At 39.1% G+C, this 61295-nt stretch overlaps 7 protein-coding genes across 9 annotated transcripts in view; 4 read left to right on the top strand and 3 right to left on the bottom strand.

Moving 5' to 3' along the window:
- Nucleotides 1-8080, top strand: part of LOC134677901 (E3 ubiquitin-protein ligase RNF8-like) — a 19326-nt gene extending 11246 nt beyond the window's left edge. For both annotated transcript variants that reach the window (XM_063536380.1, XM_063536445.1), the window contains one exon: nucleotides 6016-8080. In XM_063536380.1, coding sequence (XP_063392450.1) covers nucleotides 6016-6158 — 143 coding nt within the window. In that variant the 3' untranslated portion in view covers nucleotides 6159-8080. The remainder of the gene's footprint in view (nucleotides 1-6015) is intronic.
- A 640-nt stretch (nucleotides 8081-8720) lies between these two features.
- LOC134678068 (putative lipid scramblase CLPTM1) lies at nucleotides 8721-12675 on the bottom strand. Its single transcript, XM_063536544.1, has 3 exons — nucleotides 12455-12675; nucleotides 10612-12232; nucleotides 8721-10512 (listed from the first exon to the last, which is right to left on the bottom strand). The coding sequence occupies exons 1-3, from the start codon at nucleotides 12551-12553 to the stop codon at nucleotides 10346-10348; spliced, it is 1887 nt and encodes a 628-aa protein (XP_063392614.1). The 5' UTR covers nucleotides 12554-12675; the 3' UTR covers nucleotides 8721-10345.
- A 1021-nt stretch (nucleotides 12676-13696) lies between these two features.
- On the bottom strand, nucleotides 13697-22453 carry LOC134678149 (exportin-1). Of its 2 annotated transcripts, none has more exons than XM_063536636.1 (4): nucleotides 22319-22453; nucleotides 19009-21992; nucleotides 17921-18064; nucleotides 13697-17279 (listed from the first exon to the last, which is right to left on the bottom strand). In XM_063536636.1, exons 2-4 carry the CDS (start codon nucleotides 21895-21897, stop codon nucleotides 17133-17135), a joined length of 3180 nt encoding a protein of 1059 aa, XP_063392706.1. In that variant the 5' UTR covers nucleotides 21898-21992; nucleotides 22319-22453; the 3' UTR covers nucleotides 13697-17132. The 2 variants fall into 2 exon arrangements, with proteins under 2 accessions (XP_063392706.1, XP_063392782.1); XM_063536712.1 differs by having other exon boundaries at nucleotides 22314-22379.
- Nucleotides 22454-25627: 3174 nt separating this feature from the next.
- On the top strand, nucleotides 25628-26484 carry LOC134678298 (uncharacterized protein KIAA1143 homolog). Its single transcript, XM_063536833.1, has one exon. The coding sequence runs from the start codon at nucleotides 25818-25820 to the stop codon at nucleotides 26220-26222; it is 405 nt and encodes a 134-aa protein (XP_063392903.1). The 5' UTR covers nucleotides 25628-25817; the 3' UTR covers nucleotides 26223-26484.
- A 2004-nt stretch (nucleotides 26485-28488) lies between these two features.
- On the top strand, nucleotides 28489-35910 carry LOC134678363 (menin). Its single transcript, XM_063536952.1, has 6 exons — nucleotides 28489-29140; nucleotides 29529-29754; nucleotides 30767-31058; nucleotides 33403-33552; nucleotides 34140-34257; nucleotides 35071-35910. Exons 1-6 carry the CDS (start codon nucleotides 28574-28576, stop codon nucleotides 35401-35403), a joined length of 1686 nt encoding a protein of 561 aa, XP_063393022.1. The 5' UTR covers nucleotides 28489-28573; the 3' UTR covers nucleotides 35404-35910.
- Nucleotides 35911-45236: 9326 nt separating this feature from the next.
- LOC134678454 (uncharacterized) lies at nucleotides 45237-47688 on the top strand. Its single transcript, XM_063537061.1, has 4 exons — nucleotides 45237-45408; nucleotides 45488-45666; nucleotides 45750-46914; nucleotides 47439-47688. The coding sequence occupies exons 1-4, from the start codon at nucleotides 45332-45334 to the stop codon at nucleotides 47599-47601; spliced, it is 1584 nt and encodes a 527-aa protein (XP_063393131.1). The 5' UTR covers nucleotides 45237-45331; the 3' UTR covers nucleotides 47602-47688.
- An 856-nt stretch (nucleotides 47689-48544) lies between these two features.
- On the bottom strand, nucleotides 48545-59470 carry LOC134669821 (loricrin-like). Its single transcript, XM_063527445.1, has 8 exons — nucleotides 59465-59470; nucleotides 58576-58819; nucleotides 58048-58090; nucleotides 57389-57664; nucleotides 51413-51422; nucleotides 50931-51114; nucleotides 50078-50113; nucleotides 48545-48718 (listed from the first exon to the last, which is right to left on the bottom strand). Exons 1-8 carry the CDS (start codon nucleotides 59468-59470, stop codon nucleotides 48591-48593), a joined length of 927 nt encoding a protein of 308 aa, XP_063383515.1. The 3' UTR covers nucleotides 48545-48590.
- Between the last annotated feature and the right edge of the window lie 1825 nt (nucleotides 59471-61295).

The following is a 61295-nucleotide window of genomic DNA, read 5'->3' on the forward strand; positions in this document are numbered from 1 at the left end:
AATTAAAAGCTTGTTTAAAATCATAACAATACTTCATATATTTTCTATATCGCGTCAAGTGACAAAAGACATGTAAACAACATTGCTAAGCAACTACCAGAAATCACCTAATCATACAAGTAGGTATGCAAAGATTGTAAAGGAGGTCAACATATCATCTTCACATCCACAATACTTTTTTTTCCTTTACAAGTCTTGAAGTCCAATTCTTTTGCTTAACGTTGTTAGCCTTGGTCCAAACAATGGCTTGGTAAACATGTCCGCTAATTGTAGTTCAGATGAGACTTGCTTAAGAACGAAGTCGCCATTCTGTAAGCACTCTCTGATAAAGAAGTGTTTAATTCGTATATGTTTCGTCCTCTTGTGGAACTCGTAAGGCGGATTCTCGGAAAGCTTAATTGTTGATTCATTGTCCACATAAATGGTTGGTTTTTCAATGAATCCAGTCAACTCTTCTAGGAGTTCTTTAAGCCATAACGCTTCTCTCGCAGTTTCCGTTAATGCTACCAGTTCAGATTCTGTTGACGAGATAGCGACGGTCGGTTGCTTCTGGCTTTTCCACATTATGGGACCATTGAATAAGAAAATCATCCCTGATGTTGAGTGGCCCGTAGACGAGTCGCCACCGAAATCAGCGTCACTGAAGCATATCAACTTCTTGTCCCGGCTGGCTGAAAAAACCAATCCTTTATTTACTGTACCTTTGAGGTACCTAAGAATTCGTTTTACTCTCATTACGTCGAGACTAGTTGGTTTTTCCAAGTTCCTTGAGGCAACACTAACTGCATAGCTTATATCTGGCCTTGTAGCGACCATTAGATACGCTAGAGCTCCCACGGCTTGACGGTAAGGAAAAACTATATTGTCATCATCTTCTTCTTCTTCGTCTTTATTAATTTTTACTGCCGGGGTTGGCACTGCTTTGCAGTTATCCATTCCGAATTTACGGAGTATTTTCTCTGTATATTTACTCTGGTTTAGCGTGATATTACCTTCTTTGGTTTTGTTAATCTCCAGCCCCAGAAAGTAAGACGCCGGTTTAGTAGTTATTTTAAATCTATTTCTTAACTCCTCAATGAATTTTCTTCCAGATGCTTCATTGGCTGAAGCCACTAAACCGTCATCTACGTAAAGTGCAATCAACACTTTATCACGCATGTACAGGCAGGGATCTTTCTTGCTCTGGGTAAAACCTGAGTTTATGAGGTATTCCGATATGCAAGCGTTCCAGCATAGTGGAGCCTGTTTTAGTCCGTACAAGCTTCTTTTAAGTTTGCAGACTTTATTTGTACCATCAGTGAATCCTTCTGGTTGCTTCATAAATATATCTTCTTTGACATCACCATTCAGGAATGCAGTTGATACATCAAACTGTTGAAGAACCAGGTTTTCTTGAGCTGCCATCCCTAAAACAGCTCTTATGGTACTGAGGCGAGCGACTGGACTAAAGGTCTTTTGGTAATCTATGCCTGGTTTCTGCAAAAAACCTTTTACCACCAGCCTGGCCTTGTAACGTTCAATAGTGCCGTCTGGATTGTTTTTAATTTTGTAGACCCATTTGCACGAAAGTGGTTTGCGATTTTTGGGCGGATCGACGAGTTCCCAAGTTCGCATTTCATCCAGCGATTGCATTTCACTTTGCATGGCCTCTAACCATTTCGCTTTATCTTTGCTGATCATAGCATATTTAAATGTTTGAGGTTCTGTTTCGTTATCGATATTCATAGCTGCCAAAACATAATCCTCTAATACTCTTGGTGTTTCTATGCGCGATCTATCACGAAGATTGTATGTCCTTCGTGCTTCTACTTCCTCTGGTGCATGGACTGATGCATCGACATCCACAACAAGTTCTGGTTCTGCCTCATGATAGTCATGATTTACTATATTATCATCTGCCTCGTTGTCAAATCCATTTACATTTTCTCCGTTCTCTTCGATCTCAACGGTATCGTAAAATGGTTCATTTTCATTCAGGTCATCATGATTTTCTATAGGATCACTATTGACATCATTTTCGAAGTCATAGAATAACTCGTGTTTGTTTTGTCCATGTAAAGGTGAGAGGTTAGGAGAATCTTGTCCATTTTCGTAGAACTTCTTGTTCAGAATACGAACATCTTTGGATATCATTGTTCTCTTCTTTGACGGAACATAGATCCTGAACGCTTTAGAAACTTCAGAATAGCCTGCGAACATTCCAGGTAATGCCTTAGAAGAAAATTTGCTGTCACGTTTCCCTTTCTTAAGGACAAAAGCTTTAGCACCAAAGATATATAGATGGTGTACGCAGGGTTTCCTTCCTACCCATCTTTCAAATGGTGTTTGGTTATCGATACTTTGATTTATGCTCCGGTTAGACAAATAATTTGCTGTATATACTGCCTCTGCCCATAGACACATGGGGGCTTTAGATTCCAACATCATACATCTTGCTTTTTCGAGTAGTGTTCTATTTTTTCTTTCAGCAATTCCATTCTGGTGAGCAGTATATGGAGCGGATAACCTTCTTGCTATACCGTGTTTCTTCAAAAATGAGTCGAATTTTTGGTTCCGGTATTCAGTACCATTATCGCTCTGTAGGCATTTTATTTTGTTTTCTGTGTAGTTCTCGACTTCTGCTTTATATTCTTCAAATTTCTGCAGCACTTCGCTTTTATTTTTAATGAAATATACTCGGCAATATCTACTATAGTCATCGATGAAGGTTACAATGTATTTATTGCCGTTCAGCGAAGGTTGTTTGAATGGACCGCAAACGTCACTATGGACGATTTCAAGACGTTGAGTCGTACGTGACATTTTCTTGTCACTTGGTTTGCTGGGAGTTCTGGTAAGTTTTCCTTGTACGCATATTTCACATTCACCCAAAGAGCTATTACTGTCAAAATTTAATCCAATCAGGCTTTCATTATTTAAGGCTAGCTTCAGGTCTTTTTCATTCATGTGTCCCATTTTGCAGTGCCATTTCATGATATCTGTAGACTCATCTTGTTTTCGATCATTATTATTATCATCAGATTCTGCAGCATTGTTGGCTCTGACAACATCATTGTTTTTAGTTTTCAAATAGTACAGGCCATCATCGTCTCTGATTGCTATCATTTGTACTCTTCGCTTGTGATCTTTAATTATTGCTTTCGTCTTTGTAAATAAGACAGTTAATCCCTTATCAGTCATTTTTCCAACAGATAGGAGGTTAGCGCACAGGCTTGGTACGTATAGTGCATCAGTTAAGGCAATTTTTCCTTCCTTAATTTCAATCAAAGCAGGTCCTGATCCTTTTATCTCTGCAGTTTGGTCTTTTGACGCCAATCGTAATGTTTTTGAAGTATTTTTAATATTGGTAAAGGGCTTGTCCGAATATGTCATGTGTGATGTGCATCCACTGTCTAGAATCCAACTTGTTTTTGCTTTTTCATTAATTAAGTAGCAACTGTAGAGGTTCGTTTCGCTTTTGTTAGCTTTGCAGGAACTGTTCTTAGGTTTTCTATTTTTCTTGCTAGTATTATTTTTATTTTTCGACCAGCATTTTGACGTATCGTGGCCTTTCTTTTTACAGATCTTGCAAAATGCGTAGAATGCTTCTTCAGTGCTGTTGGAATTACTAGTGCTGGGGACATCACGTCGACGAGCTTCACTCTCTTCGATTATTTTAATTTTTAGCTTTTCAGGAGTAGGCAATGAGTCTTGAGACTCTATAGCAGTTCTGAAGTTTTCGTAATCGGAAGAAAGGCTGTACAGCATCATAATTGAAAGTAAGTCACTGTTGATGTCAATATCCATATCTTTTAATTTATCAACTGTGTTCATTATTTTCTTTAGGTGCTCTCGTACGTCATCACCTTCTTCAAGTTTCGCTAGTATTAATTGCTTTAAGAGAGTAGCCTTCCTGGCGGGACCCTTACTAGCATATATGGATTCGAGGGTGGTCCAGACATCTTTTGCAAATTTGCAGTTTTTGACTTGTCTAAGCTCCGATGGTGCTATTAATAGCATTAATTCTGACTTCGCCAGTTCATCTGCGTCGAGTTCGGCTTGTGTAGCGTCTGCTTTAAGAGTTTCCGATACATGCTTCCATAATTTATTTTTAATTAAGTACGCCTTGGCGTGTATGCGCCATGTATCATAATTTTCTTTATCTAGAGCTTCTAAGCCCACTTTAATACGTATAGTTGACATACCCTTTTTCGTATTTCCGTATTTTTCGTGGAGATTTTACATTTCCCTTTTTCACTCTGCTACCATATGAAGTTTGTTTCACTGCGGTGCAGGAAACTTCTTCATATATAACGGAAGTACTATTTATACGGTAATTAAAAGCTTGTTTAAAATCATAACAATACTTCATATATTTTCTATATCGCGTCAAGTGACAAAAGACATGTAAACAACATTGCTAAGCAACTACCAGAAATCACCTAATCATACAAGTAGGTATGCAAAGATTGTAAAGGAGGTCAACATATCATCTTCACAACTTATCTAATGTCATATTCTTCAATTAAAAATGCCGTTGTTAGATGCTCGTGGTTATTTAAATTTGTGGGGCTGTGTAAAAGATATGGTGTACCAAACGGAATGTGAAACTGCGGACGAAATGAGACATTAAAGGCTAATTGCTGCTTTTGACAATCTGCGGAGGAAATGACTAAGAGCATATAGGTACACTATCGCATGGGCAATGTGCGCGGGCTCGGGTGCGGGCTGCGGCGTACATTATAAGACACGGAGGTACATTTGAACACCGTATGTGAAGAGAAGATAGTGTTAAATATTGGCAAAAAGTAACTATCTAAGAAAGTAATAAAATTGTAATATTTTTGCATTCATTTGATTTATTTGTCATTTATGCGTCATTCATACATCAGTGCGATTCTGACAACGATCGGAAAAAAGCGTAAAGTCCCGAGCTTTCCCGACGGAGATCCTTAATCTAGCCGTCATGTGCACATGCTATAGGGTTATCACCACAGTTAAAAAGTAGAAAATTTGGTATTTTTATTTTTTACTCAATTAACGATTCTTACCATTACCAATCTGCTCTGTATCACTTAAACGACCTAATACTTCCGGGAAGGATCGTCGTGCCTTTCCACCCTGTATATGTCGGCGGCCGATCGTAATGTTCTTGTGTAATGTTTTGACGATAGTCACATTAAACCAATACACATTGACACGCCATTTCCTATCTCTATCGCATTAATTACATTGATGGCCCGCCGATGATGGTGGCGGTCAATGCCACTACGCGAGCGGGACAGTAATAACTATGAATATGTGCGTGCAATTAAAATAGGAAAAAATATCGTACAATTCTATAAACTATTGTAGGATATTGGACGCGTTCGGCGAATTTTGCAACGAATAAATTTTCTAAGCCAATTCTACGCGCCTTTTTTTAAAATTTTCCGTGTTATCTACTGACAAGGTCGCCGGAGTATAATAATAGTACATTATTGTCGAGGCTCGGAAGTAGCTACTTGCAGGCTGAGGATTCGTTTTAAACGGACGACCTTGGGAGTCCGTTTAATTGAATCCGAAGCCTGCAAGTAGCCTTCCAGCCGAGTCATATATAGTGCTTTTCTCAAAAATGGTGCAAGAAATATAAATATCATAGAAATATTTTACAAAACCAACGTTCTTACGTATATATTTTCACAGAAAAAAGTCCTTGCCGCCTTTTTATTTTTTTAATGAAAAAATAGAAGTGTATTTTTCTGCCGAAAATACGCCAACCTATTTGAGACAACTAAATAGTCGCGGTACTAATCATCTGTTTGGCTGTTTAATGGGCCTGTGCCTTCATTTAATATGGCCATATCAAATTTTAAAAAGTTTGGAACTCGACAAATAATGGAATTTGTATGCAACATTGCAGTCCCAAAAGCGAGACTGCAATGTTTTTAACTTTTTAATTTTTGAGTGACCATAAACTACGCGCTTCGCGACCTATTTTTTAGACGGCAAAGTCGACCTTGCCGTCCATTTTTGAGAAAATAAATATTGTGACAGATGGCGAACGGGCAGCTGGTGCGAATGGCCGGCGGCGGCGCCGCTACGTCCCGGGGCTCCCGGGCGCCTACTACGGCGGCTACGGGCGCTGCTTCCGCTGCCGCGCCCGCGGCCACTGGGCGCCCGGCTGCCCCGACCGGTAACGCGCCGCACCCACGACCAACACAGAACCACTACTGAGTTACGAACTATAGTTTCTGAAGCTCACGTTTGCGAACGGGCTTTAAGAATTTCATATATGCAGCCTCGGAACTAAATTGGGAACGATGGTTTCTGATAACTCACGTTTGCGAACGAACTGCGGTTTCGAACTTGCGAAGCGTAATTCTTTTTGGCATAATGTTAACGTATGCCGTGCAGATTGCGCCGCTTCTCCGTTTTGTGGTAGTCATTCCCACCGAGTTATTCCCACAAATTCACTCACGTTTCACTGCAGATTTTTTTTTTATATTTCCAGTACAGTTGGTGGTTAACGAGTGGGAGTAACCCTATTTATGTGATACTTCTTAAAACAACATAACAAAGTAGGTGTTAAAACTGTTAAACCTAAATCAAAAAGTGTGCCATAAAATTAGCACTAGCATCACTAGATAGCGTTTCAGAATACTGTATTCTAATGGCTGGGAGGGACGGACTCTGAACTCTGAACCCTCGGGCGGTTGAACTGCCGGTTTTAGTCTACGCCCCTTTGTCACCTAAAATGACAGATAGGGACAAGATATTATCAACAATTTGTTAGATGTGACAAACGTTTATGAATAATGCCATCAGCAAATAAAATGTATTTATAACCTGGGCAAGTCCTTGAATAGTAACTAAAAATGTGACGTTATCTATGAAAAGGGATCTTATTGTCGACGGCGCTTACGCTATTATTAACGATGCTCCGATATAAATACAATGCCGCGCGACGCTGTGCGGCGTAAGCGCTATCGACAATAAGGTCCTTTTTCATAGATAATGCCCCAAATAGAGACTACATGTGAAATGTATTTTCTTGTAAATTTTAACAAACTTGTATGGTGATATGATGTCTTGAAGTTAAAACTATTTGAACATTTTTTTTTTCATTTATTTAGAGAGGTTTAACAATTCAGATAAAAAGTTATGCGATGATGAAAAACAGCAAATTTTTCAATGATTGTTGCCTTCAAAGAATTAAAGTGTTGATAGATTGAAACTGATCACTCTCACTTATTTCGGTGTTTGCGTAGACCTTTTATCTAAACTGTTAAATACGTCCCTAAAACATGTAGATGAGAGAGCGCATCTAAAGTTAATAATGACTGTGATATTATGATTCTAATAACGATTTTCTAATCTGTATGCCAGACCCGTTGGAAATCGTTTTCTTTTGTACTTGTATTTTCAAGATAAACTAAATCTGAACTATACAAGAGTAACGTAAATTCTTTGAGTGGTTGAAAATTATAACTAATCATTATATTATATCGGCACTACTTTGAAAAAAAGTCGTATATAATGTTGTAAGTATGTATGGGATGCATACAGATTTACTGCGTTTTTAACTTTGAGTAGCTGTGTCAAAGTAGTGCCTCTTGAAGGCCTAGGTGAAAATGCTCGATGACACGCGTCACCAGCGATGTTACATGTGAGATGAGTTCATTTCATAGTCATGGAGTCAAGATATGTCAGACGAAATATCGCTCGACTTATGATACACATTGGAGACACACAAATTTCGCTCAATGTTGCCAGACATCTCGAGCGAAGTCCGGCAACGTGGCGCAATTAAACCGACGAGCTGACGTCGCTGACGACATGTGTCAATAATTCATTATAAAGCGGTACTATATATAACCACTAACAATAAATCAAGAGTGAGATGAGACTAAGTGATAATTGTATGATTCTTATCAGTGTCCTCTAAGATTATTATAATGTTGATAAAAATGGTGAATCTTTGATGTTTGAATATTTGTTAATCATTATAAAAATGTGTCATGTCAACATCATCAGATATGTTACAAAAGATAAGACGTTAATTGTTTAATTTAAAGTTATTTTAATAATTCTGATTAAAAGAATAAAGAACTATTTTTAATTTTATTTTTTATTGCATTTCCTAAACCCTTACACCGAAACAAAAAATGTCTATACGCCAACGACATTTTACAGGACTCCTTCAACTCCTTGTACAACCAATCACAGACATCAATAATTAAAACAAGGTGTATCGGGTAATCGGGTCCGAAAAGTTAAGAATGCCGACATGGACAAAAATAATGGAATTACGAATGATTTTCAAAATAAGCCGACATTTTGAAGTAGAATTACCCAATCACACCTTAGTTATTTTTAATAAATAAATTAAATTAAATTAATTATTTTGTTTTACTATGTAAGCATCCTTAAAGCGGAGGGTTCTATTAATGATGCTTACATAGTACCTACCTAAAACAAAGAAATCGTCGCAATCCCAACCTGTACCGTGCGACCAAAACGTCGTAAAATTCATGGCGCTTACACGTTTAGGTCGCGAGATTCCGCTTCTATGGTTTGTTGTCAAAACAACATCAAATCATGTCGTAAAATACAGGTTCTCTGTGTCGGTTCTATACGTTAGTAATAACAGTGCAATTATGACAAAACGTGTAAGTACATAATCAATGAAAACGATACTAAACCTACGCCTTTTATGTAGGATCAAGTAGGATGCCCAGGTAATGTAATAATAGATCAAATCACATTAACAGTATAACAGGCGGCAAGTAAGGAGCATGACCCCTGCGGGTCGTAGTCGGAAGGCCTACTGCCAACATTTTTGATCGTTCGCTCGATTATTAATTTATCCTATCGATCTTGCATTGTCGAGCGATAGAGAACGAAAGCAGACAACGAGCGATCGAAGATATTCGCTGTAGACCCTCGGCTATATGATCCGCTATCGCACCACCTTACCTCCCGCACACTATACCCATTTATTTCCACAATAATCAATACTTTAGAATGTTTTAACAAAATCGATAATATTCGAAGAACAACAAATACTGAAATAAGTAATTCAGTAAATATAAGAGAATGGAATAACGTAGATACTTGAAATAAGATTCGCCTAAGTAGAGAATTTGCTATCACTTGACCAACTGCGTCGTTAATAACACTCGTTAATACTAATGGTCGAAAGTATCAATAATCAAACTGCAAACGTATGTTGATATTCTAAAATAAATCACACAAATATTTATGAATCGAATTACAATCGTGACTTGGAAATTGGAACCGATGTACCAATAATTTTCACCATGCCCGCTGGTAAAGCTCTTCTTATTCTTTAAAATTAGTGTGAAAAGTTTATACAGTCTAGAGCTAGAGTGCCAGTTTAGTACATGTTTTTGATTTTTCACTATAGCTGGTACGATGATTTATTAAAGTGTTCACCTCCTCTTTCAATTTTGGGATATTTAGCTTGCTCGGATATCAGTATTAGCGCGATGGGTAAACAATAACTTTGAACAAGTAAAACTTATAGCCCACTCGAGGCAGTCTAGTTAAATGAAATAAAATATCAAAATATTTAGGTACGTCATAGTTAGGTACCTACATCACGAGACGCCTATATTCGAGTGAAATCAAATCCTTTTCATTAAGTCGCTTGTTCTTTTACCCTGCTAAGAATACATTATGTATTAAAGAATAAATTCAATAAACCTTAACAATCCTAACTAAAATCTATAACAATTTTTGCTATTTTTAAGATCCGAAAAAAATGTAAAGAATGATATGATAGTATTTTAAAAAGTGGGCCACGTTCTTGCGTAATCCAAGACGGTAGGTATTGAAACATCGTCCTTATTATCTTCAGCTTAGAGCCTTAGATAACTAAAGGTATTTCTAAATGTCCATTGCAAGAATTCTGGCCTCCTATTCTAACCTCTGGAACATATACAAAATACTGTCAGAACTTGAATAAAAGTACAACCAAGAAAATTCTTTGGTAACCTTAATAGAATGTTTGTACGTAGGTATGTAATCACAAGACCTTGTATAATACTTTAATTCATATGCAAATTTAATTAAACCAAGAGTTCATACATCCCCAAGACGCACTTTATACATATTATTATGTAAATAAAAACAGCAATGGCATGGACATACCCATGTACATAACACAAGCTGTAAAGAATTATGCTAGAATATCAACCGATATCCTAGCACAAATCTTTACTTCCCTTAGCTTACACCAGCATCATGTAAGATAAATCGTATTAACTAGATTATAATAAATATGTTTGCCCAATTTCAATTATTAGATTAAGGACAGAAATGTACTGATAACAACAATATTATATAGTTCAGGCAAAAAGCCTTAGTCATTTTTCTTGTCAGCGGGCTCGCCTTCAGTAATGGCAGGGGTGCCATTCTTCTCCTGGCTCTGCTGCAACTCCATCTCACCGGAGAAGCCAAACTCATTCACCCGCTTGTGGTCCACCTTGTAGATCCAACGTTGGTATAGGAATATAAAGAATACAATATCTGAAACAAAGATGATCACAATCAATTGTAATAAGTAATAATCTAAAATTATGATGTTGGAAGATATTATATTTTTTTAATAATGATATTTTTACGTACCATCACGGAAACAGCCTATACGATACATAGTTGGCATTTTAATCACAAATGCAAATATATCATCAATAAATGTGTTCAAGAACTTGTATGTCATCATTCGCCATGGGAGGTGGGCAACAGACTTGAGTTTGTAGTTGATAAACAACTGCGGCGTCATCATGATGAATCCGAAAGTCAAGAGGTATCCATACATCATATTAAGAACGAAAGAATACCATCCCTTGTGCTCTTGGTAAAGTAGGGAATACACTCCATAACCAATAAGCAGTGGGAAGCATGCCCAGCTGAGATAACGGAATGCCAGAGTATCATACTCCCTAGTGCTCGATTCTACATAGGATCCCTTGTCTGTGAAACTTAATGTTGGAATACCAAGTATTCTGTTTTCTCTATTAATTTTCACATCCATCACCTTGTTAATTTTCCATATTTCAATTAATAAACCTATGAAGCATGAAATTCTGACCATAACATTAGTCTCATTGTCCAAAACATATAATAGTACAACAGTTGACTGGAAAACATTGAAAAATACTGATCTCACAGAGAGGCCTTCAAGTGATTGCCTGTTGTTCCAGAACTGAATATCGTTTTTGAATGCCAAGAGTTCAAATATTGAGTGCAGTATAGAGACTGATATGGTGAGTGCCAGCAGATAGGGGGAGGTGTCTAGGAGCAGCTCCTTAACAGTGTCCTGCTCCTCATCTTGCTCCTCGGCCCCAAGAGCTGAAAACATGCTTAGCTTATCTCTCATAGCTTGTGCTGTGTACAGCTGCCATTTGAACAAACTCAATGGCTGGTAAGTTAACTGCAACTCAAGAGTAGTTGTAGATGAATTAATTGGCACATAATCTCTCATCATATTCCAGTAGTCATTTAGGAACACAGCTGGCTTGTAGTACTTGCCATCAGGCACAAAGTATATGAACTCGTCTAGAGGTGGTGGTACGCTCCCTTGCATCCAATTGGTCTGATCTGTCACCAAATTGACAGTCAAATTGGGATGCCAATGAGACACTATTTCTTCTTTTAAAGTCTCCGCTTTCTTTTGTTCCTCCTCTGACTTTTCAGTCTGGCCAGTCAGTAAGTTATGTGTTTTCATGTAACGTAGCTTCTTGTACTTGTTAACCATCTTTTTGCCATAGGTAATGAAATCCCCAGCATAGTTTTCTGTGTCCCTGGGGTCAGGCGACTTTCCTGCTTGGACTATAAACACATGAAGATAAATTGAGCCATTATTTTTTAAGGAATGTGAAGGTTCAATTGTAGTAGAAAATGTGTAGGTTCCATCCTTGTTTGGTCCTGCATACCAATCCCCATAGGTAATACCCTCATGCTTCCAAATTAACTTAGCATCTTCAAATTTTCCAAAAAACTCCTTTTCAGATAAGTAACAAAACATATCTAATTCTGTCCCATTAGAAAACATATTGATGGAGGGAATCCTTGGGGCCCCTGTTGGAGAATTCACTTCTGGTTTAGGAGCAGCCGGCTGACGGAACATTGAGGTGATGAAATACACAACCAAAGCCCTTAGTATCAAGGATTTAGTTATAGCAAAAAACGATTCCATTTTGGTTGGCTGCATTCTTGCACGTTGTTCGTCAATTTGAGCATTAATCTGAAATATTTTGTAGTAAAGGTTAAAAAGATTGACCGTGACCATTACATACAATAAAAACTTCGAACCTTGGCATAGTATTTTCAGTGGTAATGATTTATAGGTATGTAACTTTAGTGAACACACTCTTTCAGATCTAAGACCTCGTTATTAGTGTGGTTTATTCTCGCTTTATTCCGTAAAAAATATAGTCAAAGTATGTTAAGTAGAATGAGAACTTACATCGACGTTATCAGGTGATAACGCAGCATCATTGCTCTCACTAGGCACCAATCTATCTTCTGCGGTGTCGTTGCTCGTCGATTCTTCTGTGTTAGCCATCTCTTCCTCTTTAAAATGCCGTTTGTTTTGGTAAATGTTAAATCATCAATAAATGAGGTTATTTCAGAATTCTACACTGAGATCAATGATTGAAAGGACTTGATTTTACGCCATTGCCATGACATAAAAATAGAAATAAAATCGAAAAACCTCGAAATGAATATTGACTTACCATAGACAATAATATAAAATGATGCCACAGATAAACTTGACAGACGTATTTAAGTGGCCCATGTCAAATGACCACATAAGATCACTACACACGCGACGGAATTCCGGATAGCAAATGTGGTTCTAGCAGCATCGCATCGGCAGTAACAGCTTTAACGCTACCGCACCGCGACCTTGGTGCGGTACGGTAGTCTGTTACCCTCGGCCGTACACTTTCGGAATTTTCATTCGGTTTCCGTACGGAATTACAGGTGGAAACGGGACGTCGCTATACATATGGATAGCCTGTCTCACTTGCACATATCATTCCGTACGTATGCGGCCAGCCATACGGCTATTAAGATGGCTAGTCATTTTTAGTCCTATGATTTAGAATGTATAGAGATTATTATTGGTTATTTCACTTGTTTCCCTGTCGCTCTTATCAACAAGATAGCAGAAAGTGTCCGGCCACGGATAGACTTATAATCCCTTAAGAGCATGGTCTACCAAAATATGAAAGAAACCGGTACCATATTTGATGAAATCGACGTTTTCTGATGATGGAAACCGAAAATGACCATAGGAACTAGTGAACTAGGAAATAAAACAACGCAACCTCATTGAACTTGGGTTTGTAAGGTTTGTTAGAATCGTTCGATGAGTTCTGTTAGTTGTACGCGACTAAAATTGAAAGTACAGTCAGCGATAAATAATTGTATCTTAAATAAGATATTTGCCAAAAAAGAACATTTCCTTGCACACCACTCCCTTGCTCAAAGTATTAGGCTATAGCCCCCTCCAGACTATGCGCGTGAATCGCGGGCGAAGCCGCGAACGCGAGTGTGGAGTCGATTTCGCTGTCTGCGAAAATCGACGCCACACTCGCGTTCGCGGCTTCGCGCCGCGATTCGCGCACGAGTGTGGAGGGGGCTTATGAGGTAGGAAAACTAGGAAAGGTAACATCAGGGAAACTCAATTAAAAGAGACACATCACTTAATATTTATTTGTTTATTTCAAACACAAAATGAAAGACTGACAGTTAATCGGGCCCAAAATGTGTTTGGATACTACCCTGAGTGTTCAGATTCCCAAACCATCATGAAATTAGTTGAGACAACATTAAACAAAACATAAAAAAATGTTACTAACAGCAATTCACTTCATAAAGTTTTACCTAGAATCTACGAATTAATACTCAGCTTTAGTAGCGCACATGTTGAACATCCGACACTGGTTCCATCACAGAGATTTCATTACATTTGAAGATTACTTAAAAACATAGAAATATTCTATCTCATCTAGCAATGTAAATTGATGCATGATTTAATGCTTGCTTAAATAAGGCCCACCTACGACTTGTGCCGGCAAAATATGCCCTTATCGGAGTGGTTTGTGATCCAACCTTCCTAGCATTCATCACCTTACATGTTCCATACGGGCTCTGTACAATCTGGCAGAATAAGGTAATATTTTATAGGCACAAGATTTGCATCCACGTAAAACTATGATAACAGTCCACTTAAATGTGATATCTTAACCACTAGTCTTGCTGCCTCGCTGCAGAGCCGAGTCCTATCGTTATTATACAATTTTAAAACTTACAAATATAACATCAAAGTACTTTAAAATTAAATCAAACGTGGATCATGAAATTGGCAGCTTATTCAGTTATGTCCATATTAAATCGTTTCTCATTTACATTCGAAATATTGTAGCTAGGCTTATACAAGTGACTTTCCATCCAAGTGGCATGCAGTTACTGTTTTTATCACATGTTGTAAATTGTGATACACATAACTCGAAGAAGTCACCCTTATCAGCTTAGCTTAGAGGTTGTTTTGGCAAAATAACTTATCATTTTAGCTCAGTATCAAACTAGATGATACGAACGACATCTCGGGTCGGATCTCGTACAAAACGAGAAATCTCGCGAGAAACAAGCTTAACTGTGCACTTATTTTATGAACTGCTCAAAACTCTCGAAACGCACACTAAACGTGCAAATAGTATAATAGTAGTTATTGGGGCTAACTCTATTGAAATTACTTGACCCTTAATACGTATTAAATGCTACAAATAATAGTTGAAAAGCGTAAACTAGGCTCGCCAACTACGATGCACGTGACTCCCCCTAACTAGTGAACCACTAAGTACAAGCTGTCTTCTCTGGTTTTATCTAAGGCAATGCTTTCTATGCGATTAGCCTTGGTCTGCGTCAAATATACAAGTTGTCCTGATGGGCAATATTACCTAGAATGCCACATTTACAGAAAGAACCACATTTATACCATTGGCGGTGAGCCAGTGGTACGAAATGGTCTAATTCGCTTTTAAACCCATAAGTCGAAGCAGAATGTGCTTACTCATGATACGTTAGGTTGTTAATTCCAATTAGACGGAGCGCAAGCGAATCAACTGCTTACCACAAACGTGAGGGAATTCAGAATGGAATGTCTATGGTTCTGGCCGATCTAATAGAATCCTTTCCGTCAGCTCTTTAAATTCTGCTAATTTTGTCTGATAGATTTTCCGTGACCATAGACATTTTTCTCTGAATTCCGTGGCATTGGGTCATCACTAAGGAACCGGAATTAAGGAGTTATCTTCTCCGGGATATGCGTATTTTGTAGTGGATCGCACACAATTGGTAAACAATGCCTTAAAAAATCACAGAGTTGGGTTGCTATAACAACAGGTTGTTAACATTGTGTCCAAAAATATAAAAATACTATTACATAAGCCGTACAAAATCCTGATCTATATTATAATTATTACGTCACAGCGCCCTTACACTAATACGAAACCACACTGATCTGGCTTTATATACAAGTAATTTTGAATTTAGTTTAAAAACGATGTTTTTCTTTTTCGTTTATTTCGAGATTTCAAAGATTTCTAACTACAACGATGGTTAAACAAGTTAAATCGATTAAAGAGACATACACCATGCAAAGTCGGATTAAATCATAGTTTCTTGACCATGGCTCTATAATTGAAGTTGTGGTTTTAATTTGAATTGTATGTAAAACCAATAGCAACATGAACTGTTCAAGTCAAAGTGGGTAAAAAACTTTGTTTATAGATTATCGGTCGTGCAAACAGTTCTAAATATTGACTTAGTCGTTGTAGACCGTTTTCTGCGAAAACACCATTCCTAGTGTCAAGTGGTTGTAGCGTATTTTAGTGAACTGTTACTAGTCTTCGGCGTAGCTAGGAGTTTATCCTAATGGGCAGCCTTAAGAGACTCTTAAGAGTAATCGAGAATATTCGATTCCTCGGTCAAACAAGTGTCTCGTCTCAGTTATTATTTTCCAGATACTAAAATGACAGTTGGATATGACTTATGAAGAAAGAAAGAAACCCACAAGGCGGCAAACTTAGCGTAGTACAGTGAAATAAAAAAATAAGATATAACAATGTACAGATTGTTGACATAGTTAACTCACCATTCTTAACCATAATGCAACTAAGATCTATCATAGTCAAGTAAGTCAGTTTGACTAAAGAATTTTATATACCAATTACACCTACAAATATGACAAATATCCCCTAAAACGAATAAGTTAGTAAATTTTAAGTTCCGCAGTTAATTCGTTGTATCCCCCGATTTAAAGTCATAAATAAGCAACGCGACGTCATTTTAGTATCTGAAAGTTACAAAAAGAGATTAGGGCGGCTGTCTGATCAGCGACGTTAAAGCGAGTAGCGATCGGCCATTTTCTAAAACGTACTTGTAGATGAAAGTCCCGTGCGAACACAAATTATGCATACATTAGGGTCTTCGCACACACATCCGAAATTCAACACTGAAGTGTATTGGCGCAAATTATTGTCTATGGTCAAGGAAATCTGTCAAATATAACTAAAAAATCGTCTGTAATCTATCAGTTATATTTGACAATTATGCGTGACCGTAGAAAATAATCAGAGGCAAAGTATTCAGTTATGATTTTCAGATGTGCCTGTGATACGCTGATACATTATTACCCTACTAGTCCGTCTAAAAAGCCGCGTTGTCACTTAGTGTTCTGAGCAAACATTTTGTTTTGAGCAAGTGTTTGCTCTTCCCACTCACTAATTGAGCATGTGTTTCATTTACCAAACGAACGAACGATTGCTCGCTCAGAACTGTTCAGAACACTAAGTGTAAACGCGGCTTAAGATAACTTTGCATTCCATAAACTTATTATGCTTGAAAGGAGACAGACCCTGGCCAAACTATACTCTGGCACACCCAGTTTGTCAGTAGGAAAAGGCGGCAAAAATAAAAAATGTAGGCGCCAAGGCTTGACTTCCTGTAGAAAATTTAAATTCGCGCCGTTTTTTTCTGAAGGGTGTTTCTGAGTACGTTTTCCTTGTTCAAACACGGCCATGTAAAAACTCGGCCATCGCTACTCACAGCTCGCCCCGGTGGGCTGACCTCGCCTAGTCCTGCATCTCCTCGGGCAGCTCGTGCGGGTTGAGCATGCCGGGCACGGAGAGCTGCACGCGCCGCTTCTCCTCCTGCGCCTGCCGCAGCGCGAACAGCCGCTCCTCCAGGTACAGGTCGCTGTCGTCCTCACCCGTGTATTCCTGCAATCAGATGATACGAGCGTTAACCCTCTTGTTCATAAAATTTTACGGGCCTTATTTAATTTAATTACTTTTTATCCCTTTCTTACAAATACATAATATAAGTCAAAATGACAGATAAAGGCAAACGACTCATAACTAATTCAGGCCAGTGACGCGTTTATGAATAACGCCATAGGAGGTTATGCGTGGGCTTTGGTTTCATTGCAACTTAATTTTCTTTTACCCATTCACCAAAATTTCTAGATCTCAAAACGGAATAGTGTCAAGATTTGTGAATACATATCAGAACGATATTTTTTTTTCTCGAAATACCACATTCCTATAATGCCCTAACTTGAAATCGACGCCGTGTCATAATCATAATACCTAAATCATGAAAGTAAATTACGCAGACGTTAGAGCATAATATGTCGTTGTGTCGTAGTGTTGACACTGACAGTGACTCGTGGTATAGGATTCTGTGGTATGGGTAAAAATGTTTTTTTGTGTAAATTGGTATTAACTATGAAACTAATTCCAGAAAAGTTTATAGGACAATTAGTCTTTAAATATGATCAGGAATACACTTATAATCTTTCGGGTGCCTCCATGTATCACCTAAAAAAATACACCACACAGTGATAATGAAAGAAACCTACTCTTATCTGAACTAAGAAGTCTCTCAAGTGGTCCTTGAAGGCTGGAATATCCTGGTCCAGGTTGAACAGCCCTTGCACGGTGATCTTTATTTGATTGTCCGTCAAATGAGAAAATGCAGTTTTCAAGAGGTTCGCCACATAGTCCTGAAAACAAATGATAATATTATTCGTACATGGGTAAACATTGTGTTATTTTCCCTAATATTTTTCGGTAGGATAGTAAACATAGTAAAATTAATTAATTAGTTCTAATCAGTCATAATGTGTATGTATGCACATTTTGCGCTATTTCAGGGTATACCTACATATTCATCTTGTGGTGTGTAATGAGTCGTTGAAATATTAGGTACCCTGTATAATTTTTAAAAGTTTATTTCTCAATACAAAAATGCAAAAGGATTTGTCTACTAACTAACGGAAATATGCAGTTGATGCAGAATCATCAATTCGAGATGATCCTGCATCACCTGAACAATTGAATAAATGAATACCGTTTAGTATTAGGTATATGTTGGTTGTGTTGTAAGTACGTGGACTACGTGGTTTAGTACCTATTGTCTGTAGCCATATTAAGACAGAACTAAAAAGCGTATGTGAAAATTGTGAGATTTATAGGCCCTTTACATGCTATGATACGACATGATGCCACTTGGCAGATAAGTAATGCGTCCCACAAAACCCGGACACAAAGTAAATAGGATACTTAAACCCTTCAGCCCCCAAAGACGTCCACCGACCCCCGCGCCCAATATCAACCTTCGGGCATTCCGACGTTTTAGATGAAGCGCGGCGCACGATAGGCATGGCGTTCAAAGGGTTAAGGAGAAATAAGGCCCGACAACTATTTTACACTGGGTATTCAACTTTTACAATATGTGTTATGTATTACGGTATTTAAAGGTCTATTGCATAATTCAGTCTTTAGGTGAGTAGTTATTATGGTTACTATGTGTGAAGGGGTGGGAGGGTTTGAAGGTGTGTGCAACTGATAAAAAATATACATTTTAGTCTCAAATTAAGTTGCTCAAATGCTTCATTACCCCCCACTGTCTGACTGAGTTAAGTGGCAAACTGCAGTGACTGCTCACCTGTATGTAGAGGACGTTGTCAGGCGTCGGGCCGAGCGGCACCGTGACGCGGCCCGCCTCCACCAGCGAGAAGATGTACGCCAGGATGGTCGCGTGCATGGTGAGGCCCGCGCCGTGCGACGTGTCCGTCACCACGCTGAACACGTGCTCCAGGATGTCGCACAGGTACGTCTGGTAGAAGCTCTGCGCCGCCTGCGGGTGCTGCTCCACGTTCTGCAGCAGCCGGTGCAGGATCTGCAGCCCCGTGTCGGCCACGTTACGCATCGTGTGCTTGAACGCCCATATAATAGAATCCAATACTAGTTTGAACTGCGCCGGCGGTATACTCAGGAATGCCTTGAAACAGTTTGTGTTCACAGCCTGTAGCAGCAAGAAGAACTCTGTCCGGTGATCCGGGTATTCCTCGAAGTCCTTGTTTATCATCTCCAAGGTGCATTCGAAAACTGCGTCAAATATTTTCGGAACCTCTGATGTGATGTGGCCTCCCAGCTTATACACTATGGCTGCCATGCACGATAATACTTCGGGTTCTCTCGCGTCGGGAACTGCGGTTCTCTGGTAGTCTAGTAGAACGGCGTCTAGAAGGGGCGGAATGAAGTTCTCCAGTACCATGCTATTGTCCGTGGAGCGTGAAACCCAGCCAGAGATGAGCTTCAGTGTTTCCTTTTTGATAATTCTCATGTTTTTAATAAGAGGCTGCTTCGTGACGGCGACACCATTCAGTGCAATCGCTTGACTTATGTTTTCCGACATAACTTTGTAGACGTTCAGCATGTCAAGATATATTCGGCCGAGTTGCACGACATATGGATGCCCGAGAGCGCGACATGCGCGCACGTTCGTTTTAAGGATGCTGACCAACTGTTTGACAGCCTCAGGGTCTTTCAAAATATCCACATTATGGGATGCCTGCGAAATTATATCATCCCACACCTGGTTGGGCAGAGACATGTACTTTTCAATCAATTGCTCCTGGGCAACTTGGTCCACTTGTGCGCTAATCATGTATCCGACAGCCTCATAGAAAGTGTGAACTTGAAGAGTTTGCAAGTCACAGATGATGGAACTGATAGTGCTCAAAATCTCCTCAATAAATGGGCATGCTTCGCCAACCTGTGTGGTGACAAAGTGGCGCCGACATTTCAACGCAATTTTAATAAACGTATCACAAGCCATATCCTGTACGCCGTCGTGAGTTTCGTGCATGAATTCAAAAAGTTTATTTACAACAGTTTTCAGGAACTTCCAGTGAGCCCTGAGGAAGCGCGGGTACTGTCCCACAACATACATGATGTTGCTAGCAATTATAGCCTTATTGTCTTTGCCCTTTTTCTGCTCGCACAAACCCAATAATTCTTTAATCACCACTACCAAAAACCGCTTCTCATCCTCTTCCATCATTGCACCAGATGTGGAGCCAATGGCCCAGCACAATGTATTCAGGTTCTTCCAAGACCACTCAGAGCCATGCACTTGAGCCTGCAATTTCTCTGTCATAATCCGTTCTGTATCTTGGTAGTCCAAATGGGTAAGGTACACTAGTGTTTCTCTCATATTTTTATATAAATTGATAGAATCTGTATCCTTCATAAATTCCCGCACTACTTCACCATTTTCATTCTCAACCACTAGCACCTCCTCAGGCTTGGCCATCCTCGAGATCATGATGTAGCGCACGCTGCTCAGTACATCAGCATAGAGAGCTTTCCTGCCCATACTTTTGCCCAGAACTAGATTTGATGATTGAGAACAAGGGGCAATTTTGTACAAATCAGCAGCTAAAGAATTCCAAAATTCCAGACAGATCTTGAAAATTTCTACTTCTTCCACTTCTGAAATCAACACAAGATAGCGCAATGCATTCATCAACGTATTGGTCAATCCTCTTCTTTCAATAAGTTGACAATGCTCCTTCAAGTAGGTACAAAGGAACAGTGCAAGATTTTGTATGAACACTTGTTCTTGGTCACGTCCAGTAGCATATGCATCACGGATGTTAGTGGTGAGTGGCAGCATCCCCTCCAGCTGGTCCATAGTCTGCACTAAAAGGGCAACAAACTGATCTTCGTAGTTGCTAACAGTCACACCTGCGATCTCAGTCAAGCAACTCAGAGTCACATTTCTGAACAGCGGCACACTGAGGAACTTAAATATTAGTGTGCTTATGAGTTTCATCTCAAAAATATAGCCTAATGGGATCCAATTCAAAAATCTTAATAGAGTGTGAAGCGTAGCTTCCACAAGTGGGGCATTTTGTGAATTCTCAAGTACAAATTGACAGAGTTGGAATATTTGGCTAAATTCAGAACACATGGTATCTTTCAGATGTTTTGTTTTGGTTTGAGTGAGCTGGCCGGTACTGAACACAAAAACTTCCTCACTTAAGAGCTTGAGGATCACCATGTTGTTTTGGCAAAGGCTTTCGTTGGTCTTCGAGGCACCCACAATATCACTAATGAATGTTTCCCAGTTGTGAGGCCATTCTCTTTTCAAAACTTGAATCAGAATCAAATTAAGCTTCTTCAAAAATACTTTGTTGCTTTCCATAGTGATAGGATCGGATGAGTTCTTTATGATGAGACCCACAATGTACTTTTTTATTCCTTCACATTGATTTCTCGGGAGAACTTTCCATCTCGTCTGTATCACTTGTTCTAATATTTGTAAAGCATAGTACTTTGTTTCCTGATTCTGTGAGAATTCCAGAATTGTATCAACCCGAGTCCAGGCATCGGGGTGTTCTTTAAGTGTGGTAAGAATGTCTTGCGCGATGCGTTGCTGCTCTCCTACGGTCGAGTAGAGGCATCCCACAATATTATCCAGTAAAGTAATGTCTAACTTTTGGTTAAAATCCAAAAGTTTGGAAGCTTGTTGCTCTAAAGTTGTCATTGTGATCTTCAAAAAAAAATGTTTTGTCTTCGTTTCTCTTATTAATAACCAAATCAGGCTGATTTATTCACATTCATTCCTCACCTCGTGCCACACTGAAATACATAAAAGCAGAATTTTAGAGAACAAAATCTTATAACCTCATTTCACTACCAATACTTTAATGATACGTTATATATGTGTTTTCGTATATTACCGACAGCAATACTGCTAAGAAATACACAAACCGAACTTAACATTACGCTTAGATATCTTGCAATAACTGTTTTGCAGTAAAATTAGAAAATAAGGAGCACACACCCTGTATGTCATACAACAAACTACTTCTGAAAAGTATATATCAGTATTTCGGGTGCGGGCGAAAATAGTTTCCCGTAAACTTATTAAATATTTGATAAAAGTATAATCGTACAAACCTTACCTAGAAAGTAATTTGCGGCGCAATCAGTCTAACGCACTTCCATACACACTTCATAGTCCGTTGTTTTCATGAAGCTTGAAAAAGCGTACTTACATGTCGCAATATTTTTGTCTATGGTAATTGTCTACTTGTAATACACTCGCTAAAAACGAAATCGAAGTAATATCATATTAATGCATTTTGAATATATACTAAAACATATAAAAAAACCTAATAATTTTGATTTACTATCAAATAATAAACAGAAACAAAAGTAAAATTTGGTGCCGTGTGACGTGGCTTTACTTGTAATTTTTAGACCATCAGTGTCGCTATAGAATCGCTTAATATCGCTACTTAGCGCCAAAACTGTATATTTGAAAACAATAATGTTATTTTCATCATTCTTACTCAAGGAGGCTGATATTTCACGCATGTTTAGCGAAGTAAAACCAAAAAAATATCCCGATGGTGGTAAATAAATACCACTTATATTGTACATAGTCGAATGTTCGAAATAAGCATTACGGGGTTACGTCACTTTTCTATTTAGACAAATACATGACGTGTCCCGTATCCGCAACAATGCGAATATCGATCGCAATTTCCGTACAGCGAATGGATTAAACAAAAATTTATTGTTAATTATTAAAAACGAAACATTATTCTAGGTATTTTACGACTCCTAAAATTGTCACTTGCTCTCTGCTTATTGTGGCTCTGATACTTATTCAGACAAATATTCAATTATAAGTAGGTACATTTTAATACATCTTCTGTAGTTTGTGTTCATAAAGTATGCCAGGGGTCGGCAAGTTCCTCTAGTTCTTTAAATCTGAAAGTTTATATTATACATATTATTATATGGCTCTTTAGTATAATCAGGGCTATAACCGCGAAAATCGAAGTTCGCAAATTGCGGGGATTTTTCTCTGTCACTCTAATTACGCCTTCATTAGAGTAAAAGAGAAAGATCCCCGCAATTTGCGAATTTCGGTTTTCGCGGTAGCCGCTCTGTGCGGAAAGAAGAGTCGTGAAATGTAAAGTAGCTAACACACTACCGCACCGCACCAAGGTCATTGTGGGACGCACCCATAAGTAAGAGGGAGAAAGAGATATCGCTTTCTCCCTTTTACTTATGGGTGCGTCCCACAATGACCTTGGTGCGGTGCGATAGTGTGTTAGCAACTTTGGGGTTCCCTTAAATTCCACGACTCTTCTCTTTCCGCACAGACTCTAACTGGGGATATTTACAGATTCTTGATGTAGCTGATTCTTTTGTATTCTTAATAAATAGTTTGCCGACCCATGTGGCCTATTTTATAAAGCTACAAGTTACAATTTACAAGCGGAAGTCTCGTTCTAACACATAGGGTTAGAAAGAGACTTCGGCTTGTAAATTGTAACTTGTAGCTTTATAAAATGGCCCACTGATGTAGTATGAAAGCGCCCATAGCATCCGGCACCAGTTACGTCGGTTGTGGTTAGTCTCTGGATGGGTGAAGTACTTACTACTCTTAGTAGGTTGAGTAAGGTCATTTCTCATGCGCTTTAGTCTCAAGCAAAGCTGCTTGAACAAAGCTGATTTGCCCCGGTAGCCGGGGCCCGGGAGATCGTACCATGCAGACCCCCCAAAAAGGGAGGGTCGGCTCCCGAGGTCCAATCTATGCTATATTCCTTCCTAGTCTTAGCAACTAGAGCAAGTTATATATCATTTTTGTATAATTTATGGACGAGGAATTCATTATCGAAATAGTTATTATACCTTTCCATACAATAAAAATATTTTTGTACAAAAAATGAAAATGTTATGTAATTTTTTGGGACAATTTTGGATGTTACAATCACAGTGTGGCGATTTGCACTAAATAAAAAATTGGACGATATAGCCCATGTATTCTTTATTCAGAACCTAAACTAATAAATCTGTGAGCTGCAGACCTCGCATTTAAGTTTCCAAAAACTGAGTCATCATTTGAAATTCGCGCGTTTTTCTACTAACAAAATGGGTTTGCCCCATGTTTGCCCGAGTATATAGCCCGCTCCACACTCGTGCGCGAATCGCGGCGCGAAGCCGCGAACGCGAGTCTGGAGTCGATTTCGCATATCAGCGAACTAGACTCCACACTCGCGTTCGCGGCTTCGCCCGCGATTCACGCGCATAGTCTGGAGGGGGCTTATTATATAAAAAAAAGTCATAGAAGGTAGGATCCTATAGAAGTGGTATACGCGTGCCTCCGTGAGAGACAAAACATACGCAATGCGACACTATGATTGGTCGGATTTATTTGTTGCCCACCATAATCCATACTAAATTTACGGTGGGGAACAAAAAATATGTGAGACTGTGACAAGGACAAACAATAATAGCGCTTTCGCTTCTACTCCTACTGAAAGATACGTAAGACCTTCGAGCAACACGGAAGGGAGGCGGCATTCGCACTATTTCCCCTCTGCCGAGGTACAAGATTAGCGCGTCAATCTAATCTAGCGCGGGTAATAAAACTAGTTGCACTTGGATTTTTCACTAGACCGAGTCCAGACGCGCGCGTGAACACTGCTGCACAAAAATGCCTGTTTGCTCGGTTTTTTGTTATAAAAAGAGGTCGGGGACATCAAATTTACAAAAAGAAAGTGTTACATTTCACATGTAATATTTTTTTTACATATCATACGTTAAATTACATTTAAATACAATTATTATATTTTAGTCTCAAGTAATTGTTGGATTTATCGATTTTGCTCGCTCAGTACAAATTGCGGATCGGTCGAGCGACAAATCCGACTTCTCATCTCTCAGAATACAATGACATGCTTCAATTAAAATATGTCAGTGTGCGTGTTGTGACACTAGTCACTCGTCCGTACACAAAAAGAGATCGAGGTCTGCAAGATTTGTCTTTGACGTGTGTCATTTTCTATGTATTTGTGTCGTCATTACAGATTGGATTTTGTATGTAAGTGTGTGAGAAATGCGACTGTGTGCACCTTTCCCCCCGCGAAAAATGGCAGAAAGATTTGTACGGCGAGATATCGCTTGGGCCCCTCCCTTCCGACGTGTCGGAAGCCGGTGTTGCTCGAAGCGTAAGACTATCCTGTTCTGTCAGTTATCCCCGCCACTCATGCCCAATCCAGTTTAAACTAGATTGACTAGATTCATGTGCCATATCCTAGATTCATGTAAATAATGCTCTCGTGTGAGTGCGGTTTTATGTAGATTTTTATGTTTATACCCCTGAACATTCTCACATTGTTCAGAAAATGTCACCTCTCTATGCACCTCTCATATTCATATCTGTGGCAAATTTTTGACGAATTATTAAAAAAAAAGATTTGCTTGCGAAGCGAAGCTTGGTCCGAGGTTATCTTTATAGTATCTCCATTGCTGGATTGATTTATTTTAAAGTTTCAGTCTAAATTATGATGTTTTTTGTTCTAACAAATGTATAAATCATTAGTATTGAATGTACCTTATTATAGGTACCAGACATAGAGTTGTTATTAACTGCCAGTCAGCATTATGGCTAATAGAAAAAGGAACGTAAATTACATCAAACCAGAGGACCCAGAGTTCCTTAAAGTTATAAAGAGACAAGCTGGATATGATGACAGAAATCGGAAATTCGACCCGCTTGAGAATGCCGAGGAAGATTTTGTGGACGATACAGAAAGCGAAGAGCCGCAAGTGGTAGTTTTGAAACCGGGAGACCTCACTGCCGAGGAGGCAGAGGTGGAGAGAAAACGGTTAGAGAAAGAAGCGGAAGAAACTAAAGCAGACCTTAGTCAACGGGTTATTTTTAAACCTAAGTCAAAGAAAGCTGAAAATGACAAAAAAGGAAAAGCGCCAAGCAAGAACTCACAAAAAAAGCAAAGCCAATTGCTGTCATTTAATGATGATGAAGAGGAAGACGATGATAGTAGTTAACAATGTGAAGTGTTGCTTGTACAATATCATGGGTGCAAACTATGTTATAAATTTAATACTTAATGTCAGTGTTTGACACTATTATAATGTAATTTGCCCCCGTTCTGATGGCTTTAACCCATTAGTGATGGACCTGGACTTGACTCATTAGGATGATTTTAATATTTATGATTATGTATATGTTGAGCTAAGAGATAATGTGTTGAAGTTTTTATGTGATTATATTCTTAAGTCCGTGGTGAATAAAGAACCAAACTCTGTATTCTGTTATTATTATTATTTAACATATTACTCTCCATTAACAGACTTCCTGTAACAAGTCAATTTTTACTAAAAGAAATGTTTACAACTTTACTATTCACAAACACTGAGCGTAACACATCACAAAACAATTCAAAAACCTTTCAATGCAAAGATGCCCTACACATGTTGAGTGGTTGTGGTTGTGCCCACAGGTCATGGGGCAGGTAGGTACATATACATATAGCAAATGACATCAAAAGGTCAATTATTACTATAACATATACAGAGAGAACTAAACAATATAATACCAATGTTGGACTAACCAATTGTAAGTATGGATGTGTCATCGAAAAGTTTACAAATTTGAAATTACAATTGTATTGAATAATTTCAGAAACTTCACATTTTTGTATGGGGAATGAAATTTTCCATCTTCACAATGAAAGTTACCTTTCCTATGAAAGATAATTTTGTGATACTTTCTATATGCACATGATGCACATCTGTAATTGTAACTGAAATATATATGGCTTTACTTGGTAAGTTCAATTATAGTTATATCCCTAGGGATATAGTTATTTTATTTCACTGTTACAATCACTTTCACTCTCAACCCAATACAGTAGAATATAAAGTTCAATAAACTAATGTAGGTCTAGTTATGAACTAAATGTAACTACCATAATGTGCCCTATCTGATTTCGGTGCTTGATAAAATTAGGGAGGTAACAGTAGAGCAAGTTACCTTACCCTGAACTAGTTTTAATCGGAACATCACTAAAATAACTTACAATCATATTGTTTATCATAATTCTGCTTTAGTTCATTTAGCATCTCTTTCTTTTGCTTTATTATAGAGGCTAGACAAGATCAAAAAGTTCAAGATGTAGGCACAAGGCTGTTAAGATAAAGAAATGCTTCTACCATTTTCTTCTAAACTCTTTCTCTTCTTAAGTTTTGTGCTGGGTCCATTAGCCATAGTGGTTGTATCGTGCCTGTAATTTTGTTGTGAGAATTCAGCTTCATTGAGATATTCCAGTAGCTTCCGCAACAGAAACTTTCTCTCATCCTTTACAATTATTATACTCTCTTGAATTTTTGCAACTTCATCACAAAGTGCAGCATTTTCCTGGAATTGTTTGTTACACATTAACAAGTTTAATAAGGCAATGATTCTTAATTTCTATTAAACGGGTCCACACAGAACAAGCTGCCTCCTGAGGAAATTTCCATGCGAATATGCTCGGTCGGAGGAGACGTGCCTCGCCCGAGACATTGTGGCCGCGAGCGCACATGGTCTACATGGACAGAACTGATTCGCGAGGCGGCTCGTCCTGTGTGGACCCGCTCTTTAAAAGATTTAAACATTCAGTAGTATGTATATTATAAGATACATAATGCAGTACTTACTAGTATCAAGCTCTTAATTCTTCTTTTCATAAATTTGTACTTTTTACGGTAGCGATTATTTTGCTTTTCATGTAGGACGTTGTTCATTGTTAAAGCAAGTGGTACCTGATGGATATTCTTGTGTTCATTGAATGCACTTTACGCGTAGCCTAAGAAGGATTAGAATCAATTAATAAAGTATGTTTTTAATTAGAATTTGAATTTTAATATGTATTTTGCACAGTATTACTAAATTGCTACGTAAAGTAAATAAACTTTGATTGACATCACATTGACATATGTCATATTAAGGCTGGCCACAGACGCATGGAATTTTCCGTACGGAATGACGAATGACATCTGCAAGCGAGATAGCGCTATGTATGTATAGAGCGACGTCCCGTTTCCTCCTGTCATTCCGTACGGAAGCTGAATGAAAATTCTATGCGTTTGTGATTAGCCTTAGTTAAGCAGAGTTTATACTCTGCGGTTTCATTATTGACACCTGACAAAATTATTACGTGGTTCACTACTACCAACATATCTTAGGCAAAGCAATGTACTCTTGTTGACTACAAATATAGATGCAAGTGCATACAATACCATTGCAATTAAGTATTTAATCTGTAGAGTGAATGCAAGCCGGTGTTTCATTTGGTTGTTTATTTATTTCAATCAAAAACGTTTGTTTTAACAGTGTAATATAATGCGAAGCAATAATGTCCGAATTATCACAATATAAAAAAGTATTTCCCATCGACAGTATACAGAAAGTATACGAATTGTTTGAAGAACAACTACGCAGTGACAATGAGCCTGATTTGGCTCTATTTTCTATCATCGTCGGTGCAGTCGAGAATAACTTAACTAATGTTAAGAACTGCGATAAAGATGTAAACATAATTAACGTGTTGACAAATAAGCTTGCAAAGATTAAGTTTCCATGCGTAGAATGGGAGGAAGTGAAAGATCTGCACGAGCGGTTCGTGTCTTTGATGCGCAGCGGCGTGGACGCGAAGCTGCTGGCCGGCGAGTACGCGACCCGCGAGCTGGTGAAGCGGGTAGCCGACGTGGTGTGGAACTCGCTGACGCGCAGCTACTACAAGGACCGCGCGCACCTACAGTCCATCTACAGCTTCCTCACTGGGAACAAGCTTGACTGCTTCGGCGTGGCTTTTGCCGTCACCGCGGGATGCCAAGTGCTTGGCAAGAGGGATGTGCACCTTGCGCTGTCTGAGGATCATGCTTGGGTCGTGTTTGGGAAGGAGGGGACTGAAACAGCAGAGGTGAGCCTTGTTTCCAAACTATTCAATGAGCAGTAGAAGGTGTAAGCTTAGTGGGATCTTGCCTATTTACAATTTGCTTTATCAAGCTTCTTAATCAAGAAGTTCTAAGCTAAGTGGGCAAGGTATTGAAAATAATTGAATGAAAGTTTACTGTAAATAATAGTAATAAATCATTTATTTCAGACCAAGAATGATCCATAGTATGTTAGTTATAGTGTATCTTAATATCTATGTTAGTGGCACAATACAATATGAGCTATGAAAGTAAGAGCCTGTGTAGAAAATGTTGAATATCTTCATGGCATGGCAAGAGAAGGCTATGAGGCTCTTGTTTTTTCTTTGAATCAAAAACAGTTACCTTTTTACTCATAATCCAACTTTTTATAAGGTGACATGGCACGGAAAAGGCAATGAAGACAAAAGAGGCCGGTCCGTAGAGGAAGGAATGCTGGCCCGTTCCTGGCTGTACGTAGCGGGCAAGCCCGTGGTGTGCACGCGGCTGATGGAGCTGGCGGCGCTGGTGTCTTCCATCAACATCACTCTCACCCCGACTATAGATGTTCATGAAGTGGCACAAATGCAGCACAGGCTACTGTGGCTTCTTTATGAAAATGGTTTGTTTATTTTGGCGACTGGTCTGACCTAGTGGGTAGTTATTCTGCCTATGAAGCTGATGGTCCTGGGTTTGAATCCCGGTAAGAACATTTATTTGTGCGGTGAACACAAATATTTGTTCCTAAGTCATGGGTGATGTCTATGAATATAAATATGGTATTTATTTATATAAGTATGTATATTGGTGCCTAGCATCCATAGTACAAGCTTAGCTTAGTTTGGGGCTAGGTTGATCTGTGTAACATGTCCCCTGATATTTAATTATTTATACTAGGAATCCCCCACCACCAACAAGGTGGTTGGATGATTTGGATAGGGCTGTATTGTAAGGACCTGCAGGATGTGGGTTTCTTCCATCCCCACAGTCCACTGCTGGACTCAATAGACTTCCACATTGAAGCAGTACTAGAGGTGAAATGAAGATGATAATGATCACTAGGGATTATACATAAAGTACTCCATAGTAATAATTTTACCAATAAGCTGATAGGTGTTAGCTTATCACTCTTACCAGCCAGGCTAGCACATGATTGGCGTGACAGTATCTTGCGACAGTAATTAATACAGTTACAAAAAGACAGGTAGTCTATCATTATAAATTGAACCTTAAACCGTAAGGGACTATTACAGTTTACGATTCAATTTATAATGGTTAATGGCCAACATTTTCAATTGCATTAACGTTTCGGCCAACACTGCTGTCGCGCCAATCATGTGCTTGGCCTACAGACTAATTGCAAAAAATGAGAACTTAGAAATGATAAGTCATATGAGGAATTGACGCCATTGGAGCAATTTGAATTGGATGCAAAATTAACCACATTGATCTCTATGAAAACTTGCTGAAACAAGAAAAGAAAGTACATTTTTATTCATAAAATTTCCATATAAAGATGCTGATCCTAACTTTCATTAGTTAATTTCTAGACAATTGGGATAAAATCACATTCCTGGGGCTAGTAAAAAAAAAAAAACTATATCATTTGCCGCATGATTTTCATCACGTTACAGGATGCCTCGACATGTACCCAATGGCGCTGGGTAACCTCGGTGACCTAGACGAGTACATGAAACTATCAAACTGCTCTGATCAGTCAGAAAACACACTTCCCGAAGACACCTCCAAAAGTGCCTCTAGACCGGACTCAGCTGCCTTATACACCCAAGCAATCCGTTCCTCAAGAACACACTATGAGGACCGGCATGTGTACCCGTACACGTTTCAAGGAGGGTATTACCATCGGCATAAGATGTACAAGGAAGCGTTTCATGCTTGGGCGTGTGCGGGTGACGTCATTCGACAGTATGTACCTTTAATACTTTTATGATCGCTTGTACAGTATGATAGATAAGGTTTTATGTTAAAGTTGAATAGAAAATATGTAGCAATATATGAGTCATTATTGTCATTAAGCTAATTTTACTGTTTAACTCATGATCATGACAGTTTAAATTTCAATATAACATATTGATATGAAGTGACTCATATGTGGTGCATATTATATGTATGTATGAGTATATACCAGTGGCAGCGCGTCAAAGATACGTATTGGGCCTGCTTTTTGTTTAATATCTGTAAAATAAGATTGGTCACCTTCAATGAATGTTCCATGGATGGGGGCACTGCTAAATATGGGGGTTTTAAGAAAAAATGGTACCAACTTTTGGGTTATTCAGACTCAGAATGACTAGTACTATTGAATGAGATAAGGAAAAAAAGGGTCCCAAGTTTTACATACATATTTTGGGTGTCAGTTTCGTAACGGTTCATACCAAATGTATGTGACAATGCGTTATAATTTTTTTGGGATACATTTTTTTTTCTTTTTAAATCGATTGTGCTCCTATTTCTGAGTAGAAATAAGTCAAAACGTGATGGATTTTCGAAAAAAAGTAAATGGTACACATTTAAGCGAAAATGCACAACTTGAATAATTATCCTTCATAAAATGTGACTAAAAGTGATTTTTTAGGGTTCCGTACCTCAAAAGGAAAAAACGGAACTCTTATAGGATCACTCGTGCGTCTGTCTGTCCGTCCGTCTGTCACAGCCAATTTGCTCCGAAACTACTGGACCAATTAAGTTGAAATTTCGTACACATATGTAAGTCTGTGACCCAAAAACGGATATGTAACGTCAACAAATGAATTTTAAACATAGGGGCTACTTTTGGGGGGTAAACCATAAAATTAAAAATCAAAGTTTTGCAAACTATGTCGTGTTACATATCAAACGAAAGAGCTCATTGTGAGAATCTCAAATATATTTTTTTTATAAATTTACGATAAAAATTTTAGAAGTTATTCAAGAAAATAGACAAAAAATGACCATTCCCCCCCCTCTATCTCCGAAACTACTAAGTCTAAAATTCTGAAAAAAATACACAAAATAGTGCTTTACCTAAAGATGACAGGAAAACTTATTAGAAATCTAGAGTCAAGCGTGAGTCGGATTTAAAAACAAAAATGCGGTTTAGGTTTTTTTAGGGACACAGCCGCAATACTTTAAGTGAAACATGATGTAGACAGCTATTGCGAAGGCCCTAGGCCGATATCCGCATAAGGCCGAAGACCCGAAGCGTCTCGAAAAGGTGTGCCTTTAGCTTCAAGCGTGAGTTGGACTGTAGATAAAAAAATGCGACTAGGCTGTATCTGGCACACAGCCGCAATGGTACTTGTAGTACTGATTGATTAGGTTACTAGGTATTGTCACGTGTTTTAAAAAGCACTATACAGGGTGGCCAAAAAATAAACTAAGTGTATTCCCGTTGCCGACGTGCAACCCCGAAATCGCGAAGAAAAATTTGGCTGTTTCATACGTTTTGGCTGGTCCGTTTTCTATGGGAGGATACATTTTTTTTCGCGATTTCGGGTCCCATAGTAAATGTTGCTCAGTAGGTATAATCCCAAAACCTCCCTGGCTACGGGAATGTGCGTATTTTTTGGCCACCTTGTAGGTATTATCTCTCTTCGGCCTTCGCTTTTAAAACACTTGCGGAAGTTGTAGGAAGCGCGGCATATGGCAAACCCCAAAATTGGGGTCGAACGGATGTACTTTTAGCTACCTGTAGCAAAGCGACGAAATCGCGGAGTGAGCACGCCTGGCGGAGCTCGGTCTTCAGTCTTCGCATTTAGACACTTGTACTATTGTTCGGCATTTTTTTTTCCATTGAAATCGTATTTATTTCAAAGAAACTATCTATGTGTAACATATCGAATATAAAATAACTTATTTAATTTCCATTTCCATTTCCATTCGGCATTTAATTTCCTATCTCAGCTACTTTGCATATTTGCAGAGATATAAGCCACCACGCCAGAAAACTTCATATTACATGTGTTGAAAACTTGATTGACTCATTCGGGTTTTTCAAGACGTTTCACTCACGTCACGTTACACGTACAAAAAAAATGTTAAAAATTGTGTGTTGTACGGAACCCTTGAAACGCGAGTCCGACTCGCACTTGACCAGTTTTTTGTTTTCAGTATATAGCAACATGTGACACATCATTTGATAGGTCTTTAAAAATAAGGTTAAGGTTTCTAAAAAGTTTTTTGGTGTAGTGAAATTATATACAACTAAACGAGACACAAACTTACGATTACTAATTCAGTTCAGTCTAAAATCAATTATGTTTTATTGCAGTTACAACTATTCTCGGGACGATGAAGAAATCTACAAGGAATTTTCGGAAATCGCCAACGAGCTAATACCACAGTTAATGAAAGTTGAAAGCTCTGGACATTCGGCGCGCTCGATTCTTAAAGATCCGGAATGTTTCGCTTCGCTTTTAAGGTGAGATTACCAGACTACATTAGAGTTAAACGTAAAAATAATAGGATTTCAGTTAGGTTATGTACTTATCTTCTAAAAATTCTAATACTATTCAAAGTATTAGATCAAATTATTTTCAGTAAATATTTTAATTTGTTTTTATTTCAAGTAGAAACACTACTATCGATGGCCGAATGGCACAGGCACCTGCCGCGATAGCAGAGGACGCTGGTTCGATTCCAGCCTGGGGCACTGGAGGCCTTGGTCACTTTTTCTTACTATATGACATTTATTCCAGTTTAATTCTAATACTGTTTTCCCGCCAGTTTTTCCATTGCACATAAACTTTATTTAGTAATCGCGTAAGAAGTACTTAATCTCTGCGATTTACGTAACAATCACGATTATTTCCATACAAATGTTACTATTAACAGTATTAACCATAGCCTAACGTGCGCGGAGCGTCTTCGCGCACCTTATGGCAACGCACGAAGGTTGACGTCTTTGGCGGTCTACTCGGCAACTGTTACAAGTAGAAGGGAGAAGTATACACGTTTGCTTGTCTTTTAATACATAGGCAACCTATAGAATTTCTTTCTTGTTTCCAGATTTTACGACGGAATATGTAAATGGGAAGAGGGTAGCCAGACGCCCATCCTGCACATAGGCTGGGCAAAGCCGCTAGTCAGCACCATATCCAAATTCGACGCGGAAGTTCGAGCGCAGGTACTATATATTATCCTTTTTAGGGTTCCGTACCTCAAAAGGAAAAAAACGGAACCCTTATAGGATCCCTCGTGCGTCTGTCTGTCTGTCTGTCTGTCCGTCTGTCACAGCCTATTTTCTTCGAAACTAATAGACCAATTAAGTTGAAATTTGGTACACATATGTAAGATTGTGACCCAAAGACGGACATGTAACGTAAACAAATGAATTTTAAATATAGGGGCCACTTTTGGGGGGTAAATGAGAAAATTAAAAAATAAAGTTTTTTAAACTATATTGTGTTACATATCAAATGAAAGAGCTCATTATAAGAATCTAAACTGTATTTTTTTTTATAATTTTAAAATAAACAGTTTAGAAATAATTCAAGAAAATAGGCAAAAAATTACCATTCCCCCCTTTATCTCCGAAACTACTACTACTAAGGTCTTTATTCATAGATGACAGGAAAACCTATTAGAAATATGAAGTCAAGCGTGAGTCGGACTAATTACTTAGTTTTTGATCCGACCCCTACGGGTTTTTTTAAAGGCAATTCACTCGCGTTTCACATATAAAAAATACATTGTTAAAAATTGAGTAATGTACGGAACCCTTAGAACGCGAGTCCGACTCGCACTTGTTTTTAATTTGACTCCTGCTGTAATTACATCATCGATTTCTCATCATCATCATTCTACGTCATCGATTCCTTCCACATTCGAAACGAAAGCTGAACACAGAGATATGTTGCCTAAAAACGTTGACAATATTTTTGCTATAAACCTGTAGGTACACGTGACACTAATAAGCTATTATTCTCATTCTATCCAGGTCCACATCGTATGCAGCCTCGACGACTCCGAGAAATCCGAGTCAGAAAGCAAAGAGGAGGAGAACAAATGGAACAACAACTCGGAGAGCGGGGAGCTATCCGTCCGGGAGCAGCTGACCGCGGCCGTCAACAGCCGGCCACGAGTTACCCTACACAGTCACAAGATGGCGGCGCTACAGCCGTTGTTACTAGCGGAACGTTTGAATACGCATGCGTTGCAGCTGCAGTTAACGGCGCAGAGTCAGTTGCAGCGGCCGCAGGCGCCCGCTAAGCGACGCGATGATGACGACGCTAATACTAGTCGCGCTAAACGCGCCAGGCGCGAGCGCTGAGCGACTATATCGTTCATGTAGTGCACAATTATTTTCGTACGTATTTTCACGGAAACGTACGAACGTGTCATGCTATTTCAGTCAGTCTCGGTACAAATAGTACTGAAGTCAAGTAGCATGACAAATACAACCATTTCCGATAAAATACGATGGAAAACAATTGTGCACTAAATCTGTAAGTTACATAAAGCCTTGGTTTCCGCTTGATGCCGTATGTTGAACTGTTAGATTTTAAACTGAGCTCGTCTCGAGAAACCATTCACTAAAATTCAAACAGTTCATGCGCCTTAGCGCGTGCCTACCACAAGCTACATCTGATTCATGATGACTACTGGCTTGCCTTAGAGTCGATTATTAAAATATTGAACCGGTTAGCGATTTTGAATAGAGGATAGAATCTCGAAACGAGCTTATAGTTTTAATAATAAGAGTTATACCACACTGTTAACTGACAATTGGTAAACGTTATTGAAAAGACGGTTCACCTAAGATTAGTTAAGAGGGGGCGTAAGGGGCATGGCACACTGCGTCCGCTTCGCACGTCGCTCCGACGCGCGAGCGGGTGTCGCTACGCGCATAGCGTTGTGTTGCTCAAACTTCAAAGCGATGTGCGAATCGGAAGTAGTGTGCCACGCCCTTAAAGCTAGGAAACAAAAGATATGGCACGCCGCGCTAAGCTTGCGACAGAAGATATGGCGTCAACCGAGACGAATGCCTTCTACACGCTATGTCAGCTATGTGAGCGTTTCTTTTCTTGTTATCTGTAAAAATATATAACCAGGTTGCATTTTTTACATTCATTCCTACCTATTGCGTAGCCACTTGGTCCGGTCTGGTAAAAATGAAATAAAAGGCAAAGTGTTTGGGTGGTTCCGAAAATAGACATCAATATGATGACATTGTAAGTGATTTTTGGAATTATCTGACATTTACACTTACAAACAGACTTACGCTTACAAACTTCTCTTTGTGTCGTGCAAAATGAGTGTCAGGCGGTCTAGCATAAGTTGCGTTCTCGCGCGTGAGACCATACTCGTACTTGAAGCCACGCTAGATGTATGGAGTCGCGCGCGAGAACGCAACTCATGCTAGCAGGTCTGTTTTACTTGCCCAAGTGGACCTAACCTAATTTTTACTGCACTTCCCCGCCGAATTGGAACATTACGAGTAGGTAATGTAGGTATACTTAAAAATTATGAATAATGGAAAATGTTGCGCATACATGACAAAATATTTCTAAGGTATATTAAATTAATAATAATAATAGAATTATGTGTATTTGAAATCATGTTCTGATTATCACTCTTTTATAGACTTATAAAATTATAATTATTTACTTACCCAATTAATATGAAATGTACAAAATCATGGAGTGTGCGTGGATCAGTATTATGACAACTCTTTTTTTTTTAATTGAATTAGGTACGTACATACTTAATTTAAACCTTTTGACCGCCGCATACAGAGAGTTATTGATTGTAAGATGTTAAATCTAAAACAAATAGTACCCCTATAGTTCGTTTTTTTAGCATTAGAAAGAACTTGCAAGAAGGTAAGCGATCTTGACACGTCTTTTAATTGAAAAACGCTTTTTAAAAATCAAAAACTATTACTTATGAAAGCAGAAGAATATAAATGATCGTATTAGATTCATAATTGTTACATATTTGCCGTAACTTATTTTTAAAATGTGTTTTTCAATTAAAAGACACATCAAGATTGTTTACGTTATTTCTAATGCTAAAAAAAACGAGCTATAGTTTGACAGCTGAGATAGATGGTGTTGTACTTTATCGTAAAATTTTGAAAATCAGCTACCGCATAGTGTACGGAGCAGTACAGCGTCATATCAGAATGAATCTTTGGTAACAGTTTCGTTTCACTTTGCTACATTATTTTAGTTTCTCAGCAAAATGTTGGCGTGTGACTTTTTGTGCTTGATTAAAAGCGGTGAAAGGGTTTAGTAATTAATTGAATGTACACATTGTACACTTAGAGCGATAAAACGCAAAAAATTAGTTTTCATTGAACTAAAGTGTATTTCAAAATCATGTGCATGTGTCAAGCAGTGCTTGAACAGCTGAAATGTACAAAAAGCGATACAAACACTTCAGAGGGTATTGTGATGTTGAAATTAGAAATATATAACAAATGATATAATTAAGTATTTTCTGTGCATGTAGTATTTGATAGATTTTAGATGTAATGACGTAATCTGTTGATCTTGTTATGACTGTCGACTGTGAAATTACTAAAATTGTAGCTATTGTGAAGTTAGGCGGTTATCACACTGATGAAGTTACTGTACTGTGTGTGTATTGACATAGATAACTATAGGGACTGGCATTACGGGCAATAATAATGAGGCATGACAGTACGCGATTGGTTGATGAGTTCGCGATTGGTCTAGTAGCGTTAAGCACCCCTCCAGACTATGCGCGTGAATCGCGGGCGAAGCCGCGAACGCCAGTGTGGAGTCGATTTCGCTGTCCGCGAAAATCGACGCCACACTCGCGTTCGCGGCTTCGCGCCGCGATTCGCGCACGAGTGTGGAGGAGGCTTTAGACTGCACTATTGGCTGGAATTCGTGAGTGACACCGCTGAACTAGTACCATTTTTAGAGCACGTAAGGCCAGTTCTTAGATATATACGTCAATGTGTGCGTGCGATACAGCGGCCACAGCGCTATTCATGTAGTGTAGAGGAGCCATAACGTTGTCGGCGGCGTTATCGCACCAGTGCGATTACCGCCTTAAGGCTAATTTAGACGATGCGAGAACTCGCATGCAAGTTTCATTACATTGCGGTTTTTGATCGGTACGTTGAATTGGACGTAACCAACAGTTCGCATTGTAACTAAAATCGCATGCGAGTTCGCGCGCCGTCTAAATCAGCCCTTAGATCCACCGGTTGGATGTTTTGGGCTTTTAACTTAGAGATGTTTGTATACAGAGTGTTTTACATGAGTTTCTATTGTGACAACCCTGGCTATTACCCTATAGGGGAGGGTCTATGTTTATGGCTAGTGAATTTTTTTTTTACCAGGGGCACAATAAAGCTTTGGAAGTCTACAATAAACGTTACTGCAATTTTTCTTGCTTTAATAAAGAGCAGGATTTGCATTTCAAAGGACTGTTGTTATGGCTCCTCTACACGATGGGCCAACGCCGGCCACTCCCAAGGGACGCATTTATGTGTTAGAGGGAGCAAGTGATATTGCTATCTCATTCTACCGCATGGCTGCGTTCCTTGGAGTGGCCGGCGTTGGCCCATCGTGTAGAGGAGCCATTATGTGTGGTTGATGGAAATATCGAATGAATGATGCATGAGTTTCAGCAGTACTAGTTAACTGTTCTCGAAAGAGTGGAGCGTAGCGCTGACGAGCTAGCTACCTTTTGCTTACTTATAACTAATTGTATTGATATTTAAACGCTTTTTAGTTATAAATAATCATGGAAAAAGCGTAATGGCTCCTTTACACGATGGGCCAGCGCCGGCCACTCCAAGGGACGCAGCCATGCGGTAGAATGAGATAGCAATATCACTTGCTCCCCCTAACGCATAAATGCGTCCCTTGGAGTGGCCGGCGTTGGCCCATCGTGTAGAGGAGCCATAAGGTTTTCTCTAACCGTAACTTACAACACTAAAAAAGATTCATTACTTTCATTAGGTAGTATTAGTTATTAATGCTATGGATATTTTTTCTAATAAATATTATATTTTACTTAAGGTGAAATAGGGTAAGCAAAACACTATCCTCCTAAGGCCCAGCCATACAAATGAAAAATACATTTGCCACAGAAATTTGAACCTTTAGTGTAGTAAATAGAGTTGATTTTACGTTGTTCAAAAACTAAACGATACAAAGCAAAAGCAACTCTGTTCCAATCGAATATGATTTAAATTTCATTGAACTGAATAAGTACTATAGGTAGGACCTTGGGCCTTAGGAGGCTATAACGATTCTTTAAAGTCATCTTGCCCTGGTGTTCGTCTTACCCCGCTTCACCTTATTATCTGTGATTATTTTGATGCTTTTAATAATTAAATTATTGATTTAGCATTTGTACTTAAACGTAACATCCATGTTGTCTGTGATAAAACACTCTGTATTGTATACTGAAATGCTTTTGGGTTTCCAAAACCCGCGCAATAAATGTAATGAAGACTTGATGAAACTTTGAACAAACTATACGCCTCTCCTTAATATACATAGTGAAGGTAATTCATAATCGTAATTATATTGTAAAGAATCATCACACACACACATTTTTCATCACACGTTTATATACATATGTACAGTCACCTGCAATAATATGCTACTCTCCGAAGGCCGCAAAAATATGTGACACGCTCTTATGGCTCTACAAATAAGATCATGTCAGATATTTTTGCGGCCTTCAAAGAGTAAGATATTATTGCAGGTGACTGTACCTACTTGTTTTGACAAAACATTTTTTTTCTTTTCTTTCGTATGCTAATAGTACAGATGTAGTGCATAATTATTTTCCATCGTATTTTCACGGAAACGTACGAACGTGTTTTGGTATTTCCGTCAGCCTCCGTACAAAAAGTATTAAGGTTGACTGAAGTAGCAGTAGCAGTACTTGACAAATACGAACGTTTCCGAGAAAATACGATGGAAAACAATTATGCACTAGACCCACACTTCACTGACCAGTTGGTTTTAGTAGGACAAATTTTTACTAAGCGGATGGGTACGTCTGCGAGCGATACTACAAACAGAAAAAAATAACATTGTTTCGGGCAAGACACGAACTTGCGACCTTTCGGAACAACCATCACAACTGAGCTACCGAAGCTTATCTGAAGCGCGCGAATCTTTACATTTCGTTTTCGCTCGAATCGGTGAATTTCTAAATTTTACTTTTATTATAAATTTTTGTGGTTTTGGTAGACCGGTGATTGGTTTTGCCGTGGCGAAGATAAAATCAACCGAGTAAATCCATCAATTCATCTCAGTACAACCTTTTATAAAAATACCTAGTTTGTAATGTGGACAATTTGTATCGGATATGAAAACAATCGTGCGAAGTCGATCGAAAGTAGGAAGCTGACGGACGCTAAGCAGGAAGAATTTCGTACATTGACACCCTATTTCCTATCTCTAGCGCGCGCGCATAGTTATATTTCTGTCCCTCTCGCACAGTGGCATTGACCGCCTTCATCATCGGCGGGACAGCAATATAATTATGAAAGGTTAGCTGGAAGAGATCGCTTAACGGGATAAGTTCGCCTTTGTACACATTTACTGTGTTCGCTCTGTGTTATGTACTTGTTTTGTACAATAAAGTGATTACTACTAGTACTACTACTAATTATGCGTGCGATAGAGATAGAGAACAGCGTGTCAATGTACGAAATTCTTCGTGCTTAGTGTCCTTACTATATTCAGGTTAAAAGTATCGTAGAAACAACGTGAAGTGTGCTTAAGTGTGTAGAATTCGTTAAATAGGTACGGTATATTTGTATGCCTTGTATTTGTATAATATAATATTTAATATATATCTTGGAGTGACTAGTTCTCGTCGAGTTAACGTTAAGACTGCATTACGTGTTTTCTTAAAGCAAGTGATTAAAAGTATCAACACTTTTAACTGTATGTATATTTTGTGTCGTTTTCTAAGAAACGGGTTAGTTTACGTTTTGATTTTGTTTTATCGTTTAATTTCATGTGTTAGTATTTAATAACCTATGTAGCAATAAGTGTTTTATATTGACGTTACTTGTCCGACCGATGTTAAGCACATTTATTAATGTTCAAATTTAAGAGTCACACGAACTTACAAATAAAACACGCTCTCATTTTAAAAGAACATTCTGAAATAACATGAAATTTGATTCAAGTAACATACGACCGAGTACGTATATTTGGTCAAGCAAATCATGTCAGTAGAAAAAGGCGGCAAATTTGAAAAATGTAGGTGCGAAGGGTTATCGAATATCGTCCCGTAGAAAATTTGGAATTCGCGCCTTGTTCTACTGACAAGATTTGCTTGACCAAGTTTATATCTATAGATGGTCAAGCAAATCTTTTGCAAAGCCGCCTTTTTGTACTGACAAGATCTGCTTGACCAAGTATATATTTGGTCCTAGTTTTAGTTGCTAGAAACTGTAATACAAAAAAAATTTGTGAACTAAGGAAAAAGTCGAAGAAACTTTTTTGACGCGATTTTTTTTTGCATATTATGCAGAGTTGTATACGTACTCGATCGTATGAGTACGTATATTTGGTCAAGCAAATCATGTCAGTAGAAAAAGGCGGCAAATTTGAAAAATGTAGGTGCGAAGGGTTATCCAATATCGTCCCGTAGAAAATTTGGAATTCGCGCCTTGTTCTACTGACAAGATTTGCTTGACCAAGTTTATATCTATAGATGGTCAAGCAAATCTTTTGCAAAGCCGCCTTTTTCTACTGACAAGATCTGCTTGACCAAGTATATATTTGGTCCTAGTTTTAGTTGCTAGAAACTGTAATACAAAAAAAATTGTGAACTTAGGAAAAAGTCGAAGAAACTTTCTTGACGCGATTTTTTTTTGCATATTATGCAGAGTTGGCCGACAAATTAGAGCGTATTCGATTATTTCGATTGTATAGAAGTGGCTTTTTGGCGGCGGGTACGTGTGTGACTCCTCATTTTTCAAGATTGCTTTGTAACATCGTCGCGTTGGTTAAGGCAAACCCGTTTAATGTCTGAAAGGGATTTAGGGGATATAGATCCTTTTGCCGGGCCCATTTTGCTATCTTACTGAAATGGTATGCCAAACTATGCTTAATGTATCTTACATACTGGTGAACCTCATAAAAGTAATATACATTGGGCTATGACCTCTATTGGCTCTATTGTACAGCTTTTTCAGTAAGCGACACGTGTGTCCAAATGTTTTAATATTTTTGTGATAAATTATGTTTATTAAGAACTTTAATAAATATAAACAATTATGAACGGAAACAATCACTTGCCCTACTAAAATCTACAATATGGCTATAGTAATTAATTACATTTTAGTATTATATTTTTCCTAAGATGATGAATATGATGATAATGTTATGCCTAATTATTAATTACATTTGATGTTTACTATAAATTATTGTAATATTTAGTTGATGTTCTAGTTGTTCATATTTTAATAATACCTCTTAAATGCGAATACCGAGGCAAATGAAGCATATAATTTATGCCTATTGTATTTGTGCCAGTTGAAATGTGAATTAAGAATTCTGCGTATTTTAAGTTTGCAGTTTGACTGCATTTTACGAAGTAATTGTGATTGTATCTGCATTTATAGATATAAATGTGTTAATACTTGTTTATTAATTCTAGCGTTTTGTTGCCGCTCTCTTTAAACAGTAGTGCGTAATTAGAAATGAGCTAGATCAACATAATAAACTGTATTTTGCAAGTACATTACTGTGTTTTATTTAGAACAAATGTAGTTGAACAACTTGCAAATTTTATCAGAGTGCTCATGCCTTAGAGCCTATTGGAAGTACATATTTTGATTAACCGAAGGCCTAGAAGCTTGTCTAATTTATTGAAAGAAATAATTGAACCGCGTCTTTTAAGAGTTATTTTGTCTGAGTGGGTGTTCTGTGTCGCCTACACAGAGGTGACAGAGGGAAGAGAGACGTCGAATACGTGGATGGAGGCGTCATGAACTTGTGGACAACTAAGATGGTCATCTAAGCTTTGGCACAGAATAAATAATAGTACTACCGTACAGAAAGGAAACTTGCTACAAAACCGAAGTTTGACAGCGGTTCAGGGTCGAATCATGCTATCCCTTTCTAATATATGACACTATCCCTTTCGGCTATTTAGGGTTGTCAAAATTCAAGTGATTATCCTATCTGTGGTCGTGCACGCAGAAGGAAGTCAAGTGGTGCCAACCCTAATAATTGCTCGGAGCAATGCTGAGCCGAGCGGAGCCGAGTTTGACCGATCTCAGGAGTTTCGCACCCCTGGCTTTGGTTATATTCTCTTTGGCCAACGTCACACAGACGCCGATAAAATCGGTTACGGCGGTGGTGGGCAAGTGAGACCAGCGCGACAGCCTAAGACACAATTTTGCTTACTGTTCTATTTTATCCAATAAGGAGCCCGGTCACTTTGCAATAAAATTAACAATCATTGTGGGAAATATACTTTGGTCATGCACGCAAAAGGACGTCAAGTGGTGCCATGATATCCCTTAGTTGCTCGGAGCAACGCTGAGCCGAGTTTGCCCGAAGTCAGGAGTGTCTCCCCACTGTCGACAGGGCAAGCTATGCTGGCGCCATCTGCTAAATACTTCGACCGGCCACCCTCATTATGAAAATTCCGCCGGCCTAGCCAAGGTTACAATCGCTATCGCTTCGACAACGAAAAGCATTATGTCTCTCTATCACTCTTCCTTATTAGTGCGACAGTGACAGTTGCGGTTCGATCGCTATGGAGCGTAAGCGATCGGCATCTTGGCTACGCGGCCCGTGCGGTACGGCCAGGCAAGGCCCCTACCTTTTCTGTTCTCTTTGACGGCGCAGCAACTAGTATCATTTCTCTCTCCTCGCTCTTTTAAAATGCCATTTGTCAAAAAAGGACAACCATACTGTTGACAAGGTGAACTTCAAATCAAGTGTTGCCTTTTTTGATGCATCCAGGCTGTGTATGTGTGCGTAAAAACGTGTATGTGTGCTCTTTTAGGGATGTGAAAAGTCGATTTTAATCATGTTATATATCGATAAATGCTACACAGTGGAACGAAATAGCAATTAATTGAAGCTTCAATATCCTTGTTAAACATATATATAATTGAAATGCTAATGAATAATAAATATATTAGAATATAATAAAATATTTCAATTATTGCGGAACACATATCTTAGTAGGTGTTTATGTATTTTAATTAAATATCTGAACTTTCCCTTGGTTCCCTGCTGGGGCGTGACGATAAAATTGTGATCTGATAACCACAATAAAGAATAAAAGCGTTTTTGTTCAGTTTAGATATCGTCAAACCTTTGAAGATAAATTAAAATTGTAAGAAATGTCGATAGTTTATCGATATGACTTTATCGACATGGCTACAGCAAGGTGGTGTTAAATTGTTAATCGTACACTAAACAAAAGTGGCAACAGTGACAGCTCGCTGAGACCCCGTCTCTATATTATATTGTAACCCCCTTATTCATAAACGTTTACTAAAGTTAACAAGCTGATAATAATCGTTTGTCCCTTTCCAACGTATTGGTATGATGGAAAGGGACAAACGATTATTATCGGCTTGTCAACTTTAGTAAACGTTTATGAATAAGGGGGTAAGTCTATGCGGCCAGGCAATAAAGAGTTAAGTTACTTTTTTGCCAATCGAAATTGAACCATATCACCGAGCAAGATAGGTGATCATTTATAGACGACTACGAGTAGAAAAAGCGTTCCGAAAGGGAGCATTTATCTACACTCACGCACTCACGGATATTAGAGTCTGTGCGGAAAGAGAAGAGTCGTGGAATGTATGGGGCCCAATATATTCCACAACTCTTCTCTTTTTGCACAGACTCTATACAAAAATAATAAGTATGATTTGATAGTACCTTTTCTTTGCAAATACACGTTTTTGGTATAGATTAATTTGATATAATTCTCTCTTTTTTCTTCAGACCTTATCCCGTTCTTATAAAAATAAATTCGAACTTAAAAGTTCAAAGCTCAATTCGGACAACCTCGTAAAAAAGTTACTTATGTCACGTCATCTGTCATGTCAAATTCAAGTTCAAGTTTTCGGTGAAGGTGAAAGCTTCGTTTGCGTCTTCGTTTTTGTGAACCAAATAATTACTTTAAACTTATGTTATATGAGAGAAATTTGAGTGAAATATTTCTGTAAAAACAGGTATTTTAACAATATACACATGGAATAATTGTTTACTATGATGCATGCTTTGCGTAAGCGTAAACATCTCGCTGTTCAATTGGGGACAGATGAGTTCAAACGCTGTGATCGTTGGTAAGACGCAATATAATTATTGAAATGTCTCTTTGTAATGTTTCTTTGTGTATGTGCTTATTGTTCTTAATTTTAACAGTGATAAAGCAGATGGGAGCGTGATATTCGCCTGCGGTCACCCTGGTTGTAGTGACTGCGTGGCTAGGGGAGAGTGCCAGACTTGTGCACCATTAATGAAACTAAGCTCCGATCCACCTCTATTGGATGTCCTCCACACTAAAGCCTCAACACCTCTTCAGGATACTTTACAAACAGATGGTAGGTCAGGTGTATAATATTTATAATTTTATATTTTATTTTGATTTACATATATTTTATAATGTTAGCTTTCTAATTTTTAGAGTACCAGAGGCAGAGGATATCCGAAAAATTGAGAGTGGAAAAAGAATTGTTCCCAGAATGCATTCAAGCTCCTGCTAAGTACTTCAATAAGAGGAAAAGTTTGAATGTGTCTAAAAAGGGTAAAGAAAATAGACACACTCTATTTCCTGGAGAAGAGATATCATCACTAAGAGAGTTTACAATGAATAAATCAAGATCATATGTTCAAGAATGGCTGAGCAAGCAATCAAGTCCTTCTTTTGGGCCACAGTCTCGCTCACCCTTCTCAGACCTTAAAGTAAATACTCACCACAACCCGCCACATTCCACCCCAATAAAAGACATACAAAAAGAAAATGTTCCAAAGATAGGAACCAGGCAATCAAATAGAAAAAGACCAAGATTAAAACAAACGCCTACTACACCGAGTAACACAAGTCTTGAAAACTTCTTAAAACCTGTAGAAAAAGCCGAAGCTAAGAAGGCTTGGGGTGCTAAAAGATTGAAGCAAGAATTTGATGAACCCAAGCATGTGGAATCCAATGGGGTGGGCAAACATCAAAATAATGAGAACGTAATTGAGATTGATGAATGCTATACTATAGAAGACACACAGGATCAGATCGTTGATAAAGATAAAATGGCTCTCTTAGAGGTGCAGAAAGCCAGTCGCAAGGAATCTGTGGAAATAATAGAAGATACTGAAGACAATTCTCCACAGTCACACAAAATGCCACATGTGCCATTTCTGAAGAAGAGTTACCTTTTTGAAAACTGTACACAATGCATTGATGCTAGCATGAACACTTTAACTGATATTGAAAATTGTTCACACAAGAATACTCCGATTAAGTCTAATGATGTCTCTATAACTGTAGAGAACAAAAGTTTTATAGCTACTATTAGTATAGTTGATTGTAATGCGGGTAAAACACAGTCAACCGCAGTTCAAACAGTGGATGATCCCTTCTTTGGATTTGAACAGCCATCGCAAGAGGACTCTACATCACTTATAGCTAAGATGAAAGAATATATTGAAACTGCAGACTTAGTAAAAGGTGATATGCCAGAGACTGATTCTCAAAAGACTTCTTGTACGGACGTAATCTTGGAGGAACAAGTTACGAAGGCTGATGCAAACATCCAGGAGGATAATACGGGTAGATTTGGGCATAGCAGTGAACAGTAAGTTAATATTTACTTTTCTTAACCTCTTGTGTGCCGTGATTATTTTTTTCTAATATTTTCCTCGTACGCGGATCCGCGCTCGATACGACGGCTTAAGTCACTTTTCTGGAGAAAAACTTCAGTAATAGTGACTTCAGTAATTTATTGGAATTTTGCTAATAAAATTGCAGGCATGGATTTAGAAATTAAAGTATTGATTATATGTTACATCATTAAGTGCTCACAAATACGTTTAAGAGCAATGAAAATGGGATACTTTTGAGAGTAATAAATGTTATGAATAATAATAGTAAATAAATGTTATGCATAACATTTATTACAATCTTGTTAATAATTATTACTTTTAAGCTTAGAATAAATTTAAAAGTGGTGGTGGTTTATAGTATAGTTCGCAGACGTTTCTGCTTGTTAAAAATTAAAAAAATATTACTTTGTTTTGGTAAAGGGATATTTAAATGTGAGGTAGAGGTAGGTATATTCTCAATTTTAAATTAACTCTTTCATGTTTCTATTTGTTCCAGCGATTTTGGTGTCCTGAATCCATTAGATGGAGCTGGTTTCCAAAACAAGAGGCCCAGGCGAGGCCGCGGCGCCACGCCTGACAGCAACAATTCCTCAGACAAAGAGAATTGCGATCCCAACAGGAAGAAAAGACAGGCTAAAAAGAAGAAAAATAAAAAATAATCCTTAAAACAAGGCCAGGCCATATAAACGTTTTAAGGCTTTTAGGTGTATATTAGAAATTAAAGTATTTTATTTTATTCTTTTATACATTTTTGGTTTTTATTTTTAGCCTCATTGAAGACCTATTCAGGATCAGTTGGTTTATACAAAGAATGCAATAATGACGCATGTATGATCTGAACGTATCCTGCAGTTAGGTAAGTTTTGAATTCAATTATACTTTACTAGTTAAAATATAAAATCCCAGAGGTCGGCATAACACAGGCCAAAAAAATTCAGGCGATTCAGACAGTCCACCGCCTTTACTGACCCAATATAGAGTCGGTAGGCAAAGAAGGATTTTAAACTAATAATTGGGTAGTTAAACAAGTTGTAAAAAAAAGATTTTATCGATTTCCGCAAAATTAAATTTAAGTAAAGCGAATAGGTATTTGTTCATGTATCAGACACCTCGTTTGGGGTATTAGTGCTCGTCCAGACGAGATTTATTGGTCTATTTGATCAAAAAGAAATTGGTGTCAATCTCATCTAGCGTTTACACGACACTAACACGATTTAGTCAACAATTTTGGATTTATATATATTTATTTATTTATTCTTGCGTGCGGACGTCCATTTTATCAGTCATAATCTTACATTAAATCCTGTACCGTTATTCAAAACCTTACATTACAAAGAGAGCAGCGCTCGTTTTCGTGCCGGAGGCGGTCATCCCTATTATTATTTCCCTTAAAACGTCATCTTTTTACCTACTGGCAACACCAGGCAGCCAATTTCAAGTCTAATTCAAGGCTAATTTCATTTGTCACACCACTTGATTTGATCAGACAATTTGATCAGATTGGGCGACAGCTGTCCCGTCTAGACTGGCCTTTATAGCATCAGTTATCAATCTCTCTGAATGAATCTGAATCAGTTAAGGTAAAAATAAAACAAGTGCATGTGAGAGGGGTATTCATGTATTGTTGATAATGGAGCTACGGATGGGATCACCAAGATTTCCAACCGCCGCCGCCGCCGCCGGAGCTCCAGCCGCCGCCGCCGGATCTCCAGCCACCGCCGCCGCCGCCGCTCTTCCAGCCGCCGCCGCCACCACCGCTTCGCCAACCGCCTCCGCCTGTAGGTAAGTACATTTTCACCACAACAGCTCGGAAAGGCTTATTTTGCACTTCAAAAACTGATAGCAAAGTTGCATTTTATTTACATGTGAGGCAAAGTAATCAAATGCAAATTTTGAGTTGTTTTCTTATGTTTGCTGGTAGAATTGACTTTGATTTGATGATTTTGGGTGATAAATATTTAATAACATTCATTTGGATTTGGTTTGATATTTTACATTTAATATTTGCTTCGGGTTGGTGTGGTGTAAAATTTTGTGTTTCACTCGGGGGCAAATTTTGTTTAACCCTCGTGCTTTGAAACCCTCGCAACGCTCAAGATTCCATTTTTCGAACCACTCGCTACGCTCGTGGTTCAATTTTGGAATCTTTAGCTTGCTCGGGTATCAATATTAGCACGAGCGGTTAAACAACAACTTTGCCCCCTTGTAAAACAAATAACTATTAATTTAGCTTAAGCTTATCTCAAGATGCGTCCGTAAATTAATGCATTTTGAGATAAACTCAAGCGTTCAAATGTAAGTTGTAAGCAAATATGTGTGTGGCTTTTTCATATTTAACGTAAACAAGCGCCAAAAACTAAAAATAAATTAACCTATGGTAGTGAGAATTTCATTGCTATTTAGTTTTCCATTCTTGCGCCAAAAGTAACTGATTAGAGAAGTGACATAAAATTAACAAATTAAGAATTACTCAAGCATAATAATAACCGGTGCTAATACTGGTAATAGCCATGTAAAAATATCGGAACAACTCCGAATGTCACCTTTAGATTGTTAGCAGCATAAGAATCCCCAGCACGAAGCCCACAGGGTGGGTTATCAAGATAGGAAAACTAAAAGTATTTCATAAAAATGCCATGAACATAAACTTAATTTAAGCTAAGACCTCGAATGATCATCGTTAAATTGTAAAACATGATATTAATTGTAAATATCTTCTGTATTCGGAGTAATTTGTGCGGTTGCGAAACCTCGGGTCGTCGAGCGAATGGATGACCCAGCCTTTGGCGGACAAACGTTCTCTAGCATAAATACACATTATTCATTATATACCCACGGTAAACACCTGTTTATATTATTAAATTATTATTCGTTTTGGGTCACAAATTACGTCATCTTTAGGTACGGTAGAGTTCACAAACGTCTTTCCAAGCTAACGTTCCAAAAACATATTTACACGACTTTCTTGTCAGTGTCTTAAAAGCGTGGAAATATAATTATAAAGAGGTTTGTGAACTCGACTGAACATAGATCGACCTAGTACCTACTAAACTTAGCTAATCCTTGAACTATGTATGGATATTAGACAACTAGTAGGTAATTAGTCAGACGTGACGTGAGTGAACGTAGACTTACCTCCGCCGCTGCTGATGACTTTAATGATCTTCACCTCTGTAAATGTACAAAAAGTAATATAATTTTATTTTTAAAATGTATTTCAGTATGTAATACGATTAGTAAATGTTTGTTATACTGGAGAGCAATTTTAGGTACCTAGTGCGTTATAACTAGTCATTGTAATTTTCGGTGTGGCGTAGTCGAATTAAAGCAATTGCTAATATGAATAATAATTTCTAGAAAGATTATTAGGTATTAAGTTTAATCAATAATTTTAGCTGCAATTGGGTACCTATAGGGTGTTACTGACCATCGGGCTTTAAATCCAGGGCTCGATTCTACTCGTTTAACTGAGCTACTTTTATTATGGCACCAACCCCGAAATACCGATTTTTTTTTTACGTTTTCATACATTTTGTCTGATCAGGGGGCCGATTTTTGAATTTCGATCGCTCGATTTCGTCACTCGAAAATCGGTGGAAAACGGTGAAATGCTAATTTTTGAAATACGAGCGATAGAAATTTTGAATCTATTGGTATTGACCACTCGATTTCAATTCTATTAGTAGAATTTAAATGCCTAGTAGTGGAGATATTATTTAACGAAATACACGAAATCGAGTGGTCGAATTTCAAAAATCGGCCCCCAGATGTCGACGTTTTCTATGGAAAAGCCAAAAAAATTCCCCGATTTTAGGGTTGGTCCCATAGTAAAAGTAGCTCAGTTTAGCGAGTAATATCAAGCCCAGGAATTAAAGCCCCATGGTCAGACACATACTGTATACAGATCCATTTAACGCAACAATGCTGCACTCTGTCACTCGGTACGCTCTGTCATGGTCAAGAAATAAAGATAACTTACGGCCGCCACCGCCTCCGCTGCGCCAACCGCCACCGCCACCTCCAGACTTCCAGCCGCCGCCGCCACCACTCGACCAGCCCCCGCCGCCGCCGGACCACCCGCCGCCGCCGCCGCCGCCAGACCAGCCACCGCCGCCGCCGCCGATGAAACCGGCGTGCACGGCCACGATCAAAACCAACAAGCACAGGAATATCTGGAATAGAGGTTTGTGTCTTCAGACTTTGCATTATGTTATTTCAGTTTTGTTTTTCTAACTAGATTTTTATTTTATTTTTGGAAGCACGTGTGTGTGTCTGTGTCTATTTACAATTTTATGAAGGGATAAATATACATACCTAACGACGCTAAACTTGCAAAGGAGCAAATGGTGACCTGCTCGAACGTCTATCTTTCTCTAATGTTAATTTCCACAAAAACAATAAAAGCCGGCAAAGGTGCCCGTAACTTTCGTTAACATCACTTCGCTGCACCAAAAATGCTATAAAACTTACGATGCCTGGGCTATAACCGTGAAAATCAAAGTTCGCAAATTGCGGGCATTTTTCTCTGTCACTCTAATTACACCTTCATTGGAGTAAAAGAGAAAGATCCCCGCAATTTGCGAATTTCGGTTTTCGCGGTAGCCCCTCTGGTTATTAGGGCTGCACGAGTTATTAGTGTGTTACTCGTATCAGTGTTCTCGAGCTAATAGTAAATTTCCCACGTCCCCGTTCAGACTGGTACTTGTCCTTTATTATATGATTAGATTGATTAGGTACGGTAGAACGGGGTGACTTTCAAATGCAGGGGCGACTGTAAAATTCTAGTTTTATATTATAAAATTGTAGCCATAATATATTTTTATGCGAGATTTTCTTACAGTAGGTGAATATGAATATACAGTAATCTAACTAGTTACATGGAACATTTTCAGTAAATAATGAATAATGGTAATTTTATGGCCGTTTTAAATCTATCAAAGTAACCCCAAATTTTCAAAAGTCACCCCGTTCTACTACCTATTACTATGTATATTATGTACCATCGCCTTTCGGCATAAGTACCTAAGGCTCCTTCAGAACCTTAAGCAAGTTTTACTGTAAGTAATTAAGAAAAGCTGTCTTTTAAATGCAACTTTTTATGACATTAGTGCAGTGTAGGGAATTTACAGTTTAGTTACCTTCATGATTGAAGCTCAGCGATGAATGCTTGTCAGGGAGTCAGTACTTGTGCATTATATACCAAAATGCATGTCTCACGTCGAGGTCTGGTCTTGGTTCACGGCGCTCACAGCTCGCTTTATCTGAAGGGCACCAGTTTAACCGTGGTCCCCGATGCATATCTAGTTCTTACTGGCCCCGAGATCAAGTTACATTGTATGAGCTCACATTCGATGTGAAATGTGTTTTTAATTAGATTGCTCTTTGAGCGGAAACGGTTTCGAGGAGCGGATGCAACCTATTGTGCTTTAGCCCCCATTCGCACGACAGCTTTTTCAACGCGCGTTAAAAAAGCGTTTGAATGACACAAATGGAAAACCATGTATGTATTCACATGACAGCGGTAGCGCTTTTTATCAAGCGTTGTTGGATTTTCGACTTTAAGCCTTGGTAATTAAGTCGAATTTAGAGTGTGGACAGTTTTAAGCGCTTTTTTAACGCGCGTTGAAAAAGCTGTCGTGCGAATGGGGGCTTACTCCCAACTTGTCATCTCTGGTGTCTTGAGCTCAAACTAATAACAGGACACCTTTGGCAAGTTAATAGTAAGTAAATTCATTAGCATGTAACTTTAAAAAAACCGGACAAGTGCGAGTCGGACTCGCCCACCGAAGGTTCCGTACTTTTTAATATTTGTTGTTATAGCGGCAACGGAAATACATCATCTGTGAAAATTTCAACTGTCTATAGCTATCACGGTTCGTGAGATACAGCCTGGTGACAGACGGAGGGACGGACGGACAACGGAGTCTTAATAGGGTCCCGTTTTACCCTTGGGTACGGAACCCTAAAAACAGCGATTGGTAATTTAAAAAACCTACCTAATAGTAATCTAGTATAACTACGAAAACAATATCTATAGGCCTTATGTAGGTACATCGTTTATTTTATTAACGAACTCGGTAATAGGTACGTAATAGGCAGTATGAACAGGAATGTACCTAAAACGCTTTGGTCCGAGCGTTTTTTAATTTTAAGTAAGTTTAAGAGTCTTAACTCTTCTAAGACTAACAAAGTTTATTTTGCTCGGGGCAAGATAAACAGGGGCCAAATTCGACACGTACAACTGTCAGATTTCGCATCCACGTCAAATCAACAGTTGATTTTATCGCATACTGAGTTATGATTCCATCAACGGTGGATAATATCATTTGGTACAACCAAAACTCCACTCTAAACTAAGGGTGGTTCGTTTTGGTTTGCTTGTCACCCTAACTGTGGATTGTTAATGTCAAATTTTGACATTGTACGTATTCGAGAACTTATGATTTTTCCCACATCAACGGGAGATCAACACGATACGTCAAACGTCGCTTGTCGAATAGGGGTCCAGTAGGTAGGTATGAGGATTCCATACAAGTCATAGTCTTATTACCCCGTTGAGTCTTAACTCACCTCTGCTCGCTTATGCTCCTAGGATCGCGGTGCCGTCATATAGCGGCCGTCTTCACACAAAATAATACGACATCCATATTTAGCCGTATTATTTTGTATGGAGACGGCCACTATGTCATATAGTGGCCGTCTCCATACAAAATAATACGGCTAAATATGGATGTCGTATTACCGTCGCACCGATATCCTATGAAAACTGAGTTTAACGGAGCCTGTGTAAAGGCCCCAGTACACAATGGGCCATTGCCGGCCACTCCAAGGGACGCAGCCATGTGGTAGAATGAGATAGCAATATCACTTACTCCCTCTAACGCATAAATGCGTCCCTTGGAATGGCCGGCGATGGCCCATTGTGTACTGGGGCCTTAACAGCGGCGCCTAGGGGGAGACCACGGTAGGCGGTTATCACTTATCGCACTGGATGCGATTCGCACGTCGCTCGCACATCGACGTGCGAATCGCATCCAGTGTGATAACCGCCTAAGCGCACCGACGGCGAGAGTCGCAGGCTCAGTGTGGCTCAGTGACAACCAGTTGCGGTAACTGCGAGTTCTTGTGCCGAGACCAGGCGCTATCGGATATCCGATGCCAATAAATGTGCGTTACAGTATGAAGTTACCTACTAAAGGCGGGATTCCACCAGTTTGCGGCACGGCACAAGCATATTCACTACAAAAAACCTTGTGCCACACACTTCGATACACTGGTGGAATCCCGCCTAACGCTACGTCTTACGTAGGCGAACAACGCGCGAACGCGGCGCGGCGAAATCAATCCTTTGATGCCCATAGAAGTGTCCTACGTAAGCGATCTCGTTGCGAACGCGGTGCGGCGCGATTTGCACGCGAATGTCAGGCGGCGCGGCGCGGCGCGGCGCGGCGGCGGCCGCTTTCGCCGCGCCGCGCCGCGCCGCGTTCGCGCGTTGTTCGCCTACGTAAGACGTAGCGTTAGAATACTGAGGGCCTACCGCGAACCATGTTCGACGTGTTGCCTCCCTGTCGCACTTACGTACGAATTTACAAGTGCGACACAGAGGCAACACGTCGAACGTGGTTCGCGCGGTGTAGGCCCTGAGCGAAGGGTTGACGAATAACATTCATTTTTTTGTCTGAATAACATTATATTATTATAGCAGATATAAAAGTAAAATTGGAAGCGCTGGTGCCCTAGTGGTAAGAGCGTGCGACTTGTGATCCGGAGGTCGCAGGTTCAAACCCCGGCCAGGCGTGGCTCACTCCGCGATTTCGTCGCTTTGCTACAGGTAGCTAAAAGTACGTCTGTTCCACACCAATTTTGGTGGTTATCCATAAGCCGCGCGTGGCACTGTCGCCACCTAGCGGCCATATCTGTCCGATCGTCCCAGACGCGTTTTGTTAGAGAGTGAGCCTTCTGTACCTAGTACTATGTTATTGTTATAATGAGTTTTTTTATACCTACATATATATGTATCATTTGATATTTACTATATTTTCGGTGAAGGTGTTTTCCTTCGCACAACGTGAGGAAACGGGACTAATCCTAATAAGGCCTATAGTTTCCCCTCTAGGTTGGAAGGTCAGATGGCAGTCGCTTTCGTAAAAACTAGTGCCTACGTCAATTCTTGGGATTAGTTGTCAAGCGGACCCCAGGCTTCGGCTTCAGCCGTGGCAAAATGCCGGGGCGAGGAAGAAGAAGAGGTACCTAATAGTGGACAACACGTGGTTATGTCTAGCAAAGATGATGCGAATAATTAGCCACCAAGGTCGTGTGTTTAGACCTCAACAGACTTTTTCTCTGAGTATTATGAAGTCATTAGACTCTACAGCCATTCTGACCTCGGTCAACGCTCTAATTCGGAGGAACTACGCTGTAGTCTGTAGTTATTGAAAATTGACCTCTCGCATCCGTGCCGCCACGAGCAAGAGAAGCTGTAGCGGATATTTTGACAGTAACTTTAAACTTGACAGTCTAAGGGTCGGTTGCACCAAACTGTTACGAACGTTAAAGAGTTCGCTAAATTTTTATGTATGGAAAGTTTCATAGTAAAGGCGCGGGGCGCGCCGGCTGACGATGATCAGTCTGTCAAATGTGGTTGGTGCAACTGGCACTAAGGGTCGGTTGCACCGAACTGTTCGTATCGTTAAAGAGTTCGCTAAATTTTTATGTATGGAAAGTTTCATAGTACCTAGTGCGCCGGGGCGCGCCGGCTGACGTTGATCAATCTGTCAAATGTGGTTGGTGCAACTGGCCCTAATTGTTTAGTCAGCAACGAATAGTGATAGCCAAAGTGCAAGGACGTATCCAGCCAGTGAACCAAAGTGGCCAAATATAGCGGAACACATCCTTATTTCTATGGTACCAAAGGTGTGTTATAATACGATATATTTGTCGCTTTGGCTGTCATATCTACTTGATGCTGACTCACCTCATTGGAATTAAGGTGGCAACCGGGTGGCAACTTATTGGAAACAGTGTTCAGCACTGATACCTTTACGTTACATGGCGTATGTTATTACACTTCGACATCGGTTACTTGCAAATCCCTTTATAATATAAATTAGATTATTTTGGCCCAAAATAGTTATTTACGAATGCGAAAAATTGGAAATTCGCACGTGTATCGTACAATGTTTCACAGTAGGTACATTTGGCCCTTTACATTTTCGACGTAGTTACGTAATGTCCTTATTATAGCACCGGTGTCGTAATGTAGCACCAGGATTTTAACCTTTTCAGCTTGCATTATTTTATTAATATTACATTCGAGAATAGAAGTTGGGTGATATTAAACCAACGAACCTAGTTATTTTAAACATAATTGACCGAGCAATTGCTAAGTAAGTGTCTTTGTTACCGGTTTATGTCCGGCTATTTTCCTCTGCACGTTTAAATTGTCAGCGCCTTCCTTTTATATATTAATTTTATAATATTCCACAGTGATACCTAGGGGTTGTGCACAAATCACGCGAGGTATTTTTCGGCTACTTTTTGACCCCCCTCTCCCCTGGTGATATTTGGTGAGGTTTTTGGCTACCCCCCCTTCCCCCACACAACCTCACGTGTATTTTTTTACAATTTTTTCATTGGACTAATTTTAAAATGAATAGTATTGTATATAGAAAATCTTGTTTATTTTTCTATTTTCGTTAAATAGACTCGCTATTTTGAAGTGCAGAGTGAAGATTTATGTTTAACGTAACCGAGAAATAGTATCTACTTATGTGGTAGGTTTTTTTTTCTTAGTTTCTTTCACTGTAGAAAAATACACGTGAGGTTTGCTTAAAACCCCCCTCCCCCAACGTGACCTATCGTGATTTTTTTCCTGACACCCTCCCCCTATCGAAACTCGCGTGATTTGTGCACAACCCCCTACCTATAAATCATTTCTTGTTGTATTTTTTAATTATCTATAAGTTTTAGCTTAGGTGAAAAATTATACGTGCTACACAAGAGTACTAAGTCTTATGTATAGGTATTTGAAATCAGTATTGGCAGCTAAAATTACCTATGGTGGTCTTGTTTCACAAACAACAGTTATATGTTATCGATATATGCCATAAGTATACTTATTAACTATGCTATATAATATACTAATGGCACAAGGCACAACTCTGTTTCCGATATTCCTGAATGTATTCCGATATGTCACGTGTATATTATATTTCAGTCCTATTAATTAGCTCTTCAAAACGAAGAGGATATAGGTAGGTAAAGGTATGAAGGATCATGGTTGTAAAAATACCTATTTATAAAAATATCAGTCAGTATTTTCATGGTATTCGTATGTGATGTGACACATCCTTAGCATATGATTCAGACAAGGTAAAGTGTAAATAAAACTAATTCATATGATAGTATTAATGTATTGTTGACAATTGAGCTAATAATGGTCATCACCATGAACCGCCGGACTTCCAGCCACCGCCGCCGCCACCGAGCGACCATCCGCCGCTGCCGCCGCCATAGCCGCCGCCGCCGCCAGATTTCCATCCGCCGCTGCTACCTCCGAGCGACCAGCCGCTGCTGCCGCCGCCGAACCCGCCGCCGCCACCGGACTTCCATCCTCCGCCGCTGCCGCCACCATAGCCGCCGCTTGACCAACCGGATGAGCCACCGCTGGGCCAACCGGAGAAGCCGCCACCGCCGCCCCCGCTCTTCCAGCCGCCGCCGCCGCCGCCGCCGCTAGACCAACCACCGCCGCCTGTATATTCAAAATTAAAACTTTAGATACCTACTCGCTAACGGATGCTTTTTTAACAAGCTCTAAATATAAAGTGTTCAATTTTATTTCAGAAAAAAATAAACAGATAATTATGTCGTTCTATATTTACATCATTTAATCACTTAATTTTACTGTCGAAAATGCAATCAAATTGTAAACTTTTGCCGGATATTTCTGAATTTAATGGTTTAAACACAATTTAACAATCTATTCCGAATACGCGAAACTTTGGGAATGGTTGTAGGAATAGGGATAGAGAAAATCTAAAAACATGCTGATTTAACCGTGAGCATGTAGAAACCTAGAAATAGTGTGAGAACGTGAACTGTTCTTACCTCCGCCGCCGCCGGTGGTGATGATTTTAATGATCTTCACTTCTGTAATAGAACAAAGATGGGTGCGACTTATAAAATGTGTATGGTGTAATACTATTTACTGACAAGGTCTATGTTTCAGGTTTCTAAATAGAAGCATTTCTAAGTAAGCGTTAATTGTTATACGTTTAAATTATGTTAGAATTTAAGTTTAAGGTTTTCTAATGAGATTGGAAACTTGTCAGCGTGCAACAACTTGTATTATTAAAGATACATTGAACCGGATAAATACTAATACGGAACACGGCTAGACTCGCGATTGTAATGAGTTTTAAGGTTTTAACTTATACCTATGAAAACACTATTAGATATACGTTATATTACATGCGATATGAATACACATTCTTTCATTCGTGCCTAGCGTGTGTCAAAGTGGTTGCACTATAGGTGTACCTATCTAAGTCCCATATGGATAACATACCGGTAAAAAAAATTCTTGCAGTTACTTTCAAAATTGCCTTCTAAGCAGCAGACAATGTTTAACTTACGTCCACCACCGCCGTGGCCACCGCCGCCGCCGCCGCCCGACCAGCCGCCGCCTCCATAGCCGCCGCCACCACCGCTAGACCAGCCACTGCTGCCGCCACTCGGCCAGCCGCCGCCGCCGCCGCCTCCGCTCGACCAGCCGCCGCCGCCGTAGCCGCCGCCGCCACCGCCGCCGCTGGACCAGCCGAGAGAGCCAGCGCGCGCCGCTACGGCCAAAGCCAACAAGCACACGAATACCTGGAATAGAGGTTAGTTCATAATAAATAACTGTTGTTGTCTTGCTTTAGTGTTATTCTTGATGTTTTTAATTATTGAATTCTAAAGCAACTGGAACAGAAAAGGTGTACCCTAATTTAAGGGCTATTAGGTACCCACATCAGAAACGTAAACAAGCGGTTAACCTTTTTGTTCGTTTCGTTCTGAGAACACTATCCCCTCCTAGGATTATTAAATGTTTAATAGTACCTAGTAGAGGTAAATATCTCAATGCTAGATTACTTGAATAAAACCAAATTAATATTTTAACCTTACTTAAGTCCATAGCAACATACAATATCTTTGAGGAACAAGTAAAACTGAGCGTCAAGTACTGGGACGTTTACCATGTTCATAAAGCTATTTTGCAATCAAGCCTTTTTATAGTTTAGTCATTAAGTTTTAACGCTGATTTATGATATGGTAATGTTAAATCTCATTATAGTATTCACAAAAAGCATCCTCTCACGCTCTTAGATAATGTTCCAAGCCACAGATCGTTACTGTTGGAGCGACATAATTATTATCTCACCGAAAAAATTGAAAGTGCAATATGAAAGGCAGTTATGATTACGATGATGAGGTTAATGTTTAAAACCTAAATACTGCCGAATTTGTTTAATGTAATTTAGTTACCTTCATGTTTGAAGCTGAACGATGAGTGCTTGTCTAGGGGTCGGTGGTCGTGCGTTATATACTAAAAGGCATCTCCCACTCACGGCGAGGTCTGAACTGGATTTATAGCGCTCACCGACCGATTTGCCTTTGATGAACCAGTAGAAGCGTGATCGCCGACGCGTACTTAGCTGGTACTGATGTGAATGTCAAGTTATATTGGTCGTGCTCGCATAAGATACGAGATGTGTTGTGAATTAGGGTGGTTTTGGAGCGGAAGCGGTTCCTACGAGCTGATGCAACCCATTGTGGCTTGCTCCCAGCCCGTCATGATGCCTTGAGCTCGAGAGGTTAATTCGACTTGTAATGATAACTCGTAACATTATGGCGGTTTTGTGGTGATGTCACCCGCCTGGGGCCTTTGAACCGCGTTGGTCATGTCATTTGACAGTTGATCGGTATCGGAGGAGTCTCGGGTTTTAGTTCTTCGCCATGCATTTTATTTATACATGTTTAACCATTAGATATAAGTACCTAATTTTAGAAATGACGGAAAATGTGTGTGGAAATATTCATGATAAGGCTGTATTAGCAATGCGGCTGGTTTAGCCCCTGTCCAGTACCGTCTTTACCATAAGGGCACACGGGGCTCGTGCCCAGGGCCCCCATCCTCAGGGGGCCCCGAAGGACATCCAGTAACAGTAATTTTGATTACTTATAATAAATAGAAAATCATAGTAGAAAAATGTTAGTTTAATTCGCTTTCTTTACTTTCCAAAAGGGCCCCAAATTCGTATGTGCTCAAGGGCCCCAGGCGTAGTTTAAGACGGCCCTGCCCCTGTCGGACTAGTCTTATCCCCATACACGGGGTAATTACTGACACAGGTTGGGGACTTTGAACCTTATAACAATTAGACGGCCTCCTAGCCTAGTCGGTGGTCACTCTGCCTACGAAGCAGGAGGTCCCGCGTTCAAAGCCTGGGGTAAGGGCATTTATTTGTATGTTCATCACAAATATTTGTTCCTGAGTTTATAGGAATGCTTTCTATTTAATATGTGTCTACACATATATAAATATTTGGTCGTCTAGTCCACAACACAAGCCATATTGAACTTTTTGTAGGGGTATGTCGATTTGTGTAAGGCTGTCCCATAATATTTATTTAGATATATAAGGTACTTATGAAGACACTTGGAAAAGGTGATACAACTTTATAATTACGTACGCTTACTTAAGAGCCCTTCAACGTGCACACTAGCGCCGCTACTAAATTATCGTGATTATTTAAATTTCACGAAAGATATTTAAAAAAGGAGGCCGCTACGGACTGTATTGTGTATTTAAGTACCATTTGAATACATCAAACTAGTTTTTATGTTGCTGGATTCGTCGATCTAGGAACTCAAAACAAAAACTTACTCGTATGTGAGCGAATTAAGACCTATGGGTGGAAAGATAAGTCGGGCCCTGGAGGGAAACTACCTTAAATCCTTAAGCTGGCTCATTTTACTTAAAGGAGACATTCGTTTATTTTTAAAAAGAAACAAAACTGCATTCAAAGTATTTCTCTTTTTTTCTTCAATTTGGCTTGTCTAAAAAAATCTTATAATTACTAAATATTAGATTTTATGGATATTTTGTACGACAGACGAGTGTAAGACCTAATGTTTCTTGGAAAAATGTTATCATTAACATTAACTGTATCGCATAGTAGAATAAAGTTACGAGTTTTTATTTTTTTGATGTTTTAGGCGGTTCGAGTCCCGGACGAGGCAAGCGAGTTTTAGAAAACCTTTGAATGCAGTTTTGTTTCTTTCTAAAAATAAAGGAATGTCTCCTTTAAGTAAAATG

The sequence above is a fragment of the Cydia fagiglandana genome, chromosome 1 (genome assembly GCF_963556715.1).
Source record: "Cydia fagiglandana chromosome 1, ilCydFagi1.1, whole genome shotgun sequence".
In the NCBI taxonomy this organism is placed as follows: domain Eukaryota; kingdom Metazoa; phylum Arthropoda; class Insecta; order Lepidoptera; family Tortricidae; genus Cydia; species Cydia fagiglandana.

What these genes read in the sequence shown, in the direction of transcription:
- LOC134678298 (XM_063536833.1), top strand. Translation starts at nt 25,818, where the DNA reads ATGGCTAATAGAAAAAGGAACGTAAATTACATCAAACCAGAGGACCCA.
- LOC134669821 (XM_063527445.1), bottom strand. An exon ending in CGGTTGGCGCAGCGGAGGCG is followed by an intron (nt 50,114 to 50,930) that starts GTGGCGGCCGTA and finishes GTACATTTACAG; the next exon opens with AGGTGAAGATCATTAAAGTC. An exon ending in AGTCATCAGCAGCGGCGGAG is followed by an intron (nt 48,719 to 50,077) that starts GTAAGTCTACGT and finishes ACTTACCTACAG; the next exon opens with GCGGAGGCGGTTGGCGAAGC.
- LOC134678454 (XM_063537061.1), top strand. Translation starts at nt 45,332, where the DNA reads ATGATGCATGCTTTGCGTAAGCGTAAACATCTCGCTGTTCAATTGGGG. An exon ending in TTCAAACGCTGTGATCGTTG is followed by an intron (nt 45,409 to 45,487) that starts GTAAGACGCAAT and finishes TAATTTTAACAG; the next exon opens with TGATAAAGCAGATGGGAGCG. An exon ending in TTTGGGCATAGCAGTGAACA is followed by an intron (nt 46,915 to 47,438) that starts GTAAGTTAATAT and finishes TATTTGTTCCAG; the next exon opens with CGATTTTGGTGTCCTGAATC.
- LOC134678068 (XM_063536544.1), bottom strand. Translation starts at nt 12,553, where the DNA reads ATGGCTAACACAGAAGAATCGACGAGCAACGACACCGCAGAAGATAGA. An exon ending in TATCACCTGATAACGTCGAT is followed by an intron (nt 12,233 to 12,454) that starts GTAAGTTCTCAT and finishes AAAATATTTCAG; the next exon opens with ATTAATGCTCAAATTGACGA. An exon ending in TATAGGCTGTTTCCGTGATG is followed by an intron (nt 10,513 to 10,611) that starts GTACGTAAAAAT and finishes TCTTTGTTTCAG; the next exon opens with ATATTGTATTCTTTATATTC.
- LOC134678149 (XM_063536636.1), bottom strand. Translation starts at nt 21,897, where the DNA reads ATGACAACTTTAGAGCAACAAGCTTCCAAACTTTTGGATTTTAACCAA. An exon ending in ACAACGTCCTCTACATACAG is followed by an intron (nt 18,065 to 19,008) that starts GTGAGCAGTCAC and finishes ATTTGTTTTCAG; the next exon opens with GACTATGTGGCGAACCTCTT. An exon ending in ACTTCTTAGTTCAGATAAGA is followed by an intron (nt 17,280 to 17,920) that starts GTAGGTTTCTTT and finishes ATCTGATTGCAG; the next exon opens with GAATACACGGGTGAGGACGA.
- LOC134678363 (XM_063536952.1), top strand. Translation starts at nt 28,574, where the DNA reads ATGTCCGAATTATCACAATATAAAAAAGTATTTCCCATCGACAGTATA. An exon ending in TGTTTCGCTTCGCTTTTAAG is followed by an intron (nt 33,553 to 34,139) that starts GTGAGATTACCA and finishes TCTTGTTTCCAG; the next exon opens with ATTTTACGACGGAATATGTA. An exon ending in ACGCGGAAGTTCGAGCGCAG is followed by an intron (nt 34,258 to 35,070) that starts GTACTATATATT and finishes CATTCTATCCAG; the next exon opens with GTCCACATCGTATGCAGCCT.